General features: G+C 43.8%; 1 protein-coding gene across 1 annotated transcript; it reads left to right on the top strand.

Annotated features, from left to right (window-relative positions):
- The first annotated feature begins 32,298 nt into the window (after nt 1-32,298).
- On the top strand, nt 32,299-42,743 carry LOC105033593 (putative disease resistance protein RGA4). Its single transcript, XM_073248266.1, is given in 3 exon segments — nt 32,299-33,498; nt 33,501-33,703; nt 40,796-42,743. Coding segments are annotated over 3 exon segments (3,351 nt in total).
- Nucleotides 42,744-72,089: the final 29,346 nt, after the last annotated feature.

The raw sequence follows: 72,089 nt of genomic DNA, 5'->3' as shown, positions 1-72,089 counted from the left end.
CAGGATCAATTATTTTTTGACTCGGAGATTTTGAAGCAACTTTAACACTAAGAAACAACACCCAGTCAGGCTGCACTTTCAAATAACAGTGAACATTGTTGCTGGGAAAAGTATAAGGAATGCATTGGAACTAGAAGTAAGATTTGTCAAACACAACAGTATGATTGACCAACACGGTATTTTGCATGTATATGCATGCCTACATGCAAGCATGCACATGGATGGGCACTGGTGTATGTATCTGCATAAGTGCAGGTGTCCAGATGCAAGGGTGGGAGAGGACGTTATGTGTAGATGCGTATCGTCGTGCTATGTCAATAGTCACAGAAGATGAGTGTTGCCATATTCTTGTAGAATAATAAAACTCAAGAAACTAATTACATTTTGACTTATGGAATATCTATCATTTATCTTGCCAAGAAAAATCATGTCTTATAAGCATAAATAGTCTGCCAACATAAAATCTATATGAACCCCCTATTGAAGGCTATCTTTGTCTATGTTTTAGACTTTTGGTGGTTATAGGTTGAAAGTTTAATAGATTCTTGATATTTAACTTGCAGAATTCTAGATACTTCCTAGTAAACAAAATCAAGATTATTCTACAAAGACCAAAGCTGAAATTGTAATATTATTTGCCCAACATCGTCTCAGGGTTCTCAACCACATGGATAAATATAGTAACATGACATTTTAAGCTTTATGAAATGTAGCACCTAACAAGTATTGTCCAAGAAGAAAAAAAGTATTATGACATCCATCCATATTACAATTAGCTTGGCCATTAAAATCTAGTACCCGATTGATATATTCAAATATCAATAATGATGGCATATTATTTGATCATTCAGATGCAATAGTAAGCATGACATAAACTAAAAGAGAACAAGTTCTTCATTGGAAGGATTTAAGTACTGCTGGCATTAGACATGTCAGAATGACACCATAGGACCTTCTATGTCATGCCATGCCATTCTGACATGGTTGCGTTGTTGTGCCAAAACAAAAGGAAATTACAAGAAAGAGGAATTAAGTTCTCCTTTGGCTCAGTACCAAGTGATACTGAGCCATATTGACTTGGCACAGGTGGATATGGGCTGGTATAACTTAGTGCTGAGCAGCTAGCCTGGCACTTGATACCAATCTCCAGGTGTCGCCATTGACCCCGCATGGTACATACCTGCCAGCAGAAGTCGGCAAGGGCTAGCACTTGAAACCATGTTTCTATGGACAATTATGTCAAGGAGACATAATTTCCTAATCAATCCACAGTTAAAATTATAACCCATTTAGGCAATAAAAGCAACGTAATTAAGTTTTAGCCAACTTTTGGGGATGACTTCTCTATATAGCAATGAGTCCATGGTTTAAAATCAGGATGCTGATACAATTACACTACTTAGTTATGGTCCTAGCAATCTAGGGCACTGGGAGGGGCAAGCTGGGGACAACCTAACGTTTGGCTCTTTTTGTTTCACAAAATGGCTGTCATTTTACCATAGCACCAAGCAATGGCCCCTTAAAACCAAGTTGCTGATGGAAAAATTAGGTGAAAGTTGGAACAATAACAGATTATGAAGATAATAATCATTGTGATCAGTATTTCATGAATGATGAATTAGAAATATTGATACAAAACAATCCCAGAACAGAATCAGTTCACACATATACATACAAATACATATAGATGCATGCATACATGCATCCATCCACAAACACAAATATAAGTAAACAAAAATTTGAGACAGAATTAAACCTTTTATCAATAAAATGGCAAGCGGTATATCTTTGGTTCTTTGAGTTGTTTATATAGACAAACTACTGCTTACTACTAGAAAATATAACCAAGGTTTGCTATCTTGGTACCATCCTATTATAGTATTGTATGCAATATGATATAAGACAATAAGGCATACCGAGCATCGGTACAGTATAAGACTGTATATCGGTTTGGTGCCGGTACAATATGGTACACCTGGTATGGTACAGCACACCCGATACGGTATGGTGCCGGCCAGTATGGCAAACCTTGAATACAATAGTTTTTCATGGATGGGAGATATACATAGTTGGACAACAATAAGTGCATCTAGTCAGTTCATTATCTGAGTAGCCTTTCAATGCCATAAAACAATAATGTTCATTATGTCTAGGAATCTTAGGACTGAGAACACCCAGCAAAACAATGTGACAAACTCAACATTCTGAGAAAACATTCACTCAGTGGTCACTGGACCCTGAGATCAAAATTTGAACATACACATTAAGGCTTCTAGATAGCGTAACATCAACTACAAGGTGTATAGATTCCTTAGCAGTAGACCATTGTTGCTGTACATACAATTGTCATGCTCATAAGATAGCAATAAACATTCCTGCTCCTATCATCAACTATTTTAGCTGAACAGCGAGAAAATATACTGGATGACCACTGCTTTATGTGACAAATATTTTTTGGTTTCTGCATTCTGAGAGCTGCTTAAATAAGAATGAGGCTATAAATTTTTTTTATTTGAGAAAAATATTGCACCAATCAGATTAGAAATGGGAAAAAAACTACAGCATAAGTATGTTGACTAGCAAGATTAAGCAATCTCATGTCAAATAAAAATTAAAAGAAACATGTTCACATCAAATTCCACTTACATGCTCGCTAGAAATCTTAGTCTGCTTATTTGATGAGCTTATTTCTTTTCCTTTATAAATAACTAGCATAAGCACTCTCCTCACAACATGGTGCTAAACAGATAATCATGATCTCTATCCTTGATTAAGATGAATTCGACAGTCATATAACGGAAGCATGTGCTATTTTGATATTTTTTTCATGAATATTATTGCTTGAGAATGGGAGAACAAGATAGTTATTTTCCCCTTTTCATTTTCTCCTCCTTCCACAGATATTTGATCAACCTTTATTGTCTGTATTTTATTTCTTTTAGATAAGACGGTTACTGATCTCATCAATGTCAAGCTACAGTCCCTTGCTATAGGTGGTCCACAAGTCTTATTCCATTCCAAGACAACAAAATCTCAAAGAAATACTTCTTCTACTAAAAAAAATTGTGAGACACCAAGCCTAGTTTAAGTTGGAAATTCCTTAAAATTCATCCTACGTTAATGAACCTTAGCATACTCATGAAGAGCTATGCTTATTTATTTAAAGCAGGTTTATATACAAGTACAAAGCATTTAAAATTGCAATATAACTAAAAGGCTATTGACTAAAGTGGCATTTCCAATGATGTCATTCCAAATCTTTGACAGACTAACGTCGCTTTTTAAGCCATTGTGTGCCAATTGTAGAGTATCAGTATGGTACCACAAGATACACATTGCATTAGCCTCTTACCAACAAAGGCACCATGCGGACTTCTTCGATTTTCAAATATAGCTAAATTTTGTCACACACTGCAAGCCCAATCAATCAAAATGTACATTCTATGCCCAACCACCTAGTTGCAAAGTTCATTTCCGCTCCTATATGTAGCTAATTCTGTGTCAAAGCCTTCGATAATTATTTCATCACATACACTCCTTCATTTAGATTCTCAGTTTATAAATGTCTTTATGCTTCTAGTTTTGTGAACCATTACACCTTTTAGGAGTATGCATGTTTTCTTCTAGCGAATGCACTAAGACCTATTTGGAATTGTTGTTGTTTTTGTGTTTCTATTTCTTTACAAATTGGTGAAACACCATATGGAGATTGATGTTGAAGCTAGCATTTGCACAAAACTCTACTATTACTTGCTTTTATATCATTCCTTCTAAAAGTAGTAAATCTTTGTACCAAAAGCTCTAAATTGTATTAACAATGTTAAAAGCAAAAATTTTTTTTCATCATACATATTTTCAATCCTTAGCTGCCAAAATTCAGAGGGGGTATGGGATTGGGTATAACTGCAAACATGGGTGCAGGTGCCAGGATATGGATCATTTATAAACACTTTTAGTGAGGAAGCACTTAGGAAGCAGGTGTAGATTCAAAAGTCCACGAAGATTTGAAAGCGAGTGTCTTTCCCTAGATAGAATATTCTGACTACCAAGGTTCAGTCAAGTTCATTTTTCTTCTTGGATTTGAAAAAAAAAAAAAAAAAAAAACAGAAAACAAAAGCAATACCAAATAAGCATTAAGCTTTCACTTTCATCTGCCATGTTTTCTTAAGGCACAACTCCAAGCATAAGAGTTATCTGACTATGATCACTTAACACCATTATTGTACCTCTAGGCATCTAACTTCTTCAAAGAGTGTTTTGAACCCTATGGATATTCCTAAGCAATCTAATTTTTTGATATTTTCCTGAACATCTTCCATCTTCCTTTCCATCCCAAATCAATATCACACATGTTAATATGATAGCTCCTTGCCCCACTTATCTTATTCCTCCTACATTACGATTTATGCAACCCTTGCATCCTTTCAAGTGAGGTTTGCGGAACCGGTACTGATGGCCATTTCGGCTGGCCGATAGTACGGTTCGAAAAGGTTCCATGCTGTGCCGGACTGAGACGAACCAACAAGGAAAACGATGCCGAACTGGGACAAGAAAAAGAGAGAAATAGAGAGAGAGGGGGAGGAAGAAAGAAAAGGAGGGAGGGGAAAAAGAGAGAAGAGAGAGAAATAAAGAGAGAGGGAGGACGAAAGAAAAGGAGGGAGGGGAAGGAGGGGGTGGGGCCACTGGACAACATCCGACTGGCCGCCGTGGCCAGCCAATGGCACAGTCCGCCCTGGTGGCACTACAGGAGTGAAATAGGGGCATCGCCCCTGTTTCACGTTCATGATTTTTTTTTTTTAAATCAATTGCTGACTTCACTGATTTTTTTTAAAAAAAATCGTGAAGTCGACAACTCCGTTGCTAACTCCACGTGTTTATATCAAAAAAAAAATCTCATCGTTTCGAAGAAGGGGGCAGGCCAGCGGAGACGTGGAGGCCCTCCCCTTGCTCAATCGCCCTCCAACCCATCGGTGTGGGCTCGCCGGCCACCGGGGGCCTCGCGATGGAGATGCCGTGTAGCACAGGATTCTATCGAGGAGAAGGTTAAGTTCGGTAAGGAAGCCTTCATTATCCGACAGCAATTTTGCCATCAGAGGATATCAACTTACCTTCTAGAATTAGATTTATCATTTCTGGATGAGGTGGAAGAACTTGATGACAATCAACCTCCACCAAAACCTATGAGTGTCGAAGGGCAGCCACAGTCGAAGGTTGCGGCCGCCTAAGCACAACTACAGCCTAAGCCTGTGGTCGTCAGGGAATAGCTTTCGCTGATGCCTGCACCCATAGAGGAGATAATCTAGCCGGCAACCACCACCCTAGGTTCCTCGACCAACGCTTCACCTGAGGCTGTAGATGCCTCCACTTAGGCTCTAAATTTTTGGTACTCTTTTGCATCCATTTTCTTGTTCTGTTTGTTATATAAAAATGAACTTTTTACTTAATGGAAGAGCTCTTTACCTTTGAAGTTCTCTCCTAATTTGTGTCGTGCCCTCGTTTTATCTCCACGCAGTCTCACTAGTGTAGGTTTTGTGAATGCAGAGTCATTTATCATTGTGCTGAGCTTTTATCGAGAGTCATGGCCAAGGTTCGCTGTACCGATATCGGACAGCGTGCCGGTGCCGGACCGGTACGGTATCGGTACCATACCGTATCGACACATGGTTCACCTAGGCATACCAGTCCGGTACCGGTACATAATATTTTTTTTGATTTTTATTTTTTTTTAAAATTTTTTAAATTAATAATTGATAAATACAACCTCAATATGGCATTATATTGCATATTATTGACATATTTGGGTTCAATTTGGAGTTAGGTTGCGGTACAAAGACTCTTGATCCAAAATTTCAAACATATATTTATTTACATTATATTTCAACTATGTCATCTTAAAACTAAAAAAAAAATATATAAAATATGCATTAAAATATATCAAAATATTTAAGTACAAAGCGCAATAACTGATATACGAACCTTAAGATGTACTCTGCATTTTTATTCTTATCCTATTTTTAACAACAAAAATAAAAAAAAATAGTTACTAAGAAAATAACACATTATCTTACCTCCGACCAAAGATCAGCCTCTCCTCGAACCACTCCTGCAATTTGACGGAGTTTTTTTTTTAATTTTTCGGAGGTTTCAACGATTTTGTTGAGACCTTCATACGCTTCGGGAGTTCTCTGAGACTTCTCAGAGAACTCTAATGCCTCTTAATCATTTTAAAACTCTCCAACTCTACCCCCCTCCTCCCTCCCCACTTTTTGCATGTGGGGATGTCGGTATGGTTCGGTTCACACCGAACCGGTACCGAACCGATCCATACCATCCGATTTTGGGTGGTATTGACACGAACCGGACCGAATCGAGCGGTTCGGTGCGGTTCGGGGAGATTTTTCGAAAAAAAGTCCGAACTGGACCGGTAAAGTACCGGTTCGGCTCGATACGCCTCGTACCGGGCAGTTCGGCCTAGTACGGTGAACCATGGTCATGGCTCTGCCCATCAGTGTCCGAATTGAGGCTCTTGAAAAAGAGGCTCATGAGGTCAGGAAGAGAGCTTCAAAAATAGAGCAAAGGGCTTTGGAAAGAGAAAAAGCTTGCACTGATGCTATTGCAGAAGTGAAGAACTTGAGAAAAAATATTAGGCAAATTGACAAAATGTAGGCTTTGGAGGGGACTCGATTGGTTGAAGCTTGCGCAAGATCAACTAAGGCCGCTGAGGAGGTGAAGTGAGGTGCTGCAGAAAAATCACATGGTTCTGAAATGACCTTCATGCAGCTAGGGAGAGAATTGCTACTTTAGAATACTTGGTGGATTCGACTAAGACTGCTGAAGAAGCAAAATGGGGCATCGCTGAGAGGGTTGTTCGGCTCTGAAATGAGCAACACACGAACAAGGGAAGAATTGTTGTTTTATAGCATTCGATTGAGCATGAGAGGTCGGCGATGATAGAGCTTGCTTGGAAGGTAGTAGTGAGTGAGGCGACATCCAATGCCACTGAAGACAAAGTCAAACATACAAAAGCCAAAGTTATTGCTAATCAGATTTAACTCATACTCAATGCTATCAAGGCCTCCATTATGGCTTATGAGGTTGCCTTCAAGAAGTGCAAGGCCCTGGTCAGGCGACTCTTCTCCGAATCGATGTTGGTCTTCTCAAGGTCCCCTTACCAAGTGATTCGGGGATGCTTGAGGCCGAAGATGCTGAAGACGAAGTGCCCATGATTGAAGATGTGCCTAGTCTAGCTATCGAAGACTATTCTTAAATCGGGGATGGTCCCACCTCAGAGTCTTAATGGTTGATGATATCGATGTATGTTTTTTTTGGTCACCCATTATTTGTCAGGTATGTATTGTAATCAGTTTACTTGACCTTCATAATTTAATGGAACAAAGTTGAAATTTGGTGTCGATGTTTCCTTGCCTATATCTTTTTGATGCTATTTGTGGCGTAAGTCTTAGTAGTAATGTTAATTCATTTCAAGCCATCACTTCCATCGCCTTAGGTCAGTAAAGAAAATCTCTCCACTCTTGCCGACCCATAGCCACAAGTAATTTTTAGGTTCGCTATCGACTTTTAGATGTTTGTGGCTTCCAACTCAAGTGTTTGGGTGTGAGGGCTTTGAGGGTTTCTTAGGTTAGCCCTTGCTTCTCGTATGACCAAGGCTTGCTTGTCAAATAAGCTTGTTTAAGAAGAAGGGGCCTTGGAGGGTTCTTTAGGTTAGACCTCGCTTCTTGGTTGTCGAGGTTTTCAGTCTGGATGTTGTCATGAAAATGAGGTCTACAATCATCTACAAAATTTATGGATTAGAAAAAAAAGACATTTTATTGAAAGTGCTTGTTTGCACTTATTGGCAGTACATGCATAGATTGTCTGAATTTTAGGATCGTAGCAGAGTTTCATCCAGTTGCTTCAAATGATAGGTTCCAAATTTAATGAACTTGTCCACTTGATAGAGGCCTTCCCAATTGAGAGAGAGCTTTTCCCACTAATTTGATTGAGATACCTCGACTTGGCACAGCACCAAGTCATCGACCTTGAATATTTTGTCTTGAACTTAGAAATTATAGTATCGTGTCACCCTGTGTTGACAGACTACCATCCTTGTGCTTTTTCTCAAACTTCTTTAAGTAGGTCCAAATTTGGTTGGAGCCATTCTGGATTATTTTGGTCATCATAGTTTTCAACCCATAATGAGGAAAGTCCGATTTCTACTGGGATGACCGCCTTCATCCTGAAGGAGAGGTTGAAAGAGATCTCTCCGATGGGTATTCTCTATATGGTTCAGTGAGCCCAGAGTACATAGTGAAGCTCATTGGCCTATGATCCTTTTGCATGATCTAACCTAGATTTCAAATCCTGCAGAAGAGTCTGGTTAGTCACTTCGACCTCCTCGTTGGCTTGGGGATGGTCCACTGATGTGAGATGGTATGAGATGCTCAAGTCTCGATAGACTTCGACAAATTGGCATCCATTGTTTATGATCAGCACTCATGAAAGACCAAATCGACATACGATGGACTTTCAAGTGAAGTTCTTTATCTTGGCTTCGGTGATATAGGCTAGTGGTTCGTCTTTCACCTACTTAGTGAAATAATTAATGGCAATGAGCAAGAACTTTTGTTGGCCTAACGCTTGAGGAACAACCTCAGGATGTCCATCCCCCACCATGCGAAGGGCTAGGGTGCATTGATAGGGGGAAAGGTGCAGTGGGCCGACATTGGATGTTTGCATTCTATTGGCATCGATCACACCGTTTGGTCAAATCAGCTATATCCTACTACATAGTGGGCTAGTAGTATCCTTGTTGAAGCACTTTGTAGGCTAGCAATCTGCTTTTCAAATGATTTTCATATATCCCTTCATGTACCTCTCGTAAGACGTAATCAACCTCAGAGGGATGTAAGTATTTGAGGAGTGGTAAAGAAAAGGACCTCCTATATAGCTTGCCTTCATAGAGGATATAGCAGTATCCCTAGTTTCTGAGTCTCTGAGCTTCCTTTGGATTCGTTGGTAGCATCTCATCTCTAAGCAAGTGGACTAGTAGGTCTATCCAACTCAGCTTGCTATCAATCTCCAACACCAAAGCAATCTCTTCAGTGTTGGGTCTTTCATAGCTTCAAAGAAAGATTCTTTGGATAGATCCCATGATGTTGAAGTTGCCAGCTTGGATCGTAGGTCGGCTCAAGAGTTTTCTAATCTTAATACCTGCTAAATATCAAAGCTAGTGAATACGGTGATTAAATTTTTTACCTTTAGTAGGTATTTTTTTATGTTTTTTTTTTAGGCTTCATAGTCCCCTCAAACTTAGCTAACCACAAGTTAGGAGTCACTATAGACCTTCAGATTTCGTATCCCCAGTTCCTTCACTATTCTAAGTCCAACGATGAGGGTTTTGCACTCTGCTTCATTATTGGTAGTCAGAAATTCAAAGCATGGGGCATACTCCATGATGGTTTCTCCTGATCCAGTAAGGATCGGGCCTACTCCTGACCCCATGGAGCTTGACAACCCATCCATGTGCATGACCCATAGTTCCTTGGGTTTTTTCTTTAGATGGCTCTCCCTTCAGTGGCTGATGCAGGATGGGCTTTAGGGGCTGATCAATTAGAAGCATTATAGTGTAGGCCTAAAAATAGGATCAGAGCTTTCGAGCTGAGATGATGAGAGCATAGATCAACCTTTCGAGCCTTAAATATTTGGTCTCTACATCGTGAAGGATTTTGTTGATATAGTAGATCAGCCTTTGGATCTTGCCTTCTTCATGAATGAGCACTAAGCTTATTGCTATTGGCAAGACTACTAAGTAGAGATACAATTCCTCACCTGGCTCTGGTTTGCTAAGAAGTGGTACTAAGTTGAGATAATTTTTCAGCTCTTCAAATGTCCGCTGGCTTTCTTCGATCCACTTGAAGTCCTTTAGTTGCTTCAAAATCTTGAAGGGGAGGCAGTGCTCAGCCGATCTAGAGATAAATTGATTGAGAGAGGCTACCTTACTTGTGAGGCACTGGATCTCCTTTTTTAACCAAGATTGAATCTTAATAGTTTCATTTTGGTTTTGTCCCATTAAGGCATATACTGCTGTTTCTATGTCTGCATCTTTTTCTTCTTCTGTTATGATCTCTTCCTCTATCTCTTCTTCCTCTTCCTGCAATAGCTGTTCATCAAATACTTCATCAGCTTCTATTGTAGTATTTATAGATTGATTCTTCTTTATTGAACACTAATGCCTAGGATGATATTTTTCTCCACATTTGAAACACAGACCAGCTGCTCTTCTTTGTTCCCACTACTGTTTATTATCTTTCTGAAATAACTTCTGATTTCTGAAGGTTTGATATTTTGTGTTTTCCTTCTGTACTGATGGTTTATTGTGAAGATATTCTGCTATTTTAATTATGGGTGGTTTGTAAACTATTTTGTTCCTCTTCCACATTATTAACAAAGCCTGTTCATGTAACTTAGCTTGTTCGTACACCTCTTCTAAAGTGGTAGGATGAGATAAATCAATATAGGGTATCAATTCTTCCTTCAACCCACTGATATAGCTTTCTATAAAATACCTTTCGGTTAATGCTAGATTATATTGTATCATTCTAGCTCTCATATCTTCAAACTTTTCTTGATGCTTCCCCACAGTACTTATCTGCATCAATTTATTAAATTTTCTGATCAACTATTTCATATTTCCACTGTCAAATCTTCTGTTCACTACTTCCACCAATTCTTCCCCACTCAAATTTGGTTTATCAATTAGGTACCCTTCCTTCCATCTATGTGCCTTTTCTATGAAATGCATGGTAGCAATTTCCACCCACTGAACCACTGAAATCTAATATATTTTAAAATATTGTTCACTCTTACTGATCCATTCTCTAGTTTCTTCACCATTAAAGGTAGAAAATTCTAACTTTGGATAAGGCAGGTGAAGTGGGGTCCCATTTTGAATATCACCCATCCTATCCAATGGTTTGTAAGGTGTAGGTAATATTCCTTTACCTCTAATTTCAGCTGCTGCTGCTGATGAGCTACAGTCAGGTGGCTCTGAACTGTTTGTTCTTCCATTTCTTGGGGCTGACGGATTATTGTTTGCAGTGAATGAAGGAGTGGGTTGAGAAACTGATGACTGCAGCGTAATTAGCTTCAGCAACTGCTCATGCCTGCAATTTTGTTCCTATATCATGATTTCATACCTCCTTGCAGCTTTAATTTGTAAAGCTTCATATCTCTGTCTTTCCTCAATCTGTATTTCATCTAACTATCTTGCAAACACACCCAACTTTATATTGTATTCCTCAGATACTTGCTGTAATCGATTTTTTATATGGTTGTGGCAGTCTGTGGTAAATGTTTGCATTCTTTCTTCTAGTACTCATAGGTTTTCACAGATATCTTTTAATCTGGTTCTTTTTGCCATTTTTTACTACACTCCAGCAAAATTTTTATAAAATCTATTTTGAAATTATTTTGCAAATATTAAAATTTTTACTCTTGGCTATAGCAATCAATTCAGGGTGGCCAATGATGATTTCATGAGGCCAGGTTACTGTTCCTAACTCATTGGAACAGTAATCACCCTTTTGGACCCTGATACATTCATTACAATCTATTCTGAAAATAGATCTAAGTAGTTTTGAGGGTGTTACCTGTTGTTGAGTGCCTTACTTGATTAACTATAAATTCTGCTGCTGATCTCTAACCTGGACTGTGCAGTACCACAGATGGCCGATTACAGTATCAAGTAAGCTTCACTACTATTTTCTGATCATCTTGTCGCAAGTCGAAGGTTCAGATCTGAGCTCTGATACCAATTTTTTTGTAACATCCTGACTTCTCGAGAGGAATTTCGTATGGTGTTTATGTGAATTATGGAGCTAGATTGAGATGAAGAGGTGAATTTCAAGAAGAAGAGTGTTCAGATTAGAAAGGGAGTTTAGATCGGAGGAGGGTTTCAGATCGGAGAAGGAGAAGGAGAAGTCTCTTTTGGAGGGAGTCTGAATACTTTCATTTTCATATTTTGAATTTCTATTACAGATTTTTTTATATGAAATTATAGGTAATGTAAATGAAATGCTTTACAAATGAAAATGAAATTCTAATCAAATGCAGATGACATTTTTAGGAATGAAATTCAGATGCGAAATGAAATACAAATGCTCCAAAATGAAATATAAAAATGAAATTCAAAGAGATATTTCTGAGGCTTGTTGGAGCAGTTTGTTGGGTTTGTTGGCTGGATCCAATACCCGAACCTGACTAAATAAAAGGATTCCGAACCCTCTGGATCTTGTCGTTTCATCTGTTTCTTTCTGTCTTCCTCTCAGAAACCCTAGCCGACTTTTCTCTCTTCTAAAATCCTAGCGCTCTCAAGAAGAAGAAGGGTGAGATCGGCGTGGATCGGGATTTTCCAAATATAGATCGTACTTTTTTGATTCTCCGGCTTCTTTTCCAACAATCCTGATGACAAGGAGTATTTCTAACCCATTCATTCATTTTTTTGACTAATCTTTTCTTTTTCTTTTTTACAGATATTATAGTAACTTCCCACGAAGTTACTTCCTGAGAATAGAATTTTGGTATGTTTGGTTGATCATGAAAATGTGACTTGTTATAAAGTAGCTTATGTTTGAATGAACACTTATTTTCTTAAAAAAATTATATAAAATATCTATTATACACTTAGTAGATATAAAACCGTATATTTTTAGTTATAAATTTTATATAAATATTAATATTATATTTATATTAATATAAATATAATATTAATATATTATAATATAATATTAGACTATAATAATTTATTATGTTAATATAATATTAGTATATTAATATTATATTAATATAATTTAAATATTTTAATATAATAAATTTATTAATATAGGTATAAATATAATATTATATTAATATAAATATTATATTAATATTAATAAAAATATTACATTAATATAAATATAAATATTATATTATATAAATGTTAGAATAATATTAATATAATATTATATTACTATTTAGTATTACATCTTAATTATTTATTAATATTTTATTAAATTTTAGTTATATATCTTAAAAGGATATTTTAGAAGAAAAAAATACTACCACTTTTCATGTCATGAGAAGTGCCAAAACCCACCTTCTCCATGAATTTTTACTTTCCATAAAATATGGGAAGTGACTTCCTATGGAAAGTACTTTTTCTACTCTCTCTCCTCTTAAAACTCCAACCAAGCAAGATGCTCTTTCTTCACTTCCCAAGAAGTGCCGCTTCCTCCCTCTACTTTCCGTCAACCAAATGAGTCCTTAATTAACACATCAAGACTTTTTCTGACGAATGCAACAACGTGACCGGAGGGTAACACACCACCATAGACCAATATTCTTCCTTCCAGAATTTTTTTAAAAAATTAAGTGAAGAAGCGTCGTCGACACCAAGGTGCATTTAGTTTGCAATCAAAATAAAAAATAATTAAAATAAAAATAAAAATTATATTTTTGATAGATTTGATTTATAATAGAAATTAAAATTAAATATAAAAATTAAATAATCTATGAAATTAGATTTTAATTATTATTTGGATTATTCAGACACTCTTTGAATTGTTTAAATAAAAAAGATTATACGGCAAATAACTATGGGATTGATCTTGATCTATCCTTGAAATTATGGGACCAGTGTCAAATGTTTCGCATATAGTCACTGTTTCTAGTGAAAGTTGTAAGCGCCCATGGAATGTAATGTCTCGATTATGTAAACGTGTCTGCTGAAGTTATGAAGTGGTTGTAACATAATAATTACACAAAATACTTTAGTAGACAGATGGATGGAGAAAAGTTGGTTAACCTTCTCAAGTAGCAAAGGATGTCTTGCTTTGCTGAATTTTCTTTTTTTTTAATCTTCCATTCATTTTGGTTTGAGGGCCTAGATTGACGTCTTTATATTATCTAATTTGATTAAAATATAACATCATGCTGGCCTCTATTAAAAAGATAAATTTAAATATAAAAAAATAAAAAAATATTCCTTCAATTTTAACTCAATTTTTTTTTACACCTCCTATACTTTAAAAAATGTCAAACTGACTATTCTATTATCGATATATTACTGTATGATCCAGTAGTTCACTTACCAACAAAATATATTATCTTTTCCTCTTAATGGATAGAAATATTTCTCTATCATGGATGTATTTGGAGAAGAAAGAGGATGAGAAGGAGGAAGAAGGGACCACTGCGGAGGAATATACCTTATGGATGGCTAGGAGGAGGAAGAGGATGAGGGACAAGGAGAGGTGGTGGAAGAGTGGGTGGAGACAGAGAAAGCCATCATGAAGAAGTAGAAATAGATGAGGAGGAAGAAGAAAAGAGAAGAAAAAAAGAGGAATACTGGTGATGGAGAAGGAGGAGATCAATCAAAGAAGAGGGAGGAGGCAAAGATAAAAGTATTTTTATCATTCTATAAAATAATAAAATCATATAATGGTCACGTGACATTATTCTATTAACGAAAGTAGATAGTTGGATTATATTGAAATATATCGATAACTAGAAAGATTAGTTTGATATTTTTTAATGTACAAAAAATATAAATAAAATTAGACTAAAGTTGAGTAGTATTTCAATAATTTTTTTTTTAAAGGTAATTATAGTTCAAACCTCACCACGATGTTATTTTTAGGGTTATCTAACAGCCCGCCTTTCTTTCTTCCTTGATCTTATTTTTTTATTTTTAAGGTTATCTCATCGTGAACTTTAAACAAGTTGGCATTATTACCAACTTTAAAATATGCTTATGATTTATTAATAACACTTTGTATGTTAAATTATAAGCCTATAAGAAGCTGGTTGGCAAGAAGAAGCTACCAAGATGTCCAATGATAATTCTACAGCCGCCATTATAAAAATATACTCTTTAATGGAAGGATATTGTTGGGATAAACCGACCAACCTTCATAAATCAATCAATCTCCGACACACACCGACCAACACCTGACTCTGGCCCACCAAGCAAACAGACGACCCTGGAAGCAATTATCGATTATGCGTCGGATGAGCAGGCCGACACTACCTTCAACCGATCGACCAAACCCCTTCTTACCGACTCAGAGTCAATAAGAAACTGACTCAGTGTCGGTAAGCAGCCGATGTTCAGACTCCACAGACAACGAACTATAACCATCGGTATCTCAAATCTACTAACCGATGGTTGACCCTCGACATAGTCGACTGACTCATCCAAATATATCATAACCGTCAAGAATGGTTACTCCATTGATTATGCGATGTAATCTATGAAAATTGATAACTCACTATGAGATTACTGTCCTATGATTTTATGCTGCCAAATACGAGACCATATTCGACGGTTATGACCATCTACTCTATAAAAAGGGGGTAAGGTAACAACATGGGTAAGCCATTTTTTTTCTACACTGAGCTCTGCCACCATTCTGATTTCATTTGACTATTGCTCAGTCTCCCTCTCTGACTTAGGCATCAGAGGGTCCCCATCGGAGATAACTCCAGTCAGTGTAGACTTTATTTTGCAGATGCTCATTCCTGGCGAACAGGCAATGGGTGGATTGGTCGCAACAGATTGGCGCGCCAGGTAGGGGGAGGAAGAAGGAAACTCATTATAACAAAAATCAGAGCTCAATGATCAACGGCAACCAGATCGACGAGACACTCCTCCCATCGAGAAGAGATCCCTCTTCTATCTCCAGTAGTAGAGCCCAGTTCTCTTCACCCTGTGGTTACCACGGACATCCAAATTGCTGCGATCGTGCAGCAAATGAATGTTCTCATGGAGGTAGTCAAAAGCCTCCAACAGTAGCAAACCCAGCCACCACGACTACCGACGGAGCAACCGATGGCACATTCAATGCCATCCAGACACAGCCACCATCATCTGCGACGATCTCTATCACCTCCATCAGAGCGGCCATCTCGGCTCTCTCAGCAGGATGAGTAGCGGCACTCGTGGCACTTTCAATGTGCCACCCACCATTCATGGTGCCCTTCTCCTTCCCAGTTAGATCGGGTAAGGAAAGGAAAGCGACTGCGAACACCGTCTGCCTCTCCCTCTAATTCATCAGGAGGATCAACCCCTGGAGTCTCCCAATACCGGTGGCTCGAAGACTACGAACGTAAGTTTGAAAAAATCAACCGTCGACTCGCCCAGCTCCAGACAGACGGTCAGAAATCTTCAAATGACTTCGATTTCCATACCGTCCAGTCTCTCTCCCAACTTATCTTGGATGAATCGATCCCAACTCGGTTCAAGATGCCACATGTGGAGTCCTATGATGGTTCCACTGACCCCATTGATCACCTCGAGAGCTACAAAGCTCTCATGACAATCTAGGAAGCGATCGATGCTCCTTTATGCATCGGCTTCCCAGCTATGCTTCGAAAAGCTGCTCAAGCTTGGTACTCCAGGCTTCGATTAGAAAATATTCACTCCTTCGGACAGCTGGAGCATTCTTTTGTGGCCCATTTCAGCACCAGCCGGAGGTCGTCACGAACCTCGGACAGTCTTTTCTCAATCAAACAAAGAGAGATCGAAATGCTCTAAGATTTCGTGGCCTGATTCAACGCGATCATACTTGAGGTCAGGGATCTCAACGAAGATATGACCATATCAGCCATGAAAAGAGGTCTGAAGGGGTCTCAATTTACGTACTCATTGGATAAGACCCTCCCTCGGATGTATGCTAAACTCTTAGAGCGCGCATACAAATACATGCATGTAGACGAAGGAGCTTCCGACTGACGTCAGATAGAAAGCAAAGGTCAGAAGAAAAAGCAAAAGAAGAGCGGGGCTCCGATCGAATCAAGTAGGCCCCCATCCAATAAGCAATCCTCACCCTGATGATGGAGTCTAAGGCTGACGCATAATAGGTATAATTTCTATACCCCTCTCTTTGCTCCTCATGCACAGATCCTCATGGAGATTGAAGGAGCGGAATATCTACGGCATCCTCCATCAATGAAAGTGAGGAATCATGATCGAAGGAAGTATTGTCGATTTCACCGAGATCACGGTCACGACATCAAACAATGCATCTAGTTCAGGGATGAAATAGAAGTCCTAATACGATGTGGCTACCTCAAAAAATATCAGAGGGATCTGCCGACTCAACCCCCTTCTAATCTACAACCCCAAATGACTGAGGAAGCTGTGAATAACCAACCTACTGTGGGAGTCATCAACATGATCGCCAGACGGTTTGATCGGGGTACAACTTTCGATGAAGAGCCAACTAAGCGACTACAACTTCATGATGTAATAACCTTCTCGGAGGAAGATGCTTGGGAAATTCAAACTCCCCATGATGATGCTGTTGTTGTTTCGACAACAATAGCGAATTATGATGTAAAAAGGATACTTACTGATAATGGAAGCTCAACTGATGTTCTGTTTTACTCGATCTTCTCCCGAATGAGATTGTCAATTGACCGACTCAGGAGAGTCTCGACATCATTAGTCAGTTTCATTGGAGATGCAGTCACAGTGGAGGGAAAAATTATTCTCCCCCTAACCACTGGGATCAAACCCCAACAGAGCACCATCTTCATAACCTTCATAGTCGTTCGAGTACCCTTGGCCTACAATGCCATACTCGGAAGGCCCAGACTCAACACTCTGAGAGCAATAGTCTCGACATACCACTTGTTGGTCCAATTTTCAACTAAAAATAAGATCGAAGAAATGCGCGGGGATCAACAACTTGCCCGATGTTGCTTCACAATCTCCACCCAAAATAATAAACCTGAGAACTCCCTGCCGGTCGACAAGTTAGATCAAAGAGAGAACCAAGAAAGGGGTGAGCCGGTCGAATAGCTGACTTCCATCTCGATAATAGAAAATCTTGAGTAAACAGTCCGAATTGGATCACAACTGTCCGACTCGGAATGATAATAACTAATCAAACTGCTCAAGGCCAACACCGATATTTTGCTTGGTCCGCCATGGACATGCCCGGTATCCCCTCAAAAATAATGACTCATCAGCTCAACATCAATCCAAATGTTAAGCCAGTGAGACAGAAAAAGTAGTCCTTTGCTCCAGAGAGACAAAAGGCCATCGATGAAGAGGTCGACAAACTACTTGCGACGGGCTTCATTGGAGAAGCCACATATCCTGACTGGCTCTTCAATATAGTCATGGTGAAGAAAATAAAAAATGGAGGATCTACATTGACTACACTGATCTGAATCGAGCTTGTCCGAAAGACAGCTTTACATTGCCAAAGATCGACCAGCTGGTAGATGCGACATCGGACCATCGGCTACTAAGCTTCATGGATGCCTTTATCGGATATAATCAAATCCACATGGCATAGGAGGATGAAGAGCACATGGCCTTCGTGACCGACAAAGGCTTGTATTGTTACAAGGTAATGCCCTTCGGTCTGAAAAATATCAGAGCCACCTATCAACGACTCGTCAATAAAATATTCAAAGCACAGATCAGACGAAACATGAAAGTATACGTGTACGACATGCTGGTAAAGAGCATCCAAACTTTGGATCATGTTCGAGACTTGAAAGAAGCCTTCGACATGCTTCGACAACACCAAATGAGGTTAAATTTGACTAAATGTGCATTTGGAGTAACCTCAGAGAAATTTCTTGGATTCCTTATTTTGCAATGAGGGATTGAAGCCAACCCAAAAAAAAAAAAGCTGTCATCGACATGAAGCATCCAAACACTAAGAAGAAAGTACAATAATTGAACGAGAAAATTACTACGCTCAGTCAATTTATCTCTAGATCAGCTGAAAGGTGTCTACCATGCTTCAAGACTTTGAGGCAAACAAAGGACTTCTCCTGGTCCGTTGAATGCCGACAAGCCTTTGAAGATCTGAAAAAGTACTTGGCTTCTCCACCTTTGCTCATAAAATCGAAGGTCAGAGAAACATTATATCTCTACTTGATGACATCGACAGAGGCGGTTAGCTCGGTACTCGTTCGAGAAGATGAAAATTGAATTCACCGACCCGTCTACTACACCAGCAAAGTACTCCATAATACTGAAATCCAATATTCAAGAGTGGAGAAAATGATCTACGCTCTGATCATATCGGCACAGCAGCTTCGCCCCTACTTCCAGGCACACACCATTGTGGTCCTCACCGACCAACCATTAGAAGTAATCTTGCACTATCCTGACACATCAAGGCGGATGGCAAAGTAGGCGGTAAAGTTTGGCGAATTCGATATACAATATCTACCACGACCGTCTATGAAGGCACAAGTTCTAGCTGACTTCATCACGGAATGCATGATAGCTGATGATAAGTCAGAAAATGCAACTATGAAGGTGGCCACGACTCCCGAGCCCAACCTAAGGTCGACCTTGGTGCTGCACATCGACGGTGCATCAAACGCTCAAGGCAGTGGAGCCGGCCTCATACTCACTAACTCAGAAGGGGTAGTCACTGAATACGCCCTTTGTTTCGACTTCAAAGCTTTCAATAATCAAGCTGAATATGAGGCTCTTCTAGCCAGCTTGAAAATGGCCAAAGAGCTCAAGATCGACAGTCTGAAGGTCTTCTCTGACTCTCAACTGATCGTGGAACAAATCAAGGGTGAATTCGAAGCTCGGGACCTGACCATGGCGAAATACCTTCAGAAGGTGAAAGCTCTCGTGATGAATTTAAAATACTTCGAGATCTTTCACATACCCAAGACTGAAAATGCTCAAGCCGATACACTTTTCAGACTGACGACGATCGCATACAGTTCACTGGGTCGGACATTCATGGAATGTCTTGAAAAATCCAGCATCGACAAAGTTGAAGAAGTGTTGCAGTTGATAATCAAACCAAGTTGGATGGACCCGATCATCCGGTATCTATCTGATGGAGTTCTCCCTGAAGATCTGATGGAAGCAAAATGAATATGATGGATAACTTCTCAGTATGTGATGATGGATGGTCGTCTCCATAAGAAATCATTCTCCCTTTTCTTGCTGAAGTTCTTAAGACCGACAGATGCCGACTACGCACTTAAGGAAGTGCATGAAGAAATTTGCGAAAACCACTTGGAGGGCAAGTCCCTAGCCTACAAGATTTTGTGACAGGGTTACTATTGGCCCACCATGAAAAAAGATGCTGCTGATTTGGTTTGAAGGTGCGAACCATGCCAGAAATATGCCAACATACAGCATCAATCTGTCAGTCAGCTGACGTCCATTGTCGCACCCTGACCTTTCGCTCAGTGGAGAATCGACATACTTGGTCGTTTTCTTTCGACGTCTGACCAAAGGATGTTTATAGTGGTAGCAATCGGCTATTTCACTAAGTGGGTGGAGGCTAAACCCTTGGCCCAAATCACCGAACATAAAATAGAAGACTTCGTCCAGAAATCCATCATCTATAGATTCGGATTGCCGCATACCATCGTCACCGATAATGGACGATAATTCGACAATCAGAACTTCAGAGAATTCTGCATGAAGTTCCACATTATACATGGGCTTACGTCAGCTGGGCACCCACAATCAAATAGAGAGGTTGAGGTGACCAACTGAATAATCCTGCATGGGTTGAAGACCCAACTAAACGAAGCTAAGGGCCTTTGGATCGAAGAATTATATCCAGTCTTATGGGCATATCGAACAACTCCCCGTATACCGACTGGAGAGTCTCTTTTCAACTTAGCCTATGGGATGGAGGCAATGATCCCACTCGAGATCGAGCTACCATCGACTAAAGTTGAGCAATACAGTGAACCAAACAACTCCGAGTGTCAGAGAGCCGACTTAGATCTCCTATCAGAACTCCGACACGAAGCTCAACTTCACATGGCCACGTACCGAGAGAGAATAGCTCGGTACTATAACACCAAATTTAAGTCGAAAGTTTTTCGACCAGGAGACATAGTTTTGAGAAAAGCAGAAATCTCAAAACCACTGGATCAAGAAAAGCTGTCTCCAAACTGGGAAGGACCCTACAGGATATCGGAGACAAACAAACCGGGTGCCTATCGGCTTGAAACCTTAGAAGGGTTGGCTATTCTTCGAACATGGAACATCGACAATCTAAAGTTGTACTATCAGTAATCCCTGTATGCACTTGGAAATACAATTTAGTTTGGGAATCATAAATCAGTCTTCTGATGAAATGTCGGCCCTCATTTAGAAGGTCGGATCATCGATGCCGTGAATTGGGGTCTCACTTTCAGAAGAAATCGAAAGCCTACTGCATCTTGGTTCCTTCGCAGAACCGACCTATCTACTTTAATAGGAGACCAGTGCCGATGATGCAGACTTCTTCCTTAAAAGCCTTGCTGCCCCCATAGTTAGCTCTCCATTGAAATAGCTGACTAATTTACCGACTTAGTATCAACTAATAAAAGCAAAATACCAAGACAACCAAGGTCGGATTGGAATTATCCCGACATGGCCACGGTCAGTCGAGGGATATTCGGCTTACCACCATTTATCATAGACACTATGTATATGCCCGACCAAGGTCCGAGCGATGGATACTCAACTTACCATCGTTATCCTAGTTAAATACGTCGGATACCACTCAACTAACAGATCCTCCAGAGTCGGCATAACAGTCAAGTCAACGAGCTACATTTAGAGATCGCTCCACAGACAATACGACGCATAAATCCGATCAAGGTCCAGATGATGGATATTCGACTTACTATCGTTATCCTAACTAAATATGTTGGAAACTATATGACTAGTAGACCTTATAGTCTGTGGAATGATCGAATCTATGATCTACATTCAAAAATTATTCTATAAGCGAACATCGCAAACATTCAAAAAAATGGGAGTCCAAATGAAAGTATTTTCATTCAATGCCAAAAGAGTTACAAAATTGAACCGAGGTCCGACTACAAGTATCAATATATATATATATATATATATATATATATATATATATATATATATATATATATATATATATACGTCGACTAAGTTTCGTCATCATTCCTGCTCTCTTGTTCAAGAACAGCATCGTCAACTTGAACGACTTCAGGCCCAGTCGGTGCTTCTTCTTGTGTCGGGGCTGCTTCTTCTTCAATGACTTAATCTTCCAATCTTGGAGGAACTATGCTGCTCAAGTCGAGGTTCGGGTATAATTCTTTGACTGCATCTCAGCCGTCTTCATACTTGATGCAGTACGAGGCAAAGCCACCCTCGAGGATCTCTTTCTTGAACTCTTTCGAGCCTAAAAAATCCTCAACTGCTCGACTCAATGCCTCTTTTGCCGACTCTGCTTCCACCTTCATCATATCGAAATCGACTCAAGCAGACGACAATTCTTCTTTGGCTAATGCCAGCCTTTTCAAGCTGGCTCGATGACACCCACATTTGGCTTCGAGTTCTTCAATACACCCATCTCGCTCTTGTCGAAGCCGGTAGATAGAATGCTTCTTGCTCTTGACCTGCACATCAAGAGCCAAAATAGTCTCATGGGCAAACTTAAGTTCGACCCCCGAGGATGCCAATGAAGGAGAAAAACTGCTTTTCCTCATAGGATCTTCCAGATTTCATCAAATCTGGGGCGGAATAAATTTTTATCTTATATTTATTTCAGATCTAAATCTCTAGATCTAATCTTATTATCTGATATTTAAATATAAAATTAAATCTATAACTATGATGAAAGAAGAAGTACCTCAAGGGTAATCTAATTACCCTATAGATGATCACAGCACAGCCTGAGGTTTTGATGTAGCCACGCAAGCATCTGGCCTCTACCGATATCCACTCGGGTAGGATCTAGAATGTCTTCTCCTCATGAATCTATGCTCCAAAAATTAGATCTCTATCTGATTTGGAAGTACTTCAGAGCTCCTTCTGAAGTTGGAGCAGCAGCCTGTCGAAGATGTCCTGCAGTCTTCCTGTTCCAGGCATCACCACGCCTTTTTCTTGCACCAGATGAACATCCAACTCTTTGAACGTAAAGAGGGGAGAGAGGAGAGTAGGGAGGATGTGGAGAAGAGGGGAGGGGGTGGCAGCTATTAGATTTTTTGCATAAAATAATTTTTACCCCAAAACCCTAGGCACAGCAGGGTTTATATAGACCCTGTATGCTGTGCGGTGCCACATCATTCAACCAATCAAAAAATTTTAATAAATTTTGAAAAAATTTTGATTGGTGGAGTGATATCATCTGATCACATCAGATAAGAATCCCACCTTATCTCCAAAAGATGGTGCCAACATTGGATAAGCACAAATAGAGGTGGCGCCCAAGAGTTTAAATTGATCAAGACTCTCCAATCCTTATCCACTTGGGGCGCCCACTTTAATCCAATTGGGCTCACACCATAATCTGATTATGATGCTCAATTTGATGTGGCTTAGCTTGTGGACACTCCATAAAAATCCTCCAATGAGCCCTCTTCAGTTTAAGACCCATATGTCAACTTTTGATAGATGTCCTAAAATAAAATTGGCAGGTACTAGGAATTAGCAGGTGTTGTCTTAAATTCATCTCATGAATTAAGACAAGCCTTTTCTAAGCTGGACAAGCTTCATTTAGACTGAGAGAAATTTTTTCAAGGTTATCTGGATGAGTCAAATTACATTTAGCTCAGTAGAGACAGAAAAGATTACACGAGGAGAAAGTTAGGCTCAATCGTGTGCTAGCATGATTTTCTTGAACCTAATTGGATCTAATCCAAATCAATTGAGCTAGCCTAATTGATGACATCCAGATCCTAACCCTTATTTGTGTGATCTAGTTAGGTTCAATTCTATATGGTAATGAGACATGTCATGATCTCATCATCGACATCATCGAAACTCCTTTCAATGGATCAGAACTCTTCTGATTCAGATAATTAGAATGATCGATCATCAAAATTATTCTAATTGCTCTCAAAATCTATCAGTGACACCAGCAGTATGTGGTGGCAATCCATCAGAACTGAAGACGAACCTTTCAGTGCAGCTACCTGTGTGATTGAGTTCCTCTATCATGAGCCCCGACTGAATAAGGGTTAAGGTGAACTCGTCAAACCCAACATCAGTCATATGAATCAATCGATCGATCCGAATCTGATGTAAAATTCTAATGAAAAACTCTTTTTCATTATTTTACTCTGCCATGGCTATGGGCTTAAGGACTCGATCTTTCGATCATCATAGGACTACTCCTCTCATCTACCAAGGTTGATAGATCCCATTTTGGTGCGATCTGGTTCCTACAATGAATATGCTACAGCCAACATACACCTCAGGGTTTTGAATGGCTAAGAGACCGAGTTATGGTGTAGTCAAAGTATAACATACTCAAGGTGAACTGTCGATGCACCTCAGGTCAAAGAACTAGACACACAACTACAACATCGAGCTAGTCATCGATGAGAAGGTAGACTTCCTTATGACTGCTCGAGGTGGTCACGCTCAGTACTCTCATTCTCAACGAATACCTGTACTCTCGCTTCGATGTCTCCACACCATAGATTCAAGACTCATCTATCCTAAGGAAGCGATCGTACACCAACCTTCCGGATTGATCACCATTCTCATGATGATCCTATGGTCAAGAGCTGTTTATGAGTTAGTTATGTAAATTCATGTCTTAAATGTTTAACTCTTGAAAATATGAATTAACATTCCCACTAATCAAAGGATGTATCACAGACACAATGTACACAATGTGATAGAAGAATAACCCTTTCATTCATTTATAGTCAAAATTATAAATTTGCCAGGGCTGATTCACCGTCGGGCACTTGGAGGTCGAAGTGCACCGCGTGGCCCTCCGACGCAGCATTATCCGCCGATGCCATCGGAGCTTTCCCCCGAATTGTTGTCGGCGGCCCCATGTTTGAGAGAGAGGGGAAGCTTGAGCTCGACTGCACCTTACTTGAAGGAGCAACTGGTGCAGCCACAAACTTCTCGGGCTCTCTCGCCTCAACCCAAACCCCCTCATATGGCAGGACCATCGATGTGGTCTCGACGGTCGCCCTCTCCTCGGACAATGTAGCAGGGAGACTTGTCGGAGCCGACAGGGCCAGGATAGGATCGGAACCCGATATTGGTGGGACATCAGATTCTACGATCGATGTTGAAACATCGATCAGAGCTGGTGCCTAACATCTTTTCGACGGACGTGAAGGCCCGACCTCAAATTCTGCTCTATTCTTGGCAGCAAACTGACGAATGTCGGCATTCGACACTCGCATTCTCTGCTGCATAGCTTCAATTACGTCGGAGGTTAGTACAAGTTAGCGAGCAAGAAGAAAATCAAAAATAACTGACCAACTATACTATACCTAGGCGAGGAACCGAATTAAGGCCGGCGTCATAAAGAGCCTGTTCTATTACAAGCTCTTTCTACTTCGGGACCGACATATCCTTCAGTCGATGAAAGTCCTCCTGGTCGTCGATCTCCACTCGGCTGTTATCATTGGGACCAGTTCAGGGGTTGCCCCAACAAGAAGGAAAACCCCAAGGAAGAGAAGAAGAGATGATGAAAAATTAATTCTTCCATCCATGAATGGATGATGAAGACCGGTGATAAACGAAAGACCTTTTCGAGGGTTGAAGAACCACCACCCTCGGACCTTCGGGTGAGGTCGGAGGACAAAGAAAGCCCGAAAAAGAGAAAGGCGAGGGACAGTCGGCAACATCCGACATAACAAAGCAAAGCTGATTATCAGTCGGATCGAATTTGGCACCAGCTGAGTCAGACAAAGATCATAGTAATCCAAAATATTCTAGATAAATTTCAAAATCAAAAATCGAAGATCCATCCAAAGATTTTTGATGTAGAAGGCCACTTGGCCTGGATGGCGGGTTATTCACCCGACCATCAGCCCCAGGGGTGAAAAGTTGAAATTATTCTAGGATACAAAACTGCTCCCAAAATCGTTCAATATTCGGTTCTGAAAGTGAAGAAGCCTCCATGTTCGGACTCGATTGGGACTCATCAGTCGATTCTCCGATCGATCTTCCTAAAAAGGAGAAACCCTAGCCATGAAGATGACTCTAAAGAAGACAAGAACTTCAAGAACTTCAAGGAAAAGGACTCGAAAGAAAAGTTAACCTGAGCTGGAGCAACAATCTTGGGTGTTGGGGCAACGATCCGATAGAGTCCCAGCACCAAAACAGTGAAAAGTGAAGATTTGGCTGAGAGCGACCCTATATATATGATCCCTAAACGGTTGAGATGAGGGCGGCCAAATCGAAGATCTATCAGATGACGACACATGGCAATATCTGAGCCAACCATGGATCGGACGATTCGATGCACCTGTCCCAGATTGAGCCACGTCGCTCCTATCCGCATGAACAACTCTAACCCAATGACGTCCCGACACGTGGTAAGAATCTACATGCCAGAATTAAATATCACGATGCCGGTTTACATTTCTGATATGATGCCTGACACCAAATCCTCTTGCTGATGCGATGGCTCAAAAACAACAAAATAGTTGGTAGGCCGTACTCCAATGAAAGTGGTGGTAGAGTCGGGATGCGATGTGACAGACAACAACTCCTTTCATCTAAGGCAATTAACCATGTGGCAATGCACGTGGTAACTCACCATTGGACTCAGGAGTGGAGAGGCAACTATTGGGATAAACTGACCAACCTTCATAAATCGACCAATCTCTGACACACATCGACCAACACCCGACTCTGGCTCACCAAGCAAATGAATGACCTTGAAAGCAATTACCGACTATGTGTCAGATGAGCAGGCCGACATTACCTTCAATCGATCGACCAAACCCCTTCCTGCCGACTCAGAGTTAGTAAGCAACCGACTCAATATCAGTAAGCAGTCGGTGTTTAGACTCCACAGACAATGAACTACAATCGTCGGTATCTCAAGTCTGCTAACCGATGGTTGACCCCCGACATATAGTCGACCGACTCATCCAAATATATCATAACCGTCAAGAACAGTTACTCCACTGATTACGCGGTGTAATCTATGGAAATTGATAACTCACTACGAGATTACTGCCTGTGATTTTACGCCGCTAAATATGGGACCATATCTGACGGTTACGACCATCTACTCTGTAAAAAGGGAGTAAGATAACAACATGGACAAGCCATTCTTTTTCTACATTGAGCTCTACCACCATTCTGATTTCATTTGATTGTTGCCCAATCTTCCTCTCTGACTTAGGCATCGGAGGGTCTCCGCTAGAGATAACTCCAGTCAGCATGGACTTCATTTTGTAGGTGCTTGATCCCGACGAACAGGCGACGGATGGATTGACCGCAACAGATATATATAGAGGTTCACCATAAGGAACTCTTACACAAAGCAGAAATCAATTTAATGCACTATATTATGGAGGATCAAATTACAGACATTTGCACGCAGGCTCTCTTAAAAAAAAAATCCACAAACCCGAAGTATGCTTAGTGTCATCAATTTTGAATTAAAAAATATATTAAAAAATATTTCAAAATTATTATTTTAAAAATTTAAAAAAATTAATTTTTTTAATTTTTTTTAAATATTTAAATATTATTTTTTAATTTTATTATTTAAATATTTTAATCTTTTCATTATGATTTTAATTTTTTTCCATTGAGCTCCTAATTACATATCTTAATAGATCAGTAAAAATTCAAATGGTCATATATATTTAATTTTATTTTTATTTAAATTTTTTATTAAAGATTCTGATCATTGAATTTCTTATTAAGAACCTTAATGAATTAATAAAAATACATCGGTCATAAAGAATTATATTGAGATTTAATTTTATATATCTCATTCAAATCTTTTTCTCTCTCTTTTATTTTTTTTATTTATTTTTTTAAAATTATTTTTTTTAATGTTGAAAAAATCTTTATCAATTTTCTTTATGATTATATTCGTAGATGAAAGATTTTGACCGTATTTTGAGAGGATTTTTTTGAATTTTTTTATAAGAGAGAGAAAAATACGTCTCAGGATAATTGCGAAAGGAGCGGATTGCTCTGAACTCGGATAAATAGGCTGACAAGTTGCGAAAGCAAATTGTGTGTGTGTTGAACGGTAGAGGCACTCTATCAGATGTTTCCAGTGAAAGTTGTAAGCACTCATGGAAGGTAGTGTCTCGATTAAACCAACAGGTCAGCTGAAATTACGGATCGTTGTAAAATTTTATAGTGACATGTAAAGCACTTAATTGAACAAACAGTTGGATCAGCGTTGATTAACCTTTCTGTTCACATCACGTAGGGAGGGTAAAAGTAATTAAAAAAAAAACTTCCAGAGTACCTGCAGATCCAGTTGTTGATAGTCCTCCTCATGTGGGACTATATCACTTTTAAATGAACGAAAAGTAAGGAAAAAAATTTTTGGACTTGTATTAAAGACCTATTTAATTGGAGGCAATAAAACAGAGCGGAGACCAGCGAAAAAGGAAGGGTATGTGACCTTTTGTGGCGTGCGTGAAAGCCAGGTGAGAGGCATACGGACACGAGAGGCATATATATATATATATATATATATATATAGAATCAGATAATTAAATGATTGATTTTGTTTTAATTTTAATAAAATTTAATATATTATTTTTAATATAAAAAATTATAAATTGAACAGTTTTGATCTTTAAATTTTTTTTTTTAATAATTATTTTAAATATCCATACGTTTGGTGAGATCTGTCATCTTTACTGTTGAAATCTATTTTATTAGTGATGGTTGTTTTTTATTGAGGAAGCTAAGATTTAATCTTAATGATTATATATTTGTATAACTTTTAGTTGATTTAGAAAAAAATTGTAGTAATTTTTTTTTTAAATAGTGAAAGATTCACATCAAAATTATGGTATCTTTTTTATGAATTGCTTGATTATTTTTACTTATTAAGTGCTTGAATAGGTCGTAGAAATTATTGTTATTTTACGATATCCTATTTATTTATATAAAGAGTAAAAAGAAGTTTACAATATTATTATTCGTGATTGTAATTTTTTTCAATAAAGTGTTATCAGAGCAAGATTGTTAACGGTTAAATTTTTTTGCGTGGATTAAATAGGAGAACATATGGATAAAAGTATGGTTAAGCTTACATCTCCTAATTATTTAGTTTGAAAGTTTTATATGAAAGATTTATTATTTTGCAAAGATTTGTATATCCCATTGAAGGGGATAATGCCAAACCAGTGAGAAAAATTAGCAAGAGTGGCAAAAAATAAATAGGAAGACAGTTGAATTAATCAGGCAATGGATAGGTGATAGTATTTTTCATCATATTGCTATGAAAACTAATACCCATAATTTATGAAAGAAACTGGAGTGCTTCTGTGAACGGAAGATTGCACAGAACAAAGCATTTATGATCAAAAAGCTTGTGAATATGAAGTATAAAGAGAAAAATTCAGTTGCCGAGCATCTGAGTAGATCTCTGGATGCAGTAAATTAGAGTTGACTGCTATGAAGATGATGCTAGGTAATGAGTTGCAAACATTATTATTGCTCAATTCTCTGCATAATAGTTGTAAAACTCTGGTTGTATCATTCAGTAATTCAGCTTCTAATGATATGGTGATATTGAAAATGGTAAAGGATAGTATGTTTAATGAGAAGATTAGAAGAAGAGAATAGGACATGACTATATAGTTAGAGGCATTGGTTACAGAAAGATGGGAAAGGAGCAAAATCAAATATTTCTAAAATTTTAACAATCATGATAAGTTAAGGAGAAGATCTAAATTTTGAAAAAAGATCAAATATTTTTATTGTGGCAAGTCAGGGCACATGAAAAGGGAGTGTAGAAAATCTAAAGTAGAGCAATTAATTAAGAGAGAGAGGTGAAAAAGAAGGATGAAAAAGATATAGCAATAGTTATATTTGATGTTGATGTCATCATTATTGATGATGATGATTTTGTGAACCTTAAGGTTGTTGACTCAAATCCCTCTTTCATATTACTTCTCAGTGTGAATTCTTCACATCTTATACTAGCAGTAATTTTGATAGTTTCAGAATGAAAAATGATAGAGTAACTAAGATTGTCGGTATGAAAGATGTTTGCTAGGAAACCAATATTGGATGCCAGCATTATTGAAAAATATGAGACATATTTCAGATATCCACCTCCACTTCATCTCCACTAGAATATTTGATGATGAAGGTTACCACAATCACTTTGGTGAAAAAAAATGAAAGCTTACCAAAGGTTCTCTGGTGGTAGTAAGAGAAAAAACATCAAGCACATTTTAACATGATGTAGTCAAAATTATTCAAGATAAAGGTGAATATAGCTGAAGATTTCTCCACTAAATTATGGCCTAAGTGGCTTGGCTACATGAGTGAAAAGGGATGTAATGTCTTTGTTAGAAAAATACTTCTTCCTATCAAAGATACATCTTTGAAGACATATACTGATTATTTAATTGACAAACAATATAGAATTATTTTTCATAAATCCCCTCCATATAAAAGATCATATATTTTGGATTTGATTCATATTGATGTTTGTACTATAGATGCTAGAACTCTTGATGGTGCTTTATATTTTATTATTTTTACTGATGATCATGCTAGAAAAATATGGGTTTTTATTTTAAAATTAAAAAAAATCGATGTATTCAAGCATTTTCATGCTAATGTTGAAAGAGAAACGGAAAAGTAACTAATGTATATTTGAGTAGATAATGGTGGTGAATACATGGGTCCATTTGAAAAAGATTGCAAAGATCATGGCATCAGATTTGAGAAAACTATTTCTAAAATATCTCAACATAATGGAGGTACTAAGAGAATGAATCATACTATTTGTGCAAGAATTCAGTATATGCTCTATCATGCTAAATTGCCAAATCCTTTTGAGGTGAAGTGATGAGAATTGCAATGGATTTGATCAACCTTTCTCCTTCAATTTCTGTTCAAGGTGATATACTAAAAAAAGTATGGATTGAGAAAGATATTTCATATGATCACTTAAAGGTATTTGGCTGTAGGGTATTTTTTCATATCCTTAAAGATGAGAGATCTAAACTTGATGGAAAGTCTAAACAGTTTATCTTCTTGAGTTATGCATATGAAGAGTTTGGTTACAAATTATGAGATCCAGTCGATAAAAAGATTATCAGAAATAGAGATGTTGTGTTTCTAGAAGATTAGACTATTAAAAATTTTAAAAAAATTGAGAAGCCAAAGTTTATCACTAAAAATTATATAGATCTAAATCCAATGCCTCATACCATGATAAATAACGACAATAGAAGAGATGTACAAGAAGATGATGGTAATGTAGTTATGGAGCTCATATCTGATAATGATATGTTAGATGGTAACGTAGTTAATAAGCAAGCTCCTTCAGAACCACCAATTGATTCTCAATTGAGAAGATCCACTAGAGAGCATCATCCTTCCTAGAGATATTTTTCTCATAAGTATGTGATGATTACTGATGGGAGAGAATCTGAATGCTATCAAGAGGCCATGAATCATGAACAAAAGAGATAGTGATTAAAAGTTATACAAGAGGAAATAAAATTGTTATGTGAGAATTACATATTTGAGTTTGGTGGAACCTCTCACATGAGTGAGAAGAAGAAGATTTATTGGATTGTCCATCTTTATATGAGACTATATATTTTTTAAATAAATAAAAGAAAAGGAGGAGAGTTCTTTGTTGATGCATATTAGTGGCCTATTTAATTGGGGCAACAGGAGAGCGTGGAAACCAGCAAAAAAGGAAAAGGTTCTCACATAACCTTTTGTGGTGCGCGTGAAAGCTTGGTAAGGCGCACAGAAACCTGAGGCATGAAAAAGCCTAGCGAGAAGAAAAAATAATTTTGAAGTTATTTTATTAGATATTTGGATAGTTGATTGTATTTTAATTTTGATAAAATTTCAATATATTATTTTAGATATTAAAAATTATAAATTAAATAATTTTAATTTTTAAAAATTTTTATCAATAATTATTTTAAATATCTATATATTTAGTGGAATCTATTCTCTTTGTTGTTGAAATTTATTTTATTGGTGATAGTTATTTTTTTTATTAAAAAAATTAAAATTTATTTTTAATAATTATATATTTATATAATAGCCAAATTGATCTAAAATTTTTTTTCAATAATTTTATTATTTTAAATAATAAAAAATTTATATCAAAATTATAATATTTTTTTTATAAATTATTTAATTATTTTTGTTTATTAATTATCTGAATAGATTATAGAAATTATTGTTGTATTGCATAAAGAGATAAAAAAAAATTATTGTATTATTATCCGTGATTTCAGTTGTTCCAATATTAGTGAAAGAGGGAGCGCATCCATCAACTCTTTTCTTTTCTCTGTTTCTTCACGAATCGATCGGACAGACTCTTTGGAGTTCGCATAATGGCTGATGTGCTTCTCTCAGCCTTGCTACCGGTGGTGATGAAGAAGGCAGCCGACCGTCTTCTCCAACAGTTTGGAGTGATATGGGGCATGGAAGAGAAGCTAGAAAAGCTGGAAAGAACACTATCGGCAATCCTGTCCGTACTTGGGGATGCAGAGCAGCGGCAAGTCAAGGATCCAGCTGTGAAGAGGTGGTTGGCAGCGCTGAAGGATGCAGTCTACGAAGCAGACGACATGTCAAAAAGGGTGCGCAGCTTCTTTTCTGTTCACAATCCAGTTTGGTTTCGCTTTAAGATGGGGCAGAAGTTGAAAGAAATTGTCCAGAAAATAGATGAAATCGCAGCTGAGAGAATTAGATTTGGTTTCACGGTCACAACCCAACCACAAAACAGGGATAGGCCACAAAGCCACTCCTATATTGATGAGTCAAATGTCATTGGTAGGGAGAAAGATAAAGAAAAAATAGTGAAGTTGTTACTTGATCATGATCGCAACCAGAATGTTGCCGTCCTCCCCATAGTTGGTATGGGTGGACTGGGTAAGACCACACTGGCCCAATTCGTTTACAGAGATAAGAGGGTGGAGAAGCATTTCCAACCGCTCATATGGGTCTGTGTGTCCGACGAGTTCGATATTGCGAAACTTGCTAGAGCAATAATAGCTTCAGCCACAGGAACGGAGTGTCAGGAATCAAACATGGAGTTGTTACAACGCCGCCTTCGAGAAGTTGTAAGTGGAAAAAGGTACTTACTTGTATTAGATGATGTTTGGAACGAGGATCAGGCAAAGTGGGATGAGTTAAAAACTTTACTAGGAACCGGTGGAGAAGGGAGCAGGATCATTGTGACCGCACGAAATGAGCAGGTATCATCGATAATGGGCACACTCGATGCGTATCTTTTAAAAGGTTTGACTGAGGATGATTCTTGGACATTGTTTAGGAAGAGAGCATTTGAAGAGGGAGCAGAGGAGCATCAAAATCTGGTAAGCATAGGCAAGGAGATTGTCAAGAAATGTGGTGGGTTGCCTCTAGCAGTGAAGGCATTGGGGAGCTTAATGCATTCCAAGAGTCAGAAAAAGGAATGGTTGTCTGTGAGGGACAGCGAGATTTGGGATATGCAGGTTGGTGAAGATGGGATCTTACCCGCACTAAGGTTGAGCTACAGTCATTTGCCTTCCCATTTAAAACAATGCTTTGCTTTTTTTGTGCCATATTTCCGAAGGATTATGAGATAGAAAAGGATCTGTTGATTCAACTATGGATGGCCAATGGATTCATTGCATCTGGTGGAAGAAAGGAGTTGGAGGACAAGGGGCATGAGATTTTTAATGAGTTGGCTTCAAGATCTTTCTTTCAGGATATCAAGGACGTTGCGGGAGATGCGGGGTCACTACAGGAAAAATGGTCATTAACGACGCTATTAATGGTCATTAACGACGCTTTAAAGCGTCGCTATTTCGCTTTACGACGCTTCGAAAAGCGTCGGCAAAGCGTCGACTATGTAAGAGTGGGGACGAATAGCGCCGACGCTTTTTAAAAGCATCGTTATTTTTTAACGACGCTTTAAAGCGTCGTAAAGATTTACATTAACGACGCTTTAAAGCGTCGTTAAATTTGTCTTAACGACGCTTATAAGCGTCGTTAATGTAAATCTTTACGACGCTTTAAAGCGTCGCAAAAGACAAATTTAACGACGCTTATAAGCGTCGCTAATGTAAATCTTTACGACGCTTTAAAGCGTCGCAAAAGACAAATTTAACGACGCTTTAAAGCGTCGTTAATGACCTTAGACTTTTATACAGTCTACCAAGACGCTTTTCGAAGCGTCGGCTTTTTGTCTTTAACGACGCTTATAAGCGTCGTTAAAATAATTTTAACGACGCTTATAAGCGTCGTTAAAGGTTTTAAGAGGAAAAAAAAATATAGATATTATCTAAAAAAAAAAAGAATACAATACATTCCTGTACGAAATCATATCACATCTGTACAATAAACATGTACAATACAATAAACATGTACAATCACCACATTCACATTCACACCTGTACAATCACCATCATTCACATCAAAAGCAAGCTGAAATAGAAAATTTAATCAAACCAAAAGACAATATTTTATATAAATAAAAATAAAGTACTAATCGTCCATTACAATCAAGAGTAATATAAATAAATATAAAAATACAACAAAAATAAAATAACATCAATCTACAGGCGGATGGTCGTCGTTGTCTCCACGTGACGTGCCGCTATCTCGACGGGTGCCTGATATGCCAGGAGCCTACAAAAAACATATCAAAAGCATGATTTGCATATCTATAAATAAAATATATAAATCATTAAATTAATACAAAAATATATATTTAATATTATGTGTTTACCTGAGATGAACCATACATCTCTAATAAAGATGTAAGGCGATCAATCTATCCCCTCATGGCCTGCATCTCGGCACGGCTCTGTCGCATCTCCTCCATCTCAGCGGCACGACTCTGTCTAATCTCCTGTATCTCCGCCTCGAGTCTGCGAACGCGTGAATCCTGAGCATCTGCTGCAACATGCTGCGTATATCTACTAACCTCAGATAACTGAGTGGGGGTGACTCCTACTCCATAACCCCTCACTCGGCCGTAGCTCTCTGGTCCCATCAACTCTGTGAATACCTCAGCCTCGATACGGCTCTGCTGCGTAGATGCTGCGGACTCGTCGTCACGCTCCGCAATGAGAGATGTAGCCCTCTCCTGTATTTTTTTTGAAAACAAGAGTTATACATTAATAGCTAACAAAATTAAATTTAAATCATTGCAAAAAATATAATATTAATAATGCCGTACATATAAATCTCTCGACTCATCTCGAACAAAAGTACCATCCTGATGAGTATGAGTCATCCGGTAAAACTCCACTTGTCCGGGTTCCCTCCCATGCTCATCCTCCTACACAAATAATTTCAATTTTAAGCAAACAGTTATGATAATTTAAAAAAATATATGAGTATCATGATACAGACATGGTCCACGATACATAATGATATTAGTTACATAAATATTTGAACATAAAAATTAAAAGTTAATTATGAAAGTTTAAGGAACATACAAACTCCTGTCGGAGTCGTGCATAACTCTTCGACCCCGATGTATGAGGAACAGACTGAGCTGCTCGTGCAGCTCTACCAATAGCAGAATAAGTCTGTAAAATAAAGTAAAGAACTTGTTATATATACAATATATAATAAAAATCAATATTTTTATAAAATATTTAGGAAAAAAAGATAATAAACAGATAATATACCTGTGCCCTCTCGGAGAACCAATAATGAACCAACTCCATCCACTGATGAGGGGGTACATCAGGAGGACAATTCCTAGCAACCTCCTCCTCTGTCATACCCTGTCTCATATAGTCCTTCTTCAATTGTGCTCTATATTCTTTCCATTTGCGGTTGAGAGACTTCATTACAAAATCATGAGTGGATGGAGGGAGAACAAACTTGCTCTATAAAAAAAAAAGTTAAATGAAATAAATTATATAAATGATTAACAATTAATATACAGTATGAACATCAATTCATTACCTCTATAACTCGGAGGAGCTCAACTTTGTACGTTGGAAGCATGTCATTCCATTTTGCATAGCCCAACGGACATAGCTGAGGCCTCCGAGCAACAGTCCCCAAAAATGAAGTCAATAAGCAGGCAGCTTTTTTAATTGGCTGACCTAGCTGATTGCACTCCACAACAATCCTCTCGCCCTCACGCATCTGCCACACATCTTGTACTACTGTGGGTCCGCGTCTGGGGTGTACTCTCCCGGATCCGTCTGCAAAAAATACATAAAAGTAACTATATCATAAATATACATAAAATGAAATAAAAAAAATTACATGAAAGATAATATATACTCTGCACGTGTATCTCATCATCTGGCTGATGAACAGGAGGATCGTGCTGTGCTGATGATGAAGGACAGGGCTCAGAATGCTGTGCAGCTGAACTGGCCTCAGGCTGCTGTGCTGAAGAAGACGTACCGGCCTCTGTCTGTGAAAACTGGAACTGCACACCAGCATATCGTCCCCTGCGATGCATGATGTCACCTAGCATTTATATAAATAAAAGGTAGAATCAGTTAATATATGGAGTAAAATAACACAATAATTAATGCAAAATATATACATCATAAATAATTATTACCAGTAACAATCAAGCAGTAGTGTTTTCTTCGAATTCTGTTCTAACCAACGTCGTCGTAGCATTTAAATCATTAGCTGGCACAAAATTGTAGGGCATACATTGTGTATAAGTGTCATCGTCATCATCCTCCACTTGGTTTTCCATATCATATAAGTCTCTAGGTTTTGTTTTGATGACAGTAAACCAATCTTTATCTTTTGCGTCTTGTACATAAAATACTTGACGAGCTTGAGATGAAAAAATGAATGGGTCATCCTTCAATAACACACCAGTGTGTATCAACCTTGAAAAATTTACAAGTGTAAATCCATTTGCATCTTGTTTCAAACCCCTTGGTGAGTTTATGTCTATCCAATCACATCTAAACAGTACTACTTTAAATTTTTCATAATAATCCAACTCATAGATATCTTTAAGTGCACCATAATAAGATTTTCCATCCGCTTCCACCATAACACCGCTATTCTGTATTTTTCTAAATTTCTTCCATTCTCTAGTATGAAATTTAAAGCCATTAAGGTGTGATAACGAGCTGTCTCATCATTAGATGTATGTATGGGCTCCTCAACATGCATACGTTCCGTATGCGTACATCCATCAAACATCCCAACTGTTTCTTGTATACTACTTGATTCTCCTAAATTTTGAACATCAAATCCAAAAGCATCTGTGATCAAACCCCTTATATCATCATCTCTTGCAGAATTGTCTTCTAGGCTAGTGGATCCGCAATGAGTCAGGGGTTGGTTACATGATGATGGCAACATAGATTCTCCATGAAAAATCCAGTCGGTATAACCTCTTAAAAAACCATTCCATACCAAATGTTCTTCAACATTTTGTGGATCTAAAGAAGAACTATTTACACATTTCCGACATGGACATAAAATCTTGCCATTCAAACTACTTTTCTCCATACCAAATTTAATGAAGTCATGAACTCCATCTAAATATTCTTTACTATTCCTTGGTTTATTTATCCAACTTTTGTCCATTGTAGGATAAAACTGACCGAACTTGCAATTTATCTAAAAATAAAAAAAAAATTATACAATCTATATTAATGCAATGAGTAAAAAATATCAGTCATTTCATAAAATCCAAAAAAATAACAGCTAGATAAAGTTTACATAGTAAATGCTTGCTATCATCAACTAATAGGTAAAGAAGGTCCTATCCCATTCAGAAAATGTATTAATTCTAAGGTCAATTACAAAAATCAAATGATATGCAACAAGAGCCGAAAAAAATTTTGGCAGCATTTCCCCTTAGTTCTTCCGTATAGGAAGAACAAAAGGAAAATACCATCCGAAATTTTTTTCGAACCTCTCACCATACCATTTGATTATGGTAATGACCTATAGAATTACTCACATTTTCCAAACTGTCCATACTGGACAATCAATTGATCAATGTACATAATTCTTTTATCCGTACAAAAATAAATAAATGTACGGATATAATAGAATATGTACATTAATCAAAAGACGGGTCTATGTTTCGATGCAATGTAATTTTTGAAAAATTAATTCATAATTAACTTGATTTAATACCTGATATTAACTTGGGGAGTAGTGGACAAAGAAACTTGGCCCAGCTTAATCCAGATGCTTAGTCTTCATCAGTCACGAAGATAAGGATAACGTAGGCCACATGATATCAGGGTCCAGCCACATAACGAGCGCCACATGTCAGATAAGCAATCGATCAGGATTCATGAAACTATGAAATTATCCATTCATCAACCATTTATCACAACCTTAATTAATTGTACTATATATTTTCGGGTGAACCTCGTAGAGAGATACTAAGAGGGTGTGGTTGTAAATTGATCTAGCTCTATATCATTTATTTTATGCTATACATGTTTACCATATTTGATATTTGATAACTGGTTGTAAATTGATCATGTACAACCAGTTGTTAACCACCAAATCCAAAAGAGTATGACTTGCATAATTTGGAGCACAGACATACATGAAGTACAAGCCTACTCACTAAATTAAAATTTTCCTGTTACACATATTTGCATTATAATCCTTGCACAAGCACAGTAAAATAGAAACTTCAAAAGAACTATATATAAGCATGCCATTGATCAGAGGAAACAAACACAGAGAAGATTCTGGAAGACAGAGTGAGTGAAAAATAGATGCAGAAGCATAAGTAAGGGGGATTGGTAGCAAGAAGAGCAACATACTCACCGATCAAAGAGATTTTCAGGGTCCATCCTAAAATGTCAGGATAAATTTCACCACACTTCATAAACATTGCAGTAAAAAAACTTTCATTAATGAATTCAAGGTTTCATGTATTTAGAGCATGACATGATGACGGATGCTAAATAAGATTAAAGTATGATTTACAGCAGGAAGGTTGAAACAGGCCAAAATGAAATATAATAATACTATCATTGATCCAAAGAGACTAAATAACATCATCCACAGAAAGTAACATAATGACAAATAGATGAGTCATGCTCAAGTAATCACAAAATAATCAAAACACAACACTGCTAACATCATACTTGTTTCAAAATGAAAGAAAACATGGATTTAGGACGCCAGGTTTTGTGAAAGAAAACCATGCAGCACTAATAACGTCATATTGTTTTTAACTAGAATATTATGAAGGTGTAACTCTAGAAGATCATAATATTAGCATTTGCATTTCGTTACAAAAGAGAAAAACTACGAAATACAGATAACTCCAAAAGTTCATTATTTGTTTTCCTTATATTAGGCAGTGTATCCTTTCATCTTTCGTTCTACATTAGCGCTATATAGGCATTAAATAACAATGTGTATCACAACATCATGGTAGCACATCTCCAGTAAATTAGAATCATGAGATTTGGTATAAAATTATCCCATCTCCCTCTCTTGCATTAGATGAAAATGAACCCAAATAAAGGGTTTTGGAATCCTTTTATGACCCATTGCCGGCCCAAACTAGTCAGCAACTACCAGATCAAACTTTCTATATAAGCCGATACGGGCAACATGAACCATACTGCAGAATACACACCTACTTGAAATGGAAGATGAGTCACATGCACATCGCACATGCACAAGGCAGACATGGACATGCATAGAGAGAAACCAATTGATGGACAACTTGCACCATCAAATTTCAACAGAGAAGAACTCTCTCACTTTCCTAGACCTAGGCGTATCAAAACCAGTCATGTGAAGATCTCCTCACACTCCCTAAAACCTAGCATCCACAGCAAAGAATTCTAGACCAAATTCGGAGCTCCAAAGAGAAGAACTCGCAATGTAAATCCTCTGTCCATCTTTCTAAATATAAAGAACCCTAATTTCGAGCTTCCAAGCTCCACAATATCAACTAATTAAGAAGAAATACTAAAGAACAGGGGAATTATACCAGAATCCACGGATATCTCATCACCTCGAGGATTCGATTTGCGGATTTCTCGGATTCTGGGGTTTTCAGGCGGTGGATCCGATGCTGGAGCTGGATCGACCGGAGACCGTGTCGATGTTCGATGACGGAGAGGATTTCCGCTCCGAGAAATGGTAAACACATATAACCTCAGACAACAATGTAACAAGATCTGAAGAAATTAACACTCATGGTCCCACAAATTCTAAAGCTTTTAGATGCGATTACCGGTCATGACACAGGGAAGGAGGGAGGGGGAGAGAGAGAGAGACCGAACCTTTGGGCCGAAATTGAATCGGTCGAACACGAATCAGTCTGCGCCAAACAAAATCCAAGCAAAAGTGCACGGCAATCGAAGGGAATCGTGATGGGAAGATGGCCGCCGGGAGGGGGGAGGGGAGGAGGGCCGGTGGGGTGGCTGCTTCCAGCGGACGGTGTACGGCTTGGACCGCGCGGGTGCGGCGTCGACGGACGCGGCAGCAGAGGGGAGCGGCAAACGGCGGTGAGCCGTGGACGGCGGATGCGCGTGGACGGCGGGCGCGGTGCCGGCGGCGGAGATGAGACGGGGTCGGCGGAGGAAATTAAGGATGGAAAGGGCGGCGGTAGATAAATTAGGGCACGGAAGAATAAGGGTATTAAACGAACCTAACGACGCTTTTTAGCGTCGTTAATTACTGTACAAAAGCGTCAGTATTTGCTTTATTTAACGACGCTTTTGCTAAAAGCGTCGGCGTTGACGTTGGATTGTTTTACGACGCTTTTAAGCGTCGTTAAACGACGACGCTTTTAAAAAGCGTCGGCAGGTCTGCGCAACTTGCCGACGCTTTCCAAAAGCGTCGGCAAAAAACTATCGCTACAAGCCCTTTTCGTTGTAGTGGGTACTACGGATTTTATGGATCCAGGGGTGAACTTTATTGCACAACAACTTGCAAGATGCACGACCTCATGCACGACCTGGCACAATCCATTACGGGGAATGAATGCCTCAGCGTAGTGGACCCTGCCACGTTGGAAGATGTGTCTAAGAAAACCCGTCACTTGGGCACATCTGGGCATTTCATATTGAACATCCATAGGATCTTGAATACTTCTCCAAACATTCGCACTCTCCTGTCCTCATTATCAACGGAATGGAGTAATCGTATTATGGTGACCGCGGATTCACCAAAGCCTAGGTCATTGAGAGCATTGGGTCTAACTCATCCTGATATTAGTAGATTGCCTATTTCAATTGGATTTCTGAAACACCTAAGATACCTGGACCTCTCTCGCACTGATATAGAAGCATTACCTGATGCCACCAGCACACTTCTCAATCTACAAACTCTGAAACTCTCTAATTGCGACGAACTACGTAAGCTGCCCAAAGACATGAGAAATATGAGTAACCTGAGGCATCTTTACATTGACGGATGTGATAATCTGAAGCAGCTGCCAGCAGGTATAGGGCAATTAAGCAGCCTGCGAACATTGACGAAATACATTGTAGGCAATGATGCTGGAAGACGTATAGGTGAGTTGAATAGCTTAGATCTCGGTGGCTTTCTAGAGCTGTATAACCTGAGGAATGTGAGGGATGCAGCAGATGCTAAAGAAGCTAATCTCAGTTCCAAACATAACCTTCGCTCATTAATATTATGCTGGGATATGATTGCATGGAATGATTCTTGTTATAGATCAAGTGCCCCTGATGTTTGTAAGGATGTTTTGCATGTAGGAAATGGTGAAGAGGTTTTGGAAGCCGTTGGGCCTCATGATGGCTTAAAGCTACTGGCAATACGGTGCTATGGGGGCGAGAGATTTCCAACGTGGATGATGGACTCTCTGTTACTGCAAAATTTAGTTGAAATCCATCTGGGAGCTTGCGCAGGTTGCGAACATCTCCCACCTTTATGGCAGCTACCTGTACTTAAATTTCTCTACTTGATTAGGATGGGTAGCGTCAAGCATCTCTGCAGCAGCACCATCTACGGCAATGCAAGTAATGGCACACTGCAAGCATTCCCCTCACTAAAGAGACTGGTGTTGCACACGATGCAGAGCTTGAAGGAGTGGTCAGAGGATGAAAAAACTGTAGAGGTCGTGCAAGTTTTCCCTCATCTTGCTGAGCTTAAGATCATTAATTGCCCAAATTTGATGACCATACCAAAATTACCATCTCTCAAAAGTTTATCAATGAAAGGAACCAATAAGCAGTTGGGCTTGGTCCATAGTCTGACGGCACTATCTTCCCTTGAAATTGAAGTCGATAAAACGAGCAATGGTACAGAGTCTCCTCCTCTTGCTCAGGAAAGAAAAATGTCTTTCAGGGATTTTAGATCTCTTGAAAATTTAACTTTCACGGCATCTGAGGATATGGCACCATTGCTGGAGGAGGAGGAGGAGATGAAAGGGCTGAGCTCATCCCTGCATCATTTGGAGGTTATAAGATGCAAGTGGTTGTTTTTATCATCACAGCAGGCATCATCTCCTTTGGGGTTTTGGAAGAACCTAACTTCTCTCCTATCTTTAGGGATCAATGATTGTGATGATTTAGTCTACTGGCCGGAGGAGGAGTTCCGTGGCTTGAACTCACTGAAGACGTTAACAATCAGGTATTGCAACAAGTTGGTTGGCCCGTCACGTTTGCCATTATCCTCGTCATCATCAGGGGATGGAGAGTTTCCGCCAAACTTGGAATATCTGAATATTATACATTGTGATGGTCTAGTGGAATGGCCCAAGTTGCCTGCTACCCTCATATCATTGTCTGTCCAGTACTGCCCCAAATTCAATTCCATGACGGAAGGCCTGCGACATGCCACCGCTCTCGACGACATTTACATTACAGACTGTCCAAGCCTGATGTAATAACCCAGATTATTAAAAAAAAAAAAAAAAAAAAAATAGAGGAGGAGGAAGACTCCTAACCGGAGTCTTCTTCCTTCCCGTTTCCGGCGAAATCGGACTCGAGGAGTCCGACTAGGGTAGAAAACCTCCTCTATAAAGACCCCCCTTTCCTCCCTTAGAATCTTACTACAAAATTTCAAAGAAATTAAAGGGATTTGAAGGATTTTTGGCAAAAGAGAGCGCCGTGAGGGTTGATCGGAAGAGAAGGGCCGCCGGAGCTGTTTTTGACTGCCGAAACAAGGTACGTTCCTTCTTCCTCCCTTTCGGATTAATCTCTCCGGCCTTTGGGTGCTTGGAAGCCGGCGAGATACCGGTTCGGGCTCAAATAGGGACACCCCTGTTTACGTTTTATTTTTTTTCTCCCCGTATGCCACCGGCAACAGCCACCGTTGGGGCTGTCACCGGGGCTGTGGATGCGTCACCGTCGGCTGCTGTCGGAGGGTGGCCGGAGTCGGCCCTCCTTGGCTGCTTGAGGGTGAGAGGAGATGGAGGGGGATGATGCCCTGTTTTGCCCCAAAGGAAACCACGGGAAAAGAAGAAGGAAGAAGAAGAAGAAGAAGAAGAAAAGAAAAGAAAAGAAAAAAGAAAAAGAAAAAGAAAAAAAAAAAGAAAAAAGAAAAAAAAAAGAAAAGAAAAAGAGAAAGAGAAAAATAAAAAAATAAAATAAAATAAGAAGAAGAAGAGAGAGAATTTTCCTCTCTCTCCTTTCTCTCTTCTTTCTCTCTTTTTTCTCTCTCCTCTCTCTACCTTCTCTCTCTATATTTTCTCTCTCTAGATTCTCTCTCTAGACTTTTCTCTCTCTTTATGAATTTTGTCTCTCTAGAGTCTTTCTCTCTCTCTGATTGCATCACAGACCCTAGGATATATTTGAATTAAAAATATGATGAATTGAGATTGCTCCGAAATTCATGCAGTAGATCTGATCCCAGTCCGATCCTATTCGAAATTTATAACACTTGATTCATATTGAGTCACCCTGATAGGACCTTTGATGATCTCGATCATGAGTGCCTCATCGGAAGGATGCGAAGGTTTCTCTCTCCACTTTCTCTCTCTAGAATTTTCTCTCTCTTCATGGATTTTCTCTCTCTAGAAGTCTTATGGATCAGTGGAGGATCCAGATACTTAGGTAAATCCTAATTTTGGTTAATCCTAAGAGAGATCCTCGATCTGTGTTATTAGGATGATTATCAGTAATTTTCTCCATATATGATTTTTATATTGATCAGGGTCATGAAGAGATGATTGTCTGCATATGATATCGAGCGGAATATTTTGTTAAAGAAATTCATAAATCAAAGAAGAACATTGATTTCTGTGCTTGGATCAATCACCGATAAAGGTAAGAATTTCTGTACATGATCACTATTATATATATGCTATTTTACTGTTGGTCTTGCATCGTTGGTTTTGCATCGTCGGATTTGAGATCGATGAATTTATTATACCTGAGATACTATTATTTGATTTTGAGCATGAGTATGTTATGTCAATATATATGTATCAGAGATTGATGGCATGATTATATGGATATGACATATCTAAATTGATCATAATGCAAGTCAGAATTGATTTGATGAAATAAACACATAATGATTAAATGAAAAGAAAGAGATATATGGTATGGACTAGTCTTGCCATGTGGAACAGCCCGCTAGGAGCTTATGCCTGGGACAGCCCCCACTGGCTTACAGGTGGATCAGCCGGCCAGGAGCTCATGCCTGGGACAGCCAGCCAGGAGCTTATGCCTGGGACAGCCTCTCACGAGCTTTCGTACATGGGACAGCCGGCCAGGAGCTCATCCTGGGACAGTCTTGAAAGACTTTTTAAGTGGATTCGATCCGGATGATGACTGAGGTATAGAATTGGATAGTCCAGAACCAGAAAGAAAAGGTTAAGAATCATGTGATTATGAAAGGAGAAATGAAAGATAAGACATGAAATAATTGTTGAACAAAAGGGTTTCACCTGTTAACATATGATGATGCATCTATTTTAACAAGACAGAAAATTTATGGATATTTGCATTATTCTGGATATTGAATATGAGATTTTATATTTTATTGCTTATTCTTATTTTCAGATTATATTACTATATCAGTGTGATATGGAAATTCTTACTGGACTGTAAAGCTCACACCCTTCCATCTTTCTTTTCTTCTCAGAGACACAGGACGTTCATGATTGGCTATGGCTTAGATTTATGGGTGAGCAGATGGATAGATAGAGTGTCATAGTACCTGATCAGAGGATTGAAGAAATTTAATTTGTAATTATGCAAGATTTTATAAATTATTATTGAAATTAATTGTTATGGATATTAAGATTGTAATGATTTATTTTGGCCTTGCATATTCTTTAGGGCTTGCTCTAAGAAGTGTGCGGCCATCACGTATCCGACCCGGGTGTTGGGTTCGGGGCATGACAGAATGGTATCAGAGCATAGGTTATGATCATTAGGGATTTTGATATAAGTGATTAGAATATTACAGAGTGATATTAGAGCTTAGGTTATGATCATTGGAGATTACGATATAAATGAATAGGATGAGATAGAATAATATCAAAGCTTAGGTTTAAGATCACTAGAGATTATAAAGAGATATTAAAACTTTATGTAAGATCAGTAAGATGTGACAGAGTGACATCTGAGCTTTGAGGTTAGGTTACGTTTATTTGGAGACAATGATACAAGCGATTAGGATATGACAGAACAGTACTAGAGCCCAAGTTAAGGTCACTAGGGATTGTCATATAGGTGATCTCAAAACTTTAAGATTATAATCAATAGAGTATTGTTGGGTATAAAATACCCACAGCCGAAGTCCTCAGTGGAATCGACTACATGACAACTCCGCCCGGACTCCTACGGGAGCCGGGCTCCGTCACCGACAACTCCAACAGCTACGAGCAGACTTCGCCCGGACTCCTACGGGAGCCGGGCTCCGTCCTCAGCATCAACCGCTGGTAGGCCTCGTCCGGACTCCTACGGGAGCCGGACCTTCCCTCTGACTTTAATTGCAGGAAAACTTCGCCCGGACTCCTACGGGAGCCGAGCTTCGTCCTCGACTCCAACGGCTGCAAGACAGACTGCGTCCGGACTCCTACGGGAGCCGGACTCCGTCAATAACTTCAGCCGCAAGCAGACTCCGCCCGGACTCCTACGGGAGCCGGGCTCCACCGCCGACATCGACTACAGGACAGCTCCGCCCGGACTCCTACGGGAGCCGGGCTCGGTCCTCAACGTCAACTGCTGGCAAGTTTCGTCCGGACTCCTACGAGAGCCGGACTTCGCCCTCGACTCCAACGGCTGCAAAACAGACTGCGTCCGGACTCCTACGGGAGCCGGACTCCGCCGACGACTTCAACAGTAAGGGGACTCCGTCCGGACTCCTACGGGAGCTGGGCTCGGTCCTCAACGTCAACTGCTGGTAAACCCCGTCCGGACTCCTATGGGAGCCGAGCTTCACCTTTAACTTTGATTGCAGGAAGACTCCGCCTGGATTTTTACAGAGGTCGGACTCCGACCGCTGTTGAGCTTCAGCCGATAGATCTGCGCCCCTTGGCGGCCCTGCTCCACTTCCTACAACGGATCCCGCACTGCTCCATCACCCCTGACAGGCCACAGTAACGGTCGCAGCCCCGCTCCACTCTCTACGGCGGACCCTGCGTGACCCCATTACTCTCTGACAAGCTGTATCAACGGCCATGATTCTGCTCCGCTCCCTGCGGCAGGTGCTGCGTGACTCCACTACTTCCTGGCAGGCCGCAATAACGGCCACGATCCTGCTCCACTCCTCGCAACTGATTCCACGTGGCGAGCTACGGCGATAGCCACGATTCTGCTCCACTACCCTTCGCAATAAAGTTCCCCTGACTACGAGCGGCCCACTACCCGACGGTTACCAACGTCGCCATCAATCCGTTACCTCCTCCGCCTATAAAAGGGGGACTCAGATACGTTATTCTATAAGCTCATTTCTTATCTCAAAACTCTGCTAAATTCTCCGTTCGAGCACTCCATTCTTGTTGAGGCAGAGAACTGACTTGAGCGTCGGAGGGTCTTGCCGGAGCAACCCCATCTCCGGTTTAGACTTCCTTTGCAGGTCCCGACGGCGACCGCGACTTCCCCGACTCCAGCTTCTCCGGCGCAAGTAGATTTTTGCACCAATAGGATTGGCGCTAGAGGAAGGGTTGAACCTCCACAGTACCCTTGTTCTTAAAGGAGCACTCAACGGATCCACTTCCGGCCATCTTTTCCGGCATCCACTCCTCCTTCCCTCATCCGATGCCTTCTCACGAGGCCTTTGCACAACTGCCTCCGGCTATGGTCGCCGATAAGGAGTGGCCGGATGATCGGCCCCTGCCGGATTCCGTCAATGCCATCTCGGGGGAATCCCGGCAAAAGGCAACCAACATACCAGCTGCATCCCCCAAACGGCAAAAAGTTGAAGAGCCCATAACTTTCACCGAAGAAGACACCCAGGGAGTCCAATTTCCTCATAATGATGCGGTCGTACTCTGAATATAGCAAATTACGACGTCCGTCGCATTCTCATCGACAACGAAAGTTTGGCCGACATCTTGTTCTACGATGCCTTTTCAAGGATGTCCGCTCTTGGCGGTCATCTGAGACCGATTTGCTCCCCCTTGATAGGGTTTACCGGTGACACCGTTCCGACGGAGGGAATGATAGCTCTGACTGTGGCCGCGGGTCAGCATCCAAAGCAGTCCAGGGCTCTGGTGAATTTCTTGGTGGTAAAGGCGCCATCCGCTTACAATGCAATCCTTGGTCGACCCGGCCTCAATGCTCTCAGAGCTGTCGTTTCAACCTACCATTTGAAATTGAAGTTCCCCACCAACCAGGGGATCGGGGAGGTCTGGGGAGACCAAGCCCTGGCCAGACATTGCTACAACATCGCCTTGCAAAGAAGCGACCGGGCTGACCCCTATCCCGTCGATGGCTTGGATGCTCGCGACGACCTCACCGAAGAAAGGGGCGGCCCAATCGAAGATCTGGTACCAGTCCCCCTGAATGATGGGAACGCGGAGCATGTGGTGTTAATTGGCTCCAGCCTGGGGGAGGAGGTGCGGACGCATCTTATTGATTTCCTCCGAAGGAACGCGGATGTTTTCGCTTGGGTTCCGGTGGACATGCCAGGGATTGACACGGAAGTCATGGAACATCGTCTGGCGGTCGATCCTAAGTATCGACTGACCAAAGAAAAAATCCGGAATCATGCCCCGGAGAGGCAGAGGGCGATAGCTGAGGAAGTGGATAAGCTTCTCAAGGCCGGATTCATTAAGGAAGTCAATTATCCTGATTGGATTTCCAATGTTGTTTTGGTCAAGAAAGCAAACGGCAAGTGGAGGATGTGTATAGACTTCAAAAAGCTGAATAAGGCTTGTCCAAAGGACAGCTACCCCCTGTCCAGAATCGACCAACTGGTTGACGCTACCTCAGGCCATGAGCTCCTCACTTTTATGGACGCATTCTCCGGCTATAATCAGATTAGAATGGCGTCAGAAGATGAAGAAAAGACAGCTTTCATCACTAATCGCAGTCTTTACTGCTACAGGGTCATGCCATTCGGCCTCAAGAATGCGGGTGCAACCTACCAACGGATGGTGAACAAAATTTTCAAAGAGCAGATCGGCCGAAACATGGAGGTCTACGTGGACGATATGCTTGTAAAAAGCAAGTCCTCCAGAGATCATGTCGCCGACCTCGAGGAAACCTTTGGCGCTCTTCGAAAGTACAGAATGAAGCTGAACCCAACTAAATACGCTTTTGGGGTAACCTCAGAGAAATTCTTGGGCTTCATGGTATCAGGGCGCGGGATTGAGGTCAATCCAGAGAAAATTCGTACTATCCAAGAGATGACCGCCCCAAAGTCGATCAAGGAGGTTCAGCGCCTCACAGGGAGGATAGTGGCTCTTAATCGCTTCGTCGCGAGGTCGGCTGAATGATGTTTGCCCTTCTTTCAAACCCTCAAGCAGCTGAAGAACTTCTGTTGGATCTTTGAATGCCAACAGACGTTCGAAGAATTAAAAAACTACCTCAGCTTACCCCCACTGCTGGCAAAGCCTGAACCTGGGGAGGAATTATTTTTATACCTGGCGGTCTCTCCCATGGCCCTTGTGGCCGTCCTTGTCAAAGAAGAAATGAAAGTCCAGCGACCAGTCTACTACATTAGCCGCGCGCTAAGGGACGCCGAGAGCAGGTACACCAAATTAGAAAAACTGACCTACGTCTTGTTGGTTGCAGCTCGGAGGCTCCGACCCTACTTTCAAGGGCACACCGTGACGCTACTCACCTATCAACCGATCAAGGCGGTTTTGCACCGGGCTGACGCCTCCGGAAGAATGGCAAAATGGGCGATCGAGCTCACAGAATTCGACATCAACTACAGACCTAGACCAGCAGTAAAGGCCCAAATATTGGCAGATTTCATAGTAGAGTGCACCATTCCAGAGGAGGCCGAACCTGAGCAAAGCAAGGGTGACGACCTAAAGTCTCAACCGAATTTCTCCGACGAAGAAGCCAATCCCTCCGATTGCTTTTGGACCCTCTATGTGGATGGATCTTCCAACATGGCGGGTGCGGGTGCAGGCCTGATTTTGGTCAGCCCAGAGAGAGTCATCGCAGAGTACGCTCTGCGTTTTGAGTTTTCCGCAACAAATAATGGAGCGGAATATGAAGCTCTGATCGCAGGATTAAGGATCGCCAAAGAGCTGGGAATAGGTCAACTCCAGGTACACAGCGACTTCCAAATAGTGGTGGGATAAGTCAGCGGGAGTTATGAAGCGCGGGAGGACAGTATGACCAAATATCTTGAAAAAGTAAAAGAGCTTACCTCCGCCTTTAGCAGTTTCGACATTAGGCAGATTCCAAGGCTGGAGAATACCAGAGCCGATCTTCTCTCCAAGTTGGCGACATCGGCTCCGGCCGAATTGCCCAAAGGCATCCTTTTTGAAGTTCTGAAACATCCGAGTACGGAAGAATCGCGGCCCGTAATGGAGGTCGACCACAAGCCCAGCTGGGTCGACCCGCTGATAACCTATCTCAGAGATGGAGTTCTCCCCCAGGATGCGAAAGAAGCTCGGAAGCTCCGAAATCAAGCCTCTCGGTATATCCTTTATGAGGGCAAATTGTACAAAAGATCATACTCCTTGCCCCTCTTAAGATGCCTCCGGCCCTCGGAAGCTGACTACGCTTTGTGGGAAGTGCACGAGGGAGCTTGCGGAAGCCATTTGGGAGCCAGATCTTTATCCCACAAGTTACTCCGCCAAGGATACTACTGGCCAACGATGCATCATGATTCGATTGAGTATGTCAAAAAGTGCGATTGATGCCAGAGATACGCCAACGTCCAGAGACAGCCCGCCACCGAGCTCACACCTTTGAGTGCCCCATGGCCTTTTGCACAGTGGGGGATGGACATCCTTGGCCCCTTTTTCATGGCGTCCGGATAAAGAAAGTTCCTCCTTGTAGCGATCGACTACTTCACCAAATGGGTTGAAGCCGAACCACTAGCAAAAATCACAGAAGCGAAAGTGCAAGATTTCGTTTGGAAGTCAATTGTGTGCAGGTTCGGTTTGCCTAGAATCCTAATCACTGATAATGGACGGCAATTCGCGGGAGCAAGATTCACCGAATTCTGTGAAGATTTAAACATCTCCCACCACTTCACTTCAGTAGCCCATCCTCAGGCGAATGGCGAAGCTGAGGTGACTAACAGAACCCTTTTGCAGGGGATTAAGACAAGGCTTGAAAAAGCAAAAGGAACTTGGGCGGACGAGCTTTATCATGTGCTATGGGAGTATCGAACTACCCAGAGGTTACCTACGGGGGAGACTCCCTTTGCTTTAGCCTTCGGAATGGAAGCCATCATCCCGATCGAGCTTAAACTCCCATCGGCACGAGTCGTGGCATTCGACGAACACCAAAATTCACAAAGTCTTAGAGCCAATCTTGACCTGCTGGAAGAAAGACGGGAGATCGCTCAGGTTCGAATGGCAGCCTACAGACAGAAAGTTGCTCGATATTACAACGCCCGGGTCAAGAACAAAGCCTTTAAAGTGGGAGATCTAGTGCTTCGACGATCTACTGTCTCGCAACCTCAGGATCGGGGGAAGCTCGTCCCAAACTGGGAGGGACCTTATGAGGTCAAAGAAGTAGTCCGGCCCGAAACTTATTATCTTAAGGAGCTCGGAGGGGCCGACCTCCCGCGACCATGGAGCTCAGAAAACTTGCGGATGTACTACCAGTAACTTCATTTTAATCAATGATCGCATACCCATACGTCTTTGGATAATTCAAACAAACTGTATCAAAAAACAAAAGGGCAACCTCATAAAGTCGAAGGCCCGGTTCCATTTAGACCGGATGGGGGGAGAGGCCTTACAACGCCCATATGTGCCCCCATAGCCCTGTTAGGGATAGGAGGAGAACCTCGCCCTAACTTGAGCAAAGTCGAAGGCCCGATTCCATTTAGACCGGATGGGGGGAGAGGCCTTACAACGCCCATATGTGCCCTCACAGCCCTGTTAGGGACAGGAGGAGAACCTCGTCCTAACTTGAGCAAAGTCGAAGGCCCGGTTCCATTCAGACCGGATGGGGGGAGAGGCCTTACAACGCCCATATGTGCCCCCACAGCCCTGTTAGGGATAGGAGGAGAACCTCGCCCTAACTTGAGCAAAGTCGAAGGTCCGGTTCCATTCAGATCGGATGGGGGGAGAGGCCAAACAATGCCCATATGTGCCCCCACAGCCATGTCAGGAATAGGAGGAGGACCTCGTCTTGACATGAACAAAGTTAAAGGCCCGGCTCTTTTAGACCGGATGGGGGGGGGAGAGGCCCTGCAATGCCCATATGCACCACCCCCCCAAGAGGAAAGCCTTGCCCTAGCTTAAGCAACTTCGATCGGTGGTAAGCCCATCCCGGACTCCTACGGGAGTCGGGCTTCATCACCGACTTTGACTACATGACGGCTCCGCCCGGACTCCTACGGGAGCCAGGTTCCATCACCAACATCGACTACAGGACAGCTCCGCCCGGACTCCTACGGGAGCTGGACTCCGCCGACAACAGCGACTGCCGGTAAGCCTTGACCGGACTCCTACGGGAGCCGGATTCCATCACCAACATCGACTACAGGACAGCTCCGCCCGGACTCCTACGGGAGCTGGACTCCACCGACAACAGCGACTGCCGGTAAGCCTTGACCAGACTCCTACGGGAGCCGGGTTCCATCACCAACATCGACTACAGGACAGCTCCGCCCGGACTCCTACGGGAGCTGGACTCCACCGACAACAGCGACTGTCGGTAAGCCTTGACCGGACTCCTACGGGAGCCGGACTTCGCCTATGACTTTGATTATAAAAAGACTTCGCCCCGACTCCTACGAGAGCCGGGCTCTGTCCACGACGTCGAGAAAGGCTCCGCCCGGACTCCTACAGGAGCCGGGCTCTGCCCACAACTCCAACTCCGAGAGGGATTCTCCGTTCGGACTCCCACGGGAGCTGAACTTCGCCTCGGCCTTAGCGGAGAAAGACTCCAAGCGAAAAAAGAAGGCAATGGATTGCAACAGTGACGATTGGAAAACAAACAGCGCCCGAGGGTGACAGAAGCTCGGATCCTCGAATTCAAACCTTGGGAGGGACCCCAGACCCGAATGACCCCAAGCGAACCTGCAGCCATTGACAGAATGACAACCGGGTATCTTCGAACGGCGTAAAAGTCGAAAAGGAGCTCGGCAAATAACAACCCTGCACGAATAAAAGAGGTCGTTGATGACCTTAAGACGACGTGAAAAAGACAAAAGGAAAATGAAGAAGTTCGACAGACAACTATTCGATGCAAGGTACAGACAAGGTAACAAAATTTCCTCTTCATTTAATAAGATATACGTTACAGGACCCGGTGGGTCGAAAAAAAAAAAAGAAAAAAAAAAAGATATACATCATTGCGAGCCTCACGAGTACGGCTTGGAAAGGATATACCGGAGGCCGCTCCAAGCTACGAACTCCTCTTCCCGTCTCTGTCCTCCTCAGCCACGTTCTCCAGTGCATGTAGCAGACCTATCGGCTCTCGTCCCGTCTCAGTTCACTCCATCTCCGAAGTCCCAACCCTAGGGGGAAAAGGGTGGGATAGATTCCCGGGGGCTGTAAAGGCAACGGCAGCAGTGACGAAGACCTGTTTCAAGAAGAGCCGGAGTCACTTTGGAGGCAGCGGCGATGTCAAGGATATGCTCCGCCTCCGAATGCTCCGCGACGGCCGCCACCCAACATGTTCCGACAAGGTCGGCATGCGCTACTTCCACCATCCCCGCAACAAGTTCCACTGCCCCACCATCGATGCCGACCGCTTCTGGTCCCTCGGCCCCGGCGGCATCAAGGATCCCGCCACAGCTTGTGACGGTGGCTCTGCCCTCTTGACCGGTATCACCCCGCCTTGCTACTCCAAAATTCCCGGGCAGAATAACTTTACCGACGGCCCCCGTTATTAAACCCCTGTTGTTGAAGGAATTCTTCCTTGAGCCTCCTTTGAAACGACGGGGATCCTCACCGGCCGCTGTTCTCCTCCTCGCCTTCCTCCAAGCCCTAGATATCCCTTCAAGGAGGGCCTCCGGGGTAGGAGACATGGTGTGGGAACCCTCAGAGAAGAAGTGGGGGGCTGAAGAAGGCGGGGACTGGTGCAAGGGGAGTAGCTGAGTAGCTAGGCTCTCAGGTGAAAGAAAGGTACCATCCTATCAACAGGATGAAGCCATGAAGGGAGATTAGGGGGTTTAAATAGCCGACGGATCCTAGCGCAGTTATGGCGGCAGGTGTTCCTGGGCCAACTGGTGCGTGCCACGCATCCCGCATGTCCCCTTCATCGCTATCGAGGGTTGACTGTTCACAAATTTCCATAGCACGATGCTTGGGATCACGTTCCGACAGGGGTTCCGAAAAGACTCTTCAGGTCACCTTCACCGGAAAACGGGCTCTGACGTGCACACATTAAATGCCAAAATATCTGGGGACGGCAGTGCACAGGATGCGAGGGGACGGCTTCGGCTGTGCCCATCTCTCTGTACTTCCTACGTTCGAGATTCAAACTCGGAAGTAGGGGGACTGGTGTTGGGTATAAAATACCCACAACCGAAGTCCTCAGTGGAATCGACTACATGACAACTCCGCCCGGACTCCTACGGGAGCCGGGCTCCGTCACCGACAACTCCAACAACTACGAGCAGACTTCGCCCGGACTCCTACGGGAGCCGGGCTCCGCCGCCGACATCGACTATGGGATAGCTCCGCCCAGACTCCTACGGGAGCCGGGCTCCGTCCTCAGCATCAACCGCTGGTAGGCCTCGTCCGGACTCCTACGAGAGCCGGACCTCCCCTCTTACTTTAATTGTAGGAAAACTTCGTCCGGACTCCTACGGGAGCCGAGCTTCATCCTCGACTCCAACGGCTGCAAGACAGACTGCGTCCGGACTCCTACGGGAGTCGGACTCCGCCAATAACTTCAGCCGCAAGCAGACTCCGCCCGGACTCCTACGGGAGCCGGGCTCCGCCGCTGACATCGACTACAGGACAGCTCTGCCCGGACTCCTACGGGAGCCGGGCTCGGTCCTCAACGTCAACTGCTGGCAAGTTTCGTCCGGACTCCTACGGGAGCCGGACTTCGCCCTCGACTCCAACGGCTGCAAAACAGACTGCGTTCGGACTCCTACGGGAGCCAGACTCTGCCGACGACTTCAACAGCAAGGGGACTCCACCCGGACTCCTACGGGAGCAGGGCTCGGTCCTCAACGTCAACTGCTGGTAAACCCCGTCTGGACTCCTATGGGAGTCGGGCTTCACCTTTAATTTTGATTGCAGGAAGACTCCGCCCGGATTCCTACAGAGGCCGGACTCCGACCGCTGCTGAGCTTCAGCTGATAGATCTGCGCCTCTTGGCGGCCCTGCTCCACTTCCTACAACGGATCCCGCACTGCTCCATCACCCCTGACAGGCCACAGTAACGGTCGCAGCCCCGCTCCACTCTCTGCGGCGGACCCTGCGCGACCCCATTACTCTCTGACAAGCTGTATCAACGGCCATGATTCTGCTCCGCTCCCTGCGGCAGGTGCTGCGTGACTCCACTACTTCCTGGCAGGCCGTAATAACGGCCACGATCCTGCTCCACTCCTCGCAACTGATTCCACGTGGCGAGCTACGGTGATAGCCACGATTCCGCTCCACTACCCTTCGCAATAAAGTCCCCCTGACTACGAGCGGCCCACTACCCGACGGTTACCAACGTCGCCATCAATCCGTTACCTCCTCCGCCTATAAAAGGGGGACTCAGATACGTTATTCTATAAGCTCATTTCTTATCTCAAAATTTTGCTAAATTCTCCATTCGAGCACTCCATTCTTGTTGAAGCAGAGAACTGACTTGAGCGTCGGAGGGTCTTGTCGGAGCAACCCCACCTCTGATTTAGACTTCCTTTGCAGGTCCCGACGGCGACCGCGACTTCCCCGACTCCAGCTTCTCCGGCGCAAGCAGATTTTTGCACCAACAAGTATGATAGATAATATTAGAGTCTGAGGTTATAATCATTAATGATGTAATAGAATGATATTACAATTTAGATTATGATCATTAGAGAATATGATTTAAGTGGTATTTAAGCTTAAGATTATAATTATTTGAAATTATGACTTTAGTGATATCTGATCTTAGGTTATGATCGTAAGGAACATGATAGATATAAAAGAGGAGATTCAATATTTAGATTTCGAATCAATAGATATTAAAATAAAATTTATGTATAAGTGGCATATTATATCTATAATAGAATTGATGAGTTATATCTTAGATTTCAATTAGTAAGGTTGACCTAAGTACGAAAGAGTTGATCTTGGAATAAAGTGGGAGGTATTGATAAGTTATGTTGAGTATACTAGATGATTTTGAAATATAAAACTTATATGATTGAAGATCATGATTTTTTTAATTCCAATTGTTGGTGTAAAAATCCGCTTGCGCTGGAGAAGCTGGAGTCGAGGGAGTCACGGTCGCCGGCGGGACTTGCAAAAGAAGTCTAAACCGGAGGTGGGGTTGCTCCGGCAAGATCCTCCGACGCTCAAGTCAGTTCTCTGCCTCAACAAGAATGGAGTGCTCGAACGAAAATTTTTAGCAGAGTTTCTAGGTAAAAATGAGAGCTTATAGAATAACGTATCTGGGGTTCCCCTTTTATAGGTGGAGGGGGCAACAAACTGATGGTGACGCCTGTAACCGTCTGGCAGTGGGCCGTCCATAGTCAGAAAAAGTTTGTTGCGGAGAGTAGTGGGGTGGACCCATGGCTATTACCGGGGCGTGCCACGTGGAGTCTGCCACGAGAAGCGGACCGGCGTCCGTTGTCGCGACTTGCCAGAGGATAGAAGAATCGTGCGGTATCCGTCGCAGGAAGTGGAGCAGGACCGTGGCCATTATTACGGCCAGCCAAGGAGTGATGGAGCCGCGTGGAATCCATCACAGGAGGTGGAGCCGGGTCGTGGAGTGATGGAGCCACGTGAAATCTGCCGCAGGAAATGGAGCAGATCGCGGTTGTTACTGCAGCGCGCCAGGGGGCGAAGGTCTGCCGGCTGAAGTCCGGCTGGAGTGTCTGACGGAGAGAGGTAGTTAGCCATCTGCCCAAGAGGAGCTTGCAATCCAGCTTTCGCAGGAGTTCGGATGGAGTCTTCCTTCAGTCACAGCCGGGGGCGGAGCCCGACTCCCGTAGGAGTCCGGACGGAGCTTACTAGCAGTTGAAGTTGGTGACGAAGCCCGGCTCCCGTAGAAGTTCGAGCGGAGTCCTCCTTACGGTTGAAGTCGTGGACGGAGCTCGGCTCCCGTAGAAGTCCGGGCGGAGTCTTCCTGCAATTAAAGTCAGGTGCGAGGTCCGGCTCCCGTAGGAGTCCGGACGGAGCTTACCTGCAGTTGAAGTTGGCGACGGAGCCCGGCTCCCGTAGGAGTCCGGGCGGAGCTTACCAGCAGTTGAAGTTGGTGACGGAGCCCGGCTCCCGTAGGAGTCCGGGCGGAGTCCTCCCTGCGGTTGAAGTTGTGGACGGAGCCCGGCGCCCGTAGGAATCCGGGTGGAGTCTTCCGGCAATTAAAGTCAGGTGCGAAGTCCGGCTCTCGTAGGAGTCTGGACGGAGCTTACCAGCAGTTGAAGTTGGCGACGGAGCCCGGCTCCCATAGGAGTCCGGGCGGAGTCCTCCTTGCGGTTGAATCGTGGACGGAGCCCGGCTCCCGTAGGAGTCCGGGCAGAGTCTTCCTGCAATTAAAGTCGGGTGCGAAGTCCGGCTCCCGTAGGAGTCCGGACGGAGCTTACCAGCAGTTGAAGTTGGTGACGGAGCCCGGCTCCCGTAGGAGTCCGGGCGGAGCTTACCAGTAGTTGAAGTTGGTGATGGAGCCCGGCTCCCGTAGGAGTCCGGGCGGAGTCTTCCTGCAATTAAAGTCGGGTGCGAAGTCTGGCTCCCGTAGGAGTCCGGACGGAGCTTACTAGTAGTTGAAGTTGGCGACGGAGCCCGGCTCCCGTAGGAGTCCGGGCGGAGCTTACCAGCAGTTGAAGTTGGTGACGGAGCCCTGCTTCCGTAGGAGTCCGGGCGGAGTCTTCCTGCAATTAAAGTCGGGTGCGAAGTCCGGCTCCCGTAGGAGTCCGGACGGAGCTTACCAGCAGTTGAAGTTGGCGACGGAGCCTGGCTCCCGTAGGAGTCCGGGCGGAGCTTACCAGCAGTTGAAGTTGGTGACGGAGCCCAGCTCCCGTAGGAGTCCGGGCGGAGTCTTCCTGCAATTAAAGTCGGGTGTGAAGTCCGACTCCCGTAGGAGTCCGGACGGAGCTTACCAGTAGTTGAAGTTGGCGACAGGGCCCGGCTCCCGTAGGAGTCCGGGCGGAGTCCTCCTTGTGGTTGAAGTCGTGAACGGAGCCCGGCTCCCGTAGGAGTCCGGGCGGAGTCTTCCTGTAATTAAAGTCAGGTGCGAAGTCTGGTTTCCGTAGGAGTCCGGACAGAGCTTACCAGCAGTTGAAGTTGGCGACGGAGCCCGGCTCCCATAGGAGTCCGGGCGGAGTCCTCCTTGCGGTTGAAGTCGTGGAAGGAGTCCGGCTCCCATAGGAGTTCGGGCGGAGCTTACCAGCAGTTGAAGTCGGCGACGGAGCCCGACTCCCGTAGGAGTCCGGGCGGAGTCCTCCTTGCGGTTGAAGTTGTGGACGGAGTCCGGCTCCCGTAGGAGTCTGGGCGGAGTCTTCCTGCAATTAAAGTCAGGTGCGAAGTCCGGCTCCCGTAGGAGTCCGGACGGAGCTTACCAGCAGTTGAAGTTGGTGACGGAGCCCGGCTCCCGTAGGAGTCCGGGGCGGAGTCCCTCTTGCGGTTGAAGTCGTGGACGGAGCTCGGCTCCCGTAGGAGTCCAGGTGGAGTCTTCCTGCAGTTGAAGTCGGTGATGGAGCCTGGCTCCCGTAGGAGTCCGGGGCGGAGTCCTCCTTACGGTTGAAGTCGTGGATGGGGCCCGGCTTTCGTAGGAGTCCGGGCGGAGTGATGGGAGTTCACCAACAGCAGTAGAAAGTCGGAAGAGGCTCACGAGGGTCAATCCCGCTGAGAACTTCGGCTGAGGGTATTTTATACCCAACACCAGTCCCCCTACTTTCGAGTTTGAATTTCGAATGAAGGAAGTACAGAGAGAATGGCATAGCCGAAGTTGTCCCCTCGAATCCTGCGCACGACCGTCCCCAGATATTTTGGCATTAAATGTGCGCGTGCTGGAGTGTTTACGAATCGAGGCGATACGAAGGGACCCTTTGAAATTCTCGCTAGTACACTGGCCCAGGTACGGCGCAATAATGGCCCTGCCAACCGCCAGCCGCTTTTAGCCGCCTGTCGTGGCGAGTGGGACACGTGTCGAGCGCGGGCCGGCTTGGGAGGATTCGCGATCATTATGGCACCGGATCCCAGGATCTATTTAAACCCGTCCTTCCACCTTTAGGGGCCCTATTCCGCTTCAGAGTTCTATCAATATCTGCCCTTTCTTCGAGAGCCCTGTTTCTCTTGGCGTCTTCTCGGGCCATAGGCATCCTTCGAGTCATCCCTGTCCTCCTCCCTCTGCATCCCTCAGAGCGATCTAGGTTAGTCCCAGAACCTTCGTCTCTCTTCCCGCCACTTAGGGGCCTTTTCTTTGCCATTTTTTTTTCTGTTGTATTCCTCTGAGTTAGCCTCCTATGACCTCTCGTCCTTTGTTCTGTCCGTCTTCTTCGGGATCTTTAGAGTCTTCATTCGAGGTTATTCGAAATGTCTTCCGGCTCTTTCGCTCCCAGCGGTTTCGGAAGTTCTTCCGCCTCAACCCCCCCAGGTCCCTTGTTCTGTAGATGAACCTGCATCTGGGGCTGGGCTTCACCCGATTTTTACGCCGGGCGCCATTCCATGCTCGCTGACTCCGGATGAACTCCTTCTGATAAGGGTTCAGTATGGAGTTCCTCCGGAGTATGACCTGGAGCTGCCTGGCCCCTCCGACCGGGCTAGCACTCCCCCACCCGATCGTTTTTGCCTGTATCAGGAGGTGTTCCGTGCCGGACTCCGGCTTTCGCTTCCATCTTTTGTTGTCGCCCTCTTCCGCTTCTTAGACATCTCTTTGGCTTCTGTTGCTCCGAATTCTTTTAGGTTTTTGATAGGATTTCTCTCCCTTTGCCACGTAGTCGAGGTCCGACCATCCCTCTCTCTATTTAGGCACTTCTATACCTTCAAGCGTCATCCTTCGGCGAAGGACTGATGGTATTTTTCCCATCAGTTTGGCAAGAAAGGGTTGCTGAAAGGTGCCCCCTCTTCAATCCACAACTGGAAGGGGAAATACCTCTTCGTCCACTGCCTGACCCTGAGGCTGGGCTTGCCCCCTTGGGGCTCTCTGAGAGATTCTGTCCGCCGGGCCCCCAGCCTGGGGGAGGACGACCTCCAGGCTGCCCGGAAGCTTCTCGCCTATTCCGCTCTTTCTCTTTCCAACCTTCTGAGGGAGCAATTTTTGTTCAACATCGGCCTGAGCCCCCAGGATCCTGCGAGTACTTCATCTTTTCCTTATTCTTCTTTTCTTCTGTCCTTCTTTCTCTTTTTTTTTTTTCGTGCCACTCCATTTTCATTCCATTATTGATTTCTGATCTCTCCCCCCTTTCTCTTTTCTTTTTTTTTTTTTTTTTTAAGGAATGGACGTCGAAGCAGCATGGATGCTTGCTAGGGGCCTCAAGGCCCACAAAAGAAAGGGTGCCGCGGCCTTCGGATCGGCAAAGAGGGCCAGGGCGGAGGAGTCGAGCTTGGCCGCGCCCGTCCAGGCGGCTCCAGCGATCGACGTTCCCTCGGATGCCGAACCTACGGCCCCCCGGGCTTCTTTGAGGAGTCCGCCGACTGGGGCTCCTGTTTCGGGGGTCTGCTCCATGGAGGCGCCCGTAGTCGAGAGGGGGAAGCGAAGGAAGTCAGTGGCCCGCAGGGTGAGTAGCCGCTGAGCCACCGCTGATGAGTTCCTCGGTTTTGAAGAGGAGCCAGAGAATCCCTTCAATGACAGGGACTTGATCAGGCGGTTGATCGACGGCTGCATCCTGCCTGAAGTCGTCGAGAGGATCAACCGCACTGATCCTGAGCAGCGGGTCTGAGACTCCCTAGGGTCCTTCCTCGAGGTAAACAAATCTTCATTTAACCGACTATTCGACCCTTGGTCTGATCCCCTTGTCGCCCTTGCAGATTGGGCACCAGCTCCTCGCCAATATCGAGGCGACGAACCGGATGAGGAGGGACGCTGTCCAGGTGGAGGAGCACTGTCGGGCCGAGGTCGCTCATCTCAAAAAAAAGGCAGCCGAAGTAGTCGCCCTCCAAGAGGCCTTGGAAAGAGAGAAACAAGCCCGGGAGGAGGAGAAGCAGACCTTGGAGGAGACGGTGAGAAAGGTGGAGGCCGAGGTCGCCAACTTGGCTGAGCAGATTCCACTCCTGGTCTCAGAGGTCCGGGTTCTTGCGGTAGAGGAATTCAAGACCTCCGCGGAGATGAGGGACCTGAATGTCAAATTCGGTCAGGAGGCGTTCATCAAGGGGTTCGAGCTCTGCCAGAAGAAGGTGGCCAGGAAATTTTTGGAGCTCGACCTCAGCTTCCTGGGTGAGGAGTCTAAAGACGAGGTCGGTCCCTCTCCCGCTACCACTGCTGCCGCAGCCCCCCTTCCAGGGACGTCAAGTTCTCCAACTCCTGCCCTTGAGGTCTGAGACCTCCGACCTTGTATTTTTAGTTTACCGTAATTTTTCTTTTCCTTTTTGTCTTCAAGAATCATCCAATCAATAAAGTTGAATTTCTTGTCGTGGGTGGCTTCTCCCTCCTTCCTTTCTTCTCTCTGCTTTTCTTTCTGTGATGAGTCGTGTCTTGACGCTTTTGCCTTCCGATGGCAGTGCCCTGCAGAAGCACTTCCCCTGCCCCTGGGGATTCCGCTGAAGTCGACGATCCAGCGGCTGAAGAAGGAAGTCCTTCACTTGACAAAAAAGTCAAAGAAGATGGAAGGCGAGCTTCGCAGATTGAGAGAGGGTCATTCTGAAGCCACCGCGGAGGCCACCCGCTTTTGAATCTCCACATGAAGGAGATCATGGAGTATAGCCGGAGGAAGGCGAACTTCACGAAGGAGCTTGAGGAATGCAAGAAGAGCACCAGCGACCGAATTTGGGCTCAAGCTGCCAAGATTAACGTTCTCAGGGTGGAACTGTCGGCTGCGATGGAGAAGATCGGCCAGCTGGGAGGAAGTTCATCCCGGCTCTTGGCTCGGGCCGACGGCGATTGGGAGTGGTCGAAGAAGGTCTCCAACCTTCAGCAGCAGCTTCAGGATGCCGAGGTGAGCTACGACGTGCATCGGGCCGATTGGCGCAGGCAGGTAAAGGAATATAAAGGGAGACTCAGGGTGGCGACCGACGAAGTCGCCCGTCTTCAGAGGCAGCTGGCTGACAGGGCTCAGCTGACTTCTGCTCGGGATTCTAATGAACTCCAGTCCTTGAGAGGAACCGTCGAAGGGCTTTCTATCGCCCTTGAGGAAAGGATGGCTAAGCTGCAGTAATTGAAGGTCCAGCTGGCATACGAGTAGCAGGCTATCACGGATGCGGAGGCAGAATCTGAGGTCCTGAGAAAGAGGCATCGAGAGGCAGAGATCGAGAGCCAGCGACTTCGTCGGGCGCTCCAGGACGCGCTGCTGAAAAGGAGAGAGTTAGAAGAAGAAATTGAGAATCTAAGGCAGTCCTGGATAAGGGGTGGAGCAGATAATTCTAGGTCGGAGGGGGCAGAGCTTTCCTAGGGCTCTTTTTGGCCTTCTGTCTTTTCATGTATACATTTTTCTTTTGTTGTTTTGTCTCGCTTTCGTCATTTTGCTTTTCCTCCCTTGGCCTTCTGGGCTTCGTGGTGTATATTTTACAAATAGAATGAAAAGGGAATTTTGCGTTACCTCATCCGTATATGGTATTAAATTATTGTCCGCTGAACTTCTCTTGTCGTTTGACTTGTCCGACGTTGACGTCATTTGGAGGTGCCCAGTCGTCGATGCGCTGGTTTGCTTTCCTCGTCGTTCGTGGTCGTAGGCTCGAGCTTGATGGTTCGAACTCCACATTACTTCGGAGACATCGCTGTCTTCTTGACCTGTGTCGAGAGCCTTCTTAGAGGCCGAGGGTGTTTGGTAGGAATTTCCCGTCTTTGTTGAGACGAGGTTCCTTAGGTCTTTGGTATGGTTTGTCCTTCATCTGTTTCCGACGTAGCTCATCGCTCTTCCTCTTTAATTTCTCTCCTCTTTTCAGAGTGAGGGCCCTCCCCTCGCTTTTTGCGGGGTTGCGTAGGAGTGTGAAGGTGCCGCTGAGGGGCCTTTTTCCTTCATCCGATCTTGTCGGGCGGTCGGGTTTCATCACCGTCAGGACGAGGTTCTCCTCCTGTTTCCAACTGGGCCGCGGGGGCACATAAGGGCCATTGCAAGGGCCTCTCCCCCCATCCAGTCTAAAAGAACTGGGCCTTCGACTTTGCTCATGTCAGGACGAGGTTCTCCTCCTGTTCCTGACATGGCTGTGGGGGCACATTAGGGCATTGTAAGGCCTCTCCCCCCATCCGGTCTAAAAGAACTGGGCCTTTGACTTTGCTCATGTCAGGACGAGGTTCTCCTCCTGTTCTTGACATGGCTGTGGGGGCACATTAGGGCATTGTAAGACCTCTCCCCCCATCCGGTCTAAAAGAATCGGGCCTTTGACTTTGCTCATGTCAGGACGAGGTTCTCCTCCTGTTCCTGACACGGCTGTCGGGGCGCATTAGGGCGTTGTAAGGCCTCTCCCCCCATCCGGTCTAAAAGAACCGGGCCTTTGACTTCGCTCATGTTAGGACGAGGTTCTCCTCCTGTTCCTGACATGGCTGTGGGGGCACATTAGGGCGTTGTAAGGCCTCTCCCCAATCCGATCTCAAGATAATCGGACTTTCATTTTAGTTATGTTAGGATGAGGTTCTCCTCCCGTTCCTAACATAACTTTATTTTAATTGTTTGAAGGGGTTATACCCAGTCGTGATAAATCCATGCCAAATGGGAGGAGCATGCAAGTCGAAAGGAATCTAGATTCAAGGTGAAATCGTAAGCGATACATTTACAGGTTTCCCGAGTTCCATGGTTGTGGAAGGTCTGCTCCTCCTTGAGGCCCTCCGGTGATGGAGTCGATGGTCCCGATTGGAGGCCGATCTCTGGGCTGCTCCTCCCTCCTTGGCGGTTCAGGTTGCGGCAGGGCCCTTGGCCGATCTTCTCTACCCTCAGGCCAGCGTCGGATGAACCTGTCGAGTCGACCTCGTCGGATGAGCTCCTCGATCTCGTCTCGGAGCTAGATGCATTCCTCCATGTCGTGGCTGTGGTCACGGTGGTAGAGACAAAACTTGTTGGGGTTGCGCTTCCCGGGGTGTGTGCGATCCTCTCTGGCCTAGGGAGCTGCTCTCTGACCTCCATCAGTACCTGGGTCTTCGAGGCATTGAGGGGGCATAGTTGTGGAACCTTCCCGATGGAGAACCCCGTCGAACCCCGTGATCCGGACTCCTCTGCCTGCGTACCCGGGGTGGAGCATGGGCACGCTTGTGCCCAGGAGGGGATCGAGAATGCGGCCGAGCTTCTCTCGATCTTTTTTCACTGCGGGCTTACTCGAGTCTCCCGCCTGCCGCTCTCTCGTAGTCTCCTCATCCTTCATTTTGAAGGCTTCTTCCGCTCGGGCGTACCCTTCAGCCCGAGCCAACAAATCAGCAAAATCTCTGGGGTACTTCTTCTCCAGGGAGAACAAAAGGTCATTCTTCTGAAGGCCGCCCTTCAGAGCGGCCATTGCGACTGATTGGTCCAAGTTCCGGACCTCCAGTGCCGTGACGTTGAAACGGTTGATGTAGGCCCGAATGGACTCTCCTTCCCTCTGCTTGATATTGATGAGGGACTCCGAACCCTTCCGGGGGCACCGGCTGCTGACAAAATGGGCCACGAATTGGTGGCTCATCTGATCGAAGGAAAAGATGGTACCCGACTTTAGAGCCGAGTACCAATTTCTCGTCGCTCCCTTCAAGGTGGATGGGAAGGCTCGACATAGAATGGCGTCGGGAGTGCCATGAAGCAGCATCATCATCCGGAAGGCTTCCAGATGATCAACCGGGTCCGAAGTCCCATCGTAGCTTTCGAACTGGGGGAGCTTCAAGTTTGGCGGGATCGGTTCCTGCATGATCATTTGAGAAAAGGGAGGGTCAGTGCAAATATCTTCACCATAAGCGGGGGGAGCATGGACGGAGTTCTTGATCCACCGGTTCATCTCTTGGAGTCTCCGGTCTAGAAAATCCTCTCGACTTTGAGTCTCGAGGGTCCTCTGGCAGAATGGGGGAGGGATCCTCCAGGGGTGAGTCGTGATCCGATTGAGGGCTCTCCACCCTCGGGTTCATTTTCCCAGGAAAGACGGGATGGCTGGCCCAAGTGGCCCGCCCCCCGCCAGATTCTGGCATTCCGGCGACACCCTTTCCAGGCGCACTGAGCCTGCGGCTGCTGCTGCTGCTATAGCCTGCACAGCTTCAGTGAGGCCTTTGACCTGCTCGCTAGCAGATCAAACTGCTCCGCACCGACCGCCATCACCGGGAGGAGGAGGAGGTTGGGAAACAGGAGGTGAGGCCGGAGCCTGAGATCTGGCTGGGAGGCCGTGGATCATCGCGTGGACACCTTGCGGAGGCATCGAGCAAGGACCAGTGGAGAAAGGAGGAGGGGACGTCGGAAAGAAATGCCCGGGGGGATCCCGTTGAGTGCTCCTTTAAGAACAAGGATGCTGAGAAGACACACCCCTTCCTCTAGCGCCAATCCTGTTGGTGCAAAAATCTCTTGCGCCGGAGAAGCTGGAGTCGAGGGAGTCGCGGTCGCCGTCGGGACCTGCAAAAGAAGTCTAAACCGGAGATGGGGTTGCTCCGGCAAGACCCTCCGATGCTCAAGTCAGTTCTCTGCCTCAACAAGAATGGAGTGCTCGAAGGAAATTTTAGCAGAGTTTCTAGCAAAAATGAGAGCTTATAGAATAACGTATCTGGGGTTCCCCTTTTATAGGCGAAGGGGGCAACAAACTGATGGTGACGCCTGTAACCATCTGGTAGTGGGCCGCCCATGGTCAGAAAAAGTTTGTTGCGGAGAGTAGTGGGGTGGACCCGTGGCTATTACGGGGCATGCCACGTGGAGTCTGCCACGAGAAGCGGAGCGGCGTCCGTTGTCGGACTTGCCAGAGGATAGAAGAATCGCACAGTATCCGTCACAGGAAGTGGAGCAGGGCCGTGGCCATTAGTACGGCCTGTCAGGGAGTGATGGAGCCGCATGGAATCCATCGCAGAGGTGGAGCAGGGTCGTGGAGTGATGGAGCCGCGTGGAATCTGCCGCAGGGAATGGAGCAGAATCGCGGTCGTTATTGCAGCGCGCCAGGGGGTGAAGATCTGCCGGCTGAAGTTCGGCTGGAGTGTCTGGTGGAGAGAGGTAGTTAGCCATCTATCCAAGAGGAGCTCGAAATCCGACTTTCGCAAGAGTTCAGAGGGAGTCTTCCTTCAGCCACAGCCGGGGGTGGAGTCTGGCTCCCGTAGGGGTCTGGGCGGAGCTCATCGGCAGTTGAAATCGAGGATGAGGCCCGACTCCTGTAGGAGCCCGGGTGGAGTCTTTCTGCAATTAAAGTCAGGTGCGAAGTCCGGCTCCCGTAGGAGTCCGGACGGAGCTTACCAGCAGTTGAAGTCGGTGATGGAGCCCGGCTCCCGTAGGAGTCCGGGCAGAGTCTTCCTGTAGCTGGAGTCAGGTGCGAAGTCCGACTCCCATAAGAGTCCAGACGTAGCTTACCAACGGTTGAAGTTGGTGACGGGGCCCGGCTCCCGTAGGAGTCCGGGCGGAGTCTTCTTGCAGTTGGAGTCGGGGATGAAGCCCGGCTCCCGTAGGAGCCCGGGCGGGGTCTTCCTGCAGCTGGAGTTAGGTGCGAAGTCCGGCTCCCGTAGGAGTCTGGATGAAGCTTACCAGCGGTTAGAGTTGGTGACGGAGCCCATCTCCCATAGGAGTCCGGGTGGAGTCTTCCTGCAGTTGAAGTCGGAGACGGAGCCCGGCTCCCGTAGGAGCCCGAGCGGTTGAAGTTGGTGGTGGAGCTCGACTCCCGTAGGAGTCCGGGCGGAGTCTTCTTGCAGTTGAAGTCGGTGATGGAGCCCAGCTCCCGTAGGAGCCCGGGCGGAGTCCATGCGGAGCCTGGCTCCCGTAGGAGTCCAGACGGAGTCCTCCTTGCGGTTGAAGTCATGGACGGAGCCCGGCTCCCGTAGGAGTCCGGGCGGTTGAAGTTGGTGGCGGAGCCCGGCTCCCGTAGGAGTCCGGGCGGAGTCTTCCTGCAATTAAAGTCAGGTGCAAAGTCTGGCTCCCGTAGGAGTCCGGATGGAGTTTACCAGTAGTCGAAGTCGGTGACGGAGTCCGGCTCCCGTAGGAGCCCTGGCGGAGTCCTCCTTGCGGAGCCCGGCTCCCGTAGGAGTCCGGGCGGAGTCCTCCTTGCGGTTGAAGTCATGGACGGAGCCCGGCTCCCGTAGGAGTCCGAGGGTTGAAGTTGGTGGTGGAGCCTGGCTCCCGTAGGAGTCCGGGCGGAGTCTTCCTGTAATTAAAGTCAGGTGCGAAGTCCGGCCTCCGTAGGAGTCCGGACGGAGTTTACCAGCAGTTGAAGTCGGTGATGGAGCCCGGCCCCCGTAGGAGTCCGGGCGGAGTCCTCCTTGCGGTTGAAGTCGTGGACGGAGCCCGGCTCCCGTAGGAGTCCGGGCGGTTGAAGTTGGTGGCGGAGCCCGGCTCCTGTAGGAGTCCGGGTGGAGTCTTCCTGCATTAAAGTCAGGTGCGAAGTTCGGCCCCCGTAGGAGTCCGGACGGAGTTTACCAGCGGTCGAAGTCGGTGACGGAGCCTGGCTCCCGTAGGAGCCCCGGCGGAGTCCTCCTTGCGGAGCCCGGCTCCCGTAGGAGTCCGGGCGGAGTCCTCCTTGCGGTTGAAGTCGTGGACGGAGCCCGGCTCCCATAGGAGTCCAGGCGGTTGAAGTTGGTGGCAGAGCCCGGCTCCCGTAGGAGTCCAGGCGGAGTCTTCCTGCAATTAAAGTCAGGTGCGAAGTCCGGCCCCCATAGGAGTTCGGCCGGAGTTTTCCAGCAGTTGAAGTCGGTGACGGAGCCCGGCTCCCGTAGGAGTCCGGGCGGAGTCCTCCTTGCGGTTGAAGTCATGGACGGAGCCTGCAAGGGTCAATCCCGCTGAGAACTTTGGCTGTGGGTATTTTATACCCAACACCTGGATGGAGCTTACCAGCAGTTGAAGTTGGTGACGGAGCCCGGCTCCCGTAGGAGTCCGGGCGGAGTCTTCCTGCAGTTGAAGTCGGTGATGGAGCCCGGCTCCCGTAGGAGTCCGGGCGGAGTCTTCCTGCAGTTGGAGTCGGGGACGGAGCCTGGCTCCCATAGGAGCCTGGGCGGTTGAAGTTGGTGGCGGAGCCTGGCTCCCGTAGGAGTCCGGGTGGAGACTTCCTGCAATTAAAGTCAGGTGCGAAGTCCGGCCCCCCGTAGGAGTCCGGACGGAGCTTACCAGCAGTTGAAGTTGGTGACGGAGCGGGAGTCCGGGCGAAGTCTTCCTGCAGTTGAAGTCGGTGATGGAGCCCAACTCCCGTAGGAGTCCGGGCGGAGTCTTCCTGCAGTTGGAGTCGGGGATGGAGCCCGGCTCCCGTAGGAGCCCGGGCGGTTGAAGTTGGTGGCGAAGCCCGGCTCCCGTAGGAGTCCGGGCGGAGTCTTCCTGCAATTAAAGTCAGGTGCGAAGTCCGGCCCCCGTAGGAGTCCGGACGGAGCTTACCAGCAGTTGAAGTTGGTGACGGAGCCCGGCTCCCGTAGGAGTTCGGACGGAGTCTTCCTGCAGTTGAAGTCAGTGATGGAGCCCAGCTCCCGTAGGAGTCCGGGCGGAGTCCTCCTTGTGGTTGAAGTCGTGGACGGAGCCTGCAAAAGTCAATCCCGCTGAGAACTTCGGCTGTGGGTATTTTATACCCAACACCATATGTATTTCAAATTTTTTTTTTAAATGATACAACAGAATAGAAGATTAAAATACCTTTTAATCTAATCATGCATACATAAAATATAGAATACAAGAATCTACTTCATATGCTGAAATTAAAGACATGCTGAATTTTATTCTGAAATTAAATATGTGATCGAATCACATATCTGTTTCATAATTTTTTTTTTCAAATCTAGATCTGAAAGAGAGTAGCTTCTTCCTTAACCGTGCAAGTATCCGACCTCTATGGGTATCCACTCAAGATCATCCTGAAATAGCTCTCTTTAGTGTTAATCTTTTTTCTTCAAGAATAATCACCCTGCGAATCTGATGAAGCCTGGATCACAGATCAACTCTTTGATCCTTTTCTTGATCCTTTTCTTCTCTTCTTCTCTTGCTTTTCTTTTCTTGATTATGAAGCAATCAAGATTTGAAAACCAGCAAAGAATAGGGGACGCCCAAGCTCCTCTTGGGCATGGAGATGGAGGATGCTCAAGCTCCTTTGGGTGTTGGAAGCAAAGGGAGATGAGAGGGGGCATAGGGGGGACCTTATGGGAGGCATGGGCTGCTAAAAATCTGATGTAAAGTGCCTTAAAGAAGGCTCCTTTAAATAGATAAAAGGTTTGAATGCTATTCAAAATCAAATAATTTTTTAATATAAGTCCTACTTGTATTAAAAATTCTTATAGCCTTAGATATTTGACACCTTTTAGGAGATCCATTAGACGCCAACTATTGGAGCCTTTGCACCCACTTTTTCACCCACCACATGGGACCTTGGGGATGCCCCATGCTGGTCCTTCATGTCCTCTTTCATGTGAGCATGTCCAACTTAATCAAATCAAGTAGCACCTCATGCAAACAATCAAGAAAATTAATTAACGGTTTGAACACTTAATGCATATGATCCAAAATACTAGGCACCCAACAATTGTAGCCCAATGAATCTAATTCCTTAAGGTTATTAGCAGATAATTAACTCGAATTAATCTTATCAAAATAAATAATTCAAGTACAAAGAAGAAATTGGATTCAATCATGTGGTAGCAAGGTTATCCTAAACCCAATAGAGTTTCTCTAAATCCAATTAGGACTTCATATGTTCAATTGCTTATTTTAGATCTAATCTTTTTATTGTGTGACTCCATAGGTTCAAATCTGATAGTGAGATATACAATGATCTCTATTATAGTATCATTGAAACTCTTTTCAATGGGTTGGAATGATTCCACTCTAGCTCATCAAGGATTGTTGATCTTGAGCAACCATAGTGAGCTCTCACAATCCACCAGTGATACCTAACAGTATATAGTGGCAATCCAGTAGAATCGAAATAGAACCTCAAGGTGTAGTTTACATATGATTCAGTTCTTCTATCGTGAGTCCCAACTAGATGGCAGGTCATAGATAAATCATCAAACCTCATCATCAGTCATATGATATATTTGATTAGTTCAAGTCCAATTATGATCCTCATAAAAACTCTTTTCCATCAATCACACTGCTGTGGTGACACTCTCAGACTTAGCCTCTCAAATCTCATAGAACTACTCCTTTCTATCAAGATCGATAGATTTAATCTTGATGTGCACCCAACTCTTCAGTGGACCAACTATTACCAACATCCACTACAAGGTCTCAATGAAATCATGTTTACATGTCAGTCAAACTCTAGCAGCTTTACTGCGAGCAATCATACCATCGTAGGTCAAAGGACCATTTACAGAACTACAGCATCGAGACGATTACCGACGATCAAGTAAAAATCCAAGTGATCTCTTGTATGGTCATGCTCAGTACTAGTTATTCTCTAACAACTATCTGCACTCATCACTCAGTGTCTCTACACTGTAGATCAGAGACTTATCTACCTCGAAGGAAGTGATCTATGCACTGATCTATCCGAATTAATCACCATCTTCATGATGATATTATGATCAAAAAAAATTAGAAATTTTATGCATATATCTAATTCTCAACACTTTGAGAATATATATCAAAGTATTAATTCTATAGATGATTCAAGGACACATCACTTTTGAATGAAAATCAAACTTGCCATTTTATTGATCAAATCAATATTTTAATATATAAAATTATGTCTTAGATTTATTACAATATGTCCGTCATATTGATTTCTAGGACATATATCTAATAATCTCTCATTGGAACTAAAGCAAATTGGCCACTAATCTAAGTCCCATCTTCTCAAGATGGACTTTCATATTTGGCTGGCTCAATTGCTTTGTCAGAAGGTCTGTCACATTGTCTGCAAAGTCTACTCTTCATACCTCAACATATTTCTTTTCAAGATAGTCACGTATGATATGGAACCACCACTTGATGTGCTTTAATTTTTAATGAGACCTCAACTCCTTAGCAAGTGCTATGGCTTCACTGTTATCACAATAAAGTGGTGTGGCATCCGATGCATTATCCTAAGCTCCGTGACGAACTTCTTAAACCAAAAGCCTTCCTTTGCAACATTCAAAGTGGTGACATATTCAGCTTATGTGGTCAAATCCGCTATGATGGGTTGCTTGGAACTTTTTCAGCTGACTACACCACTATTGCATGTAAATATATATCCTGACGTAAACTTTCTATCATCAGGATCAGATATGAAGTTTGAATCAATATATCCCTCGACTCACAATTCAGAACCTCCTCCAAAGATCAAGAATAAATTCTTAATTCTTCTCAAGTATTTAAGGATATTTTTTATCCAATGCTCCTCGTTTGGATTTGATTCATATCTGCTCGTGACACTCATAGCAAGGACAATATCAGGTTGAGTACATAGCATGGCATACAAGAGGCTCCCTATGGCTGAGGTATAAAGAATCCTACTCATATGATGAACTTCCTCAGATGTGGTCGGACACATCATTTTGAAAAGATGAATACTATGTCTAAGAGATAAGAGTCCTCTTTTAGAGTTTTTCATGCTGAACTTCTTCAGTACTTTTCTTATGTATAGCTTTTGTGACAGACCTAGTATCCTTTTAGATCAATCCCTATAAATTTTTATTTCAAAAATATAGGATGCTTCTTCTAGGTCTTTTATGGAGAATTCCTTGGATAACCTTCTTTTGATCGAGGTCAGCATAGAAATATTATTTTCAATGAGGAGAATATCATCCACGTATAATATGAAAAATATTATTATACTCCCACTGACCCTCTTGTATACATAAAGTTGCTCTTCATTCTTGATGAAATCAAATGATTTGATCACTTTATCAAAATGAAGGTTCCAACTCTGAAAAGCTTGCATTAATCCATATATAGACCTTTGCACTTGCAAACTTGGTGATCATCATCACCAGATGTGAAACCCAAAGACTGCTCTATATAGATATCTTTCTCAAGATATCCATTTAGAAAAATAATTTTTACAACCATCTATCAGATTTTATAATCATAATAAGCTGCAACAGTAAGTAAAGTGTGGATAAATTTCAGTATGACTATGGACAAGAAGATTTTCTGATAGTCAATGCCTTCGTGCTGACTATAATCTTTTAACATGAGCCTAACTTTATAGGTCTCTACCTTACTATCGGTACCTATTTTTCTTTTGTAGATCCATTTACACCCAATAGGTACTATACCCTCGGTTGGATCCACTAAGGTTCATACTTGGTTCGAGTGTATTGAGTCAATTTCTGACTTCATTGCATCTAACCATTTCTCAAAATCGATGTCAGACTTCACCTCATCAAAGATATTAGGATCATCACCATGACCC

Source organism: Elaeis guineensis, chromosome 14 (assembly GCF_000442705.2).
Source record: "Elaeis guineensis isolate ETL-2024a chromosome 14, EG11, whole genome shotgun sequence".
NCBI classification, from domain to species: Eukaryota; Viridiplantae; Streptophyta; class Magnoliopsida; order Arecales; family Arecaceae; genus Elaeis; species Elaeis guineensis.
Note: the sequence above shows the minus strand (reverse complement) of the source record. Positions and strands in the feature narration are given on the sequence as shown.